The sequence below is a fragment of the Artemia franciscana genome, chromosome 17 (genome assembly GCF_032884065.1).
Source record: "Artemia franciscana chromosome 17, ASM3288406v1, whole genome shotgun sequence".
NCBI lineage: Eukaryota > Metazoa > Arthropoda > Branchiopoda > Anostraca > Artemiidae > Artemia > Artemia franciscana.
Window position 1 is genome coordinate 28,207,344 of NC_088879.1, and position 71,498 is coordinate 28,278,841.

The following is a 71,498-nucleotide window of genomic DNA, read 5'->3' on the forward strand; positions in this document are numbered from 1 at the left end:
TGGACAAATTACAGAAGCAAAAAGGATTGAGTGGTCACAAAAATATTGAGTAGTACTTCAGTTTGACTTCAAATTACCTTCAATTTTCATTTTGCTCCAGTTTGATTTGTTGTTTATTGTGAATTACTTAAATTACAAAATTCTGTATCCTTCAACTTATCATGCTTACAACAAAGAAACCATAATTGTCAACCGTATTTATACGTTCTTGTATAGTTAATATTATTTCCATATGCATTACTGGTAACTACGTATTGAAAAGTATTTTCAAAATATTCAGATCATGAAAATTTTCTGTGAGAAATTAAATAATCGAATATTTAATTTACAAATAAATTTATGGCTTATCAACTGCGAAGCTAAGAACAACGTTTCTCTGTCTGACTCTTCTAGCACCCTGAACTCGCAAAACCTGTAAAAGTTTATTAGTGTTGCTCCCACTTCACCTCGAATGTTCAAATCATCAGCATAATCAAAAGTCAGGAAAGTTTTTCCTCTCCATTTGATTCTGTGGTCTCTAATTGCCTTTCCTGTGCTCCTTCAAAATTATCCATATAAAGGGGGATAGAACACAACCCTGATTAATTCCTGATTTAATACAAAACCAGCTGCTAACCTCATTTCCTACCTTAACCGCAGCAGTGTTATCCTCGTACATATCACTAATCATTCTAATGTATTATCTGGCATACCATAGAAGAATAAGATCTTTGCTAAGGCTCTTCTATCAACAAAATCGAACGCTTGGTCATAAGCTACAAAACTGAGGTCCAAAAGTGTTTGACAACTTAGGCACTTCTTAGTTATTAACTTAAGAGTAAAAATTTGGTCGACAAATCTTCTACCTTTTCTAAGACCGCACAGCTCTTCTCTTAAAACTTTGTCTACAGCATCTCTCAGTTTAAAAAGTATCATATTACTAAGTAACTTGCTACCTACAGAAACCAGACTATTGCCTCGATAATTATGACACTCACTCTTATCCCCTTTCTTATACAATGGTTTAATTAAGGTTTTCATAAAATCGTTAGGTACTTCCCCTTTTTCAAAATCATATTCGTAATCTTCAGTAATTTATTTTCAACCTCAGAGCCACCATATTTAAGAAACTCATTTACCACACTATCGGCACTTGAAGGTTAATTATTTCTGAAACCTTTTAGTACTGTCGCTAATTCTTCCTCGCAAAAAAATCTTCCTTCACATCCAAGGTATTACAAACTTTTTCATTTTCCTCTATATCTTTTCCTGCAACTGTATCTCGGTTCATCACATTCTCAAAATGTTAAGCTCATCTGTCTTCAACTCTTTCCTTATCACTAACTGTAGCCCCGTTCCTATCGTTAACTGGGACAAGTCCGGATAGACTACTCCCTCTCAATTTTAAAAACATGCCAGTTCAATATTTTACTATTATGCCGTCTAGCTGCATCATCCAGATCCTTCGTAATTTTATCCATGGCCTCCACTTCATACTTCCTTAGTTCATATTTTAATGTTTTCTCCACTTTCTTTATATTCCTTGTGTTTCCATATTATCTATCACTCAGATAATTCTTGTACAAACCCATTCTCCTCTCTATTAAAGATAAAGCTTTTTCACTAATATTCCTAGCTGCAGTCTTGACTTTCTTCCTTAAGACACCATCAGCAACTTCACAAATTGTTTTTCGAAAATTAATCCAACCATCTTCCACATTGTCGAATTTTGAACTTTCAAGTAAGTGTAATGTTCAATTGTTCCTGGAAAGTTTTCCAAATATATATATATATATATATATATATATATATATATATATATATATATATATATATATATATATATATATATATATATATATTCATATATATGAAAAAATTTCCGATATTCATTGATTATAAAACACTGTCAAATTTATTAAACACTTCCGCTGCTTGGTGTTACAGTAAAAACAAATTTTGTGCGTGTCGTGGTACGATGTCGACGTCGGAACCGATATATGGACATTTCTGTCCATTTCAACTGCTTTTTCAGCCATTTGCTTTTTACACCTGCTTTTTCAGCCATTTCTAGCGTAAATTTGAAGTTCTAGGGGGGGGTCAGCTGCCCAATTTCCTCCGTCCGTATGCCCTATGTATGTAGATTATCTATGAACATTGATTACTTATATTCACGACAATCTGTGCGCCAAAATTCGCTTTACTTGTAATTTTTTTTTATTGAAGTTTTTAAAATTTTGTTTGAAATGGGTGCCTTTGGGTGAGAATGGAGGACTTCATCGAACGAAATAGGAATAGGTCAGAAGGAAGGTAAGAATATAAAGCAAGCAAACTCAAATTTCATGGGATGGAGCAAAGTGATGTGTCCAAGAAGTTTGGGTCGTGAAGTGAGCGTGGCTATGTTAGCCTTAGGCTAATTGGTGCAACAATGAGTTGTAATTAGTAATAAATGGATATTTGAGGCTGAATTCTTGTACTTATCATCAAGGATGAAGAGAGTGATTTATATTTATTTTCTTGCCGAACTGTTTGAATCTCCACCAGTGATTGTCTTATGTCTAAGAATTTGTTAGGGCTCTAGAAATTCTTACTAAATTACATACCTTTGGATGAATGGGAATTATGCAAATATATTCTTCTATTTTTCGACTAAAGATTAAATTTGTACGTTAAACTGAAAGCTTTTCTAAAATGGATAAGTTTTTCCTCTTAAGATAAAAGGTTTTTTTCTAGGAAGACTTCCATAGATATTCCTTGTAACTTGCCGTGTGTCAGGAAATGGTAAACGTATTTCACGAAATACTGTCTCTGAACTTAGTCTATAAGTATCTGTCTGTGGAACGACTCTACTTAGCTCTTAGTGCATACAAATTATGTACATTTTAGACATTCCGTAATCTTTCTGTTTGTGTGTAACCAGGTTCCAGGAAATAGTAAAAAAAAAAAATATCCGGAAGCACTGTCGCCTAACTTAGCCTTGAAGTGTCTGCAGAACGATTCTACTTGTTGCTTAGTATTATAAGAATGTCCACGAATTCTGTGTTGTTTTTTTTTAATTATCACAATCTTTTCTTGTACTTTCATGCATATAGTGTGTGCGTTTTTACTTTACATCCAACTAGTTCAGCTGCTAAACTGATTATTTAAACAACCAAGCCAATTGAAAAGGAAGATGCACTGATGAGTTTTATTCAGTTGTGCCAACTATCTGATGGAAAAAGTATCCTGTAGTTTTTTCGGGAGTTAGCTTATGTAAATAATATTTTCATATAAAAAGAAGAAAAAAGGTAAAGAATACGACACTAGGCTCTTAAAGTCCAAACTGGCGGTGCTGATCTCCGTCTCAAGGCCCTTCAACCAGGAAGTGCAATGGAAAATGGGGGCTAGCCATCCTGTGCTTTCGCACAACCTTCCTGTTTACCTTCCCCAGATTTCTCCAGGCTACCTATTTAGAGCTGGTTCGGCTCTGGTTGAGCTTAAATTGTCATCTCACTGACCCCTGTGCCAAATCAAATAACTGTTGACTCCAGGAATCGAACCCTCACCCTTCGGACAAAGGATTCCAAGTCCTGCGCCCCATCCACTTGGCTAATGTTTCCATATGATAACACTGATAAACCCTAATCCAAGTGTCTACTTTGACATAACAAGGGAAATTGAAATGGAAGATACATATCTGAAATTTAATTAAACTGGACATTCATCTGATGGATAATGTCCCCAGAAATTTTTTGGGCAAGCTTATGCGCTTGAATATGAATAATGTTTGATTTTTATAAAAACTGATCAACAATTGTCTAAGTGGATGATTTAACTTAGGGACGAAAATTGAAGTGAAAAGTATATCTCGAGATCTTATAAATTCTACCAATCATATGATGGAAAAATTGCTGGAATTTTTTTGGGGGTAAGTTTATGTGTGTGAATGTGGTTTGACGACTTTGACAACCCTTTTCTAAGTGTATGATTTAATGCAGAATGAAATGGAAACTATGTCTGTGAGTTTTATTAAATTGTGGCAATCATCTTATGGAAAACGATGCCTTGGAATCTTTTGGGGTAAGCTTACGTGTTTGAATGTTAATAATGTTTTGATATGACAGCTCTGACGAACCCTTATCCAAAGGACATTATTTCAGGTAAAAAGGAAAATTTAAAGGAAACATTTATTTTCAAGCTTTTTTAAACTGTTCCAATTACCTAATGAAAAAAAGATTCCCGAAAAATTTTGGGGTAAACTTGTGAGTTAGAATATGGATTTTTCCGACTGGAAAAATCGTACTTTTTCCGATGGAGCTAGTCTATTGGGTTAAATAATGTATTTATGGGACTATAGGATATTTAAGAAGGTATTACAGACACGAGAGCTGTTTATCAAATAGTTTCTTTTCAGTTTTATTGTGGGACGCATATTATGATGTAAAAACAATTATAGAAAATATTTTAACACTAAAAACCCTTTTTTTGCGCTTCATAGGACGTATCTAGGTAATTGTCATCCACCCACAAAATGAAAAATTGTCTGGGATATAAGATCTTACCTAAAAGTACATGATTTTTTTATTATATAGAAATGATATGAGGTAAGAAGCATCTAGCCTCACAATTTAAAAAATTTGGAGATGGACTTCCTTAGCAGATGTAATTGTTTTTTCCTGTACATAAATTCTGCAGCCTTTAGGTTTTTTGAAAGCTTTTAGTGTTTAAATATATGAAGCCTCAATGTAAGCATTGATGACCTTTAAAATTGTAAAAATAGCTCAAAGCATGTAGCTCAATTTAATCTCTATGTTCCGTTGTAAAGTAGTCGGTCAACAGCCCTGATATTTTATATGCTTGTAGAGACTTATGTATGCCGGAAATACTGAAATATTCACGTAGAGGAGAAGGGAGGGGTACCTAGGGCCTTTAGGTTATTTACTGGTGTTTCTTTAATGCTGTTTTATATCTATTAATCAGCTTTGGGCCTTATAAAATATTACCTAAGGACTTTCACAATTCAACAAAATTAAGATTCATTAAAAAAAACTATTAATTGAGATAAATATAATAAAAGTAAAAGCGTTATATATTTCTTCGCAATGGAAATTTAACTTTCCTAGCAGGTGTTCTTGAGTTTCTAAAAGGCCTGCTATTTTCTTCTTCTATAGCTGCTTGACTTTGAGCCATTCTTTCCCGTTTCTTCATAAGCAACAATTCCTTGATAGCGCGAAGATTTTTTGGCGTTAGCTGATGGAGACGGAGCAATGGTTTATCATCTAGAAAACAAAGTTTGCTGATAACTAGAATATTTATTTCATCTCGGCTTCAGTTTGTTCAAGCCCTCTCTCTTCAGGACTGTAATATGTTGCTTGGCGTTTCATAATAACATAGCTCTTGTCTTATTTCTATTTATCTATGCTGAAACACTCGCGTTTTACTTGGTTTAAAAATTACAAGTTATCATTTATGATATCTGTTCATCAGGGGATTGTTTGGAGGTTTATTTTTATTAGTGACTATGTAGTTTTATACATACAAAGTACTCATTCCCAAATACCATTAGACCCAATAGTTTTTAGATATATCCATGTACTAAATTAAAACTCATATTTGGGCAGATATTTGAATTCTTGGTGGATTTTGCATTTCACTCATAGAATCCACCTTGTTTTGTTTTTATTTATTTATTTTTATTTACTAGAAATTTCATTTTTACTTTAAGTCTATCATGCTTATCGCTGCAAATCGGTTGCGCAAGTCTTTACTAGTTTCGCTTAACAATATATGCAAATATTCAAACTTTTTATGGCATTTTTTCTTAAGCTCGTTAAAATTGCCTCGAAATTGGCAAACTGTAACAATTGACGTTTGGTGACTTTAGTATTCTGACCTTATTTTGCTCACAATTGCAAATTTAGATAATCGAGGTAATGTTACACGGTTGTCATCTCTTGTGATTCACAGACTAGTTTTGACGATTATGGAATAATCGATTCCTTTATGTCGATCGAACTTCCCCATCTTCAATTCTTAAAAGGGCAGTAATTTATCCGATTCTATTGAAAAGGCAAAACAAGACAGAAAATTAGCAGGTTTACCCTCTTAATAATTTTTCTTCAGTTTGATGTTTTTCGGACGTTTTGTCTAGAAACTTTTCTCTAGCTGTTTGCAGTCTTGCTATGCAGTCGACATTATATTTTTCAACGTTACATAAACTGAACTTATCACCAGGACCGTCACGTATGGGGGATGGGTGACGCCCCCCAAAGTTTTTGGTCACTCGGTAAAAAAAAAGTCGGTAACATTCTTTGTTCGGTTCAATAAAGACCACGAAAACACTGATGTGTCATCTACAGAAATTTCGAACTTGGTCGGTAAACGCAACAGTTTTATCGACTCCTGCCGAGATTTTACCGTTGGGGCCAGAATTTTCCATTTGGTTGAACAAACAGCATTACATAGTGACATTATATGTACCGGAATCTGGATCTCGGTTGGTAAATGCAGCGGTTTTACCGACTCGTGCAGTGATTTTACGTATTGCATTCTAAATGGACATTATCCTAATTTTTGACAAAATAGTCAGTAAAAATGACCAGCCAGCTGGTAAAATCTCTTGCTCCCCCTCCAAAAAAAATTGGCTAGTAACGACACTGGTTATCACTGAACATTTCTATTTCTTTACATTTCAATATGGGTAAATTTAGCAGAAGCGTCCAAGTTCATAGCTTATTTATTCCACAAACATTTGAAAAAAGAAAAATTCACCATAACAATGAGCCAGTTATGTTTACGATTTTTCTTTGTCAATAAGAAACAATATTTTATTGTTTCCAGTCAGTAGGTGTGTTGAATTTGCTAAAGTACATCAGTAAATTGTGATTTCAACAAAACCGGGATACTTGGCTGTGTTAATTCATGGATATCAATTTTTGGCCATTTTATTTTACGACGCGGTATTCAAGGTAGGGAGGGGGAAATGATCATTATTAAAACAACGTCATTTACCTAAATTGACCTAACCGGGCTCAAATCGAAGAAGCGTAAGAACTCAAAAATTACATTATTGACCAATGACCATTTTTATTTTTTATTTTTTATTGTAATAATCTTGTATTCTTGAATTTATTAAAATTCTACAAAAATGCCGATAATTTTACGAGAAAAGCTACTCACCTTTTCGCCGACAAAATAAAATGAGAATAAAGCTGACTTCTTTTGATACTAAATTAAAAAAAAAAAAACTAGTTTTTTCAACTGAAAGTAAGGAGCATTATTAAAACTTAAAATGAACAGAAATTATTAAGTATATGAAAAGGATTGCCTCCTCCCCAGCACCTCGCTCTTCACGCTTAAGTTTCTTGGTACTTTTAAAAAAAGCATCTTATTGTTCTAATTAAGCGATTTCAGGAGTGACTATTAAATAATTGGAACAATATTTAACCTTTAGCATTAAAATCGAGGTGCTGAGGATAGGACAACCCCCCCATCATATACGTAATAATTTATGTTCGTTTTAAGTTTTAATGTTGCTCCTTACTTTCAGTTGAAAAAACTTTTTTTTATTTAATTTTTGATCGTTTTTTAAATAATGCCGGGAAATCTCGCTCCACCTCTACGACCTCGCTTCCTACAAAATGATCCTGTAGACAATTCAACCCCGGGGATAATTTACCACGGGTAAATACCCTTAACATCTCCACACTTAAAATTGAGTCTGCAAGGCTAAAGTAGGACAAATAAAAAGAGTTCCGTATAGGAATTCTGGCAAATTCCCACAGTGTAAAAAATATACCCCGAAAAGTTTACCTCCCGGAAAATTCCCTCCCCATGGATAATTCTCTTCGTGGAAATTCTTCCCAGCAGAAATTTTACCCATATATACTTTCCAGTAACTAACTTTCACACTTGCGCACTTTCCACTACGGATACAATGGGTAAATTTTATAACTTAAAAGACCTTTCCCCAGGGGCTGTGGGGGTCATGTTATCTCAAAAGGCACAGCTATTGATCTATCAATTATGCTGAACAAAATGGCTATCTCCAAATTTCGATTTGACGATTTGAGGGGGAGGGGAAATGATGTGGGAGGTGGGGCTAGTTGTCGTTCAATCTTTTTGATCACTTAACAAGGGCAGTAAAACTTTAAATTTCCATACAGAAGAGCCTTTCTCGATGTTTTAAGGCCTTTGGGTCGAAGTGATCATCCCTGAAAAAAAAAACAAAAAAAAAACAACAAATAAACAAACATACGTGATCTTTCTTCTGGCAAAAAATACAAAATTCCTCATTTTCGCCGATAGAGCTGGAAACCTCTATGATAGGGTTCTCAAATACGCTGAATCTGATTGTGTGAGTTTCATTACTTAATTTAAACTAATTCATTGAAAATTAATCATTTTTATTAATTAATTCTTTAACTATCAGAGGCGTTTCCCCCTTTTTCTAAAATCAGGAACGTTTTTAAGGCTTTTAGCCTTTGACGGGTAACACTAAACTTAACAAATCATATATATTTGGAATCAATATAATAAGCTGATGCTTTTGATATATCTACTGATATCAAAATTCCGTTTTTAGAGTTTTGGTTACTATTAAGCCGTGTCGTTCCATACTTACAGTTCGTTACCACGAACTCTGATTATTCATTCAAACTTATCTTTTGTACCTTTCCGAATGTCTACTATAATCAGATCACACGATGGTGTATAATAGAGACCTTATATACCAGTTTATGGAATATTATAAATGCTTTGCATTTATAGTCTTTAGAACTTACATAAACTCTCCCTTCTAAACTTTTTAAAACGACAAAGAAATATTATTTTAATACTACTAACCGAACGTGAAAAAGCTTTAAATTTGATTTTGTTTAAATGGTTGAAATCAGTTTCAAAGCTAACTTTTTCATTTATTGTCAACTTTTTTTTAAAGGGCACATGATTCTTTTTTAAAGGGCATGAAAAATATTGTGCCGATGTTGCAAAATAAAATGGTGGACCGTGCGGGGAAAAATGGAAAGATGAATGAGAAGATTTTAAAGGATTTAGCTGAAAACTGATAAAGCTTAAATTAAACACGCTTATGAAGAGCATTTAATAAACTTATCCTGATTAAAATGAAATAAGAATTGTGTTGCTATTGTAGCTGGCTTAGAAAGGGAACGTTTTTGTAAGATTACTCTTTCTTTGTCACATCTAATTTGATTCTAATTTGTGGTGTCTAAAATTTCTCTAGGTCTTTTAACGATTTTTGTAGCTTGCCTTAAAGCACAAGTTAATCTTCATTCACTTTGTGATAGGCTTTCAATTACTTTAGGCTAACCTATCCTGAGGATATACTATTTCCTTTCAAATCAATAGTGCCTCTTTCCATTGCAAGTAAAAGAAAACATTCTTTATATCCTATCAAGAATTATCTGCTTGCAAATAGCTCCCTATCTTTTTCATGCAAGTGTCGGATTTATCGAGTAGAAACATTAAATGACAAAAAATTAGGAGGAAAATATATTGATTTGTTTGTTGAGGAAAACGGTGATTTATTGGATTAATTATCATTTCTAATGAAATCATGAGTTTAGTTTACTGGTTTAGCAGTTTTTTATATACGAAAATACTTCCATAGGCAGTTTTTGGGCCAAGGTATAAAATTATTTACGAAAATACTTACGTCTGTTTTACATTTCTGTATTTCTATATATATATATATATATATATATATATATATATATATATATATATATATATATATATATATATATATATATATATATATATATATATATATGTATATATATATATATATATATATATATATATATATATATATATATATATATATATATATATATATATATATATATATATATATATATATATCCCTAAATGTTTCTTTGACTCGTTAAAACATTGTTAAAGTATTATTCTTTTTAATTCGCATCGAAGAAAAAAAAAAAATCCTGTATACGTTCTTGGACAGGATGTACAAAATTGAAAAAAACGAGACTGAGATTGTGCCTAAAAATTTTTGAATAGTATTTTCTATTCTTAAATTTACGGCGCCAAACGCATTCGAATATCCGATTTGCCACTAGTCTTTAACATAGTTCTAGCACGAAGTAGCGTAATTCATCGTGTTTAAAAAAAAAACACGTTGTGTATATTCTTTCAACCCAAAACATAGGGCTCTAGAAATTTGAAAAATACTTAGTCTAGTTAATTTTTTCAATTTTCGTTGATCCTTACCTCTATATTTCTCGTCAACAAACTGAGCTTTCGAATTATGAATTCTGATGATTTTTGGCCTAAATTTTCTCTTTTTTGTAACTTCTTCTTCTACTTTTGGTTCTTCTTTCGGATTTTCTTCCAAATTTTCTACGATGTTTGACTTATTGAACCTGGCTATGTCTGTTCCATTAATGACATCTTTGTTTGGATCACTAGTGCTGTTTTCTGTAAAAGTGTCTACAGGATCTGCAAATTGTCCATTACTTTCACTACCATTATCTTGATTCGCTGATATTTCCACTTTATCAAAAATATTTTCAGTTGTATTCGAAACTACGGGTAAGATTTCTGTTGATTCACCTTTCGTTTTGGTCCGTATTATTTTCTCGTCTACCAGATTGACTGCTTGCGCTATCCTATCACTTCTATTATCTTGATTCACTGATATTTCTGCTTTCTCTAAAATGTGTTCACCCTTATTTAAAGCTGGTGAGAGCATTGGTGCATTCTCTCCTCCTTCCTTTGATACTTTTTGTAATTCATTTGAACTATTAGGCGTAGGATGTAATCCCGTATGTTCATCGTTACTATATAGCACACTTGCAAATGGAGTCATAGGTTCGCTAAAATTATTCATGGCCATGATATCCAAGGAAGTTGTTATTTTTGTACCATTATATTTATTAACAGTTTCCGAATCTGTATTTTCTTCTGCTGATATAACCTTCTGACTAACCAGAAGTTCTTCGTTTCCAAGCTTTAATACCGATGAGTTCAGAATATCTGAATTATCACTGGGTTCGGTATTGGTATGTTTTTTTAATGAAATGTTAGCATTATTAGGCTCCTTTTCCTTTTTGTTCTGTTTTTCATCAGCAGTATTTACATTTTCCTCTGAAAAGTAGTCTAGTTTTCTTGTCTCGCCTTCTTCAGAAGGCTTAACCATAGCGTTGTTTTTACTTTTAAATATGCTCTCTTCTATCAGCGGTTCTAAAGTAATTTTCGCTCTTGTATTGCTTGTATCGCCTAAAATAGAATTATTTTTTGTTTCTAGACTTTCAGTAGTCGGCACAACTGCAAAACTTTCATCCTGCTTTTCTTCTAGAGTTTCTTTCCCCTTAGGAGGGGTTATGTTTATGCTTTCGTTTGCTTTGTTACTGTTTGACATGTCTTCCATCTGAAAATCTTCCTTTAAAATCCTGATTTTTTCAGCGTCTTCTATTGTCTCTATTTTGACTTTAGCTTCAGGACCAACTGTTGTTTCATCTTTTCCCACGCCTGGCTTGTTGAATCTATTCAAGAGTGTTACGTGTTTCGATTTAGTTGTTGCCACAATACTTTCCGAAAAATTACTTGAGACTATTTTAAAGGTTTCATTGCTTGATGTTGAAAACGATGGTGTTTTTGTATTTTGGTGACTTGTCTGATCTGGTACAACTTTGATGTTAGCATTGTGAAGTATATCTGATGTACTTTTACGCTCCTGATCGTCAGAAGTAGAAGAAGAAGTGACCGATTTAGTCATTGCCACAATACTTCCAGACTGCTTCCTTGACAATATTTCCTGATTTACTTTACTGGAATTTGAATACGAGAATCTTTCCATATCGTGCTTGCCTATATCAATAGAGGATATTTCAAGATCTCCGAAATTATTTTCCTTTGTTTTCGGCATTTGAATAGGTTTTTCATCCGTGTTGTTTGTCTTCTCTGGCGTTTTAATATTATTTTTGGTGAGATTATTGTTTGAAAGAACATCTTGATTTAGATTATGATTGTCCACTTTATCCAAAGTAACTTTGGTTGTATTGTCTTCATTTTTGTATTTGTCAGCCATTTTAGTACCTAAGGCTATTTCTGCTCGCTCATCGACGCTCATATTAGAAGTTTGATTTGTTGTATTGTTATCCTTTGAACTATTGCCTTCTTCTTCAATTTTCTCCTTTTTTGTAACAAGTATTTGAAAAATGTTTTGTTCAGTATCCTTAGGTTTTATTTTATCTTTGTTAAATTCACTTAAATTCTTTTTACTTTCTGCATTTGATATATCTGGAGTAATGTTTCCACTTTCAACAGCATTTAAACGTCTAAAATCCTCTAAATTGTCTAAAATTTCTAATTTATGCTCCACTCCATCTGGAAGATTTGGCATAAAATTTGTAGGCTGCTTATTTGACGTGTCATCCTGACTTCCGTTGCTGGAAATTGAAATAAAGAAACTTTCAGAGTTTGGCTTGGCTGTTTCCTTTGATAGGACGTCTTCATCCTTAAAATTTTCTAGTGTATTCTGAATTTGTGTAGCTTTTTCATCCACGTTGTTCGTCACAACGGGCTTTTCGGTTTTATTTATATTGAAATTACCGTCTAAAAATTTGGGTCCGTTTAAATTTTGATTGTCTGCTTTAAAAAAAGTAGCTTGGGTTTTAATGTCTTCATTTTTGTAAATATTAACCAATTTACTACCCACCATTTCCTTTTTCTCCACGCTGCTTATATTGAGATTTTGAGTCGATTTGCTGTTTAGCTTCTGATCATTGCCTTCTTCTTGAGCGTCTTCCTCTTTTGCAACTGATGTTTCTTCACTATATTGGCCATTATCCTTAGATATGATTGCATCTTCATTTAAGTCCTTTAATCCTTTTATACTTTCTGCATTTAATATTTCTGGAGTAAAATTTCCATTTTTGTTTTTGGCAGTATTTACTCGTTTAAACGCACCGCCTGGAACTTCTAACTTAAGTTCTACTCCATCCTGATGGTTTTTCCGAATATCTTTTACTGTTTCTTGCTTATTTGATTCATTTTCTTGTCCCTTGCCACTGACTGTCACTACATCCTCCTTTTCAACAGTTTTGGTTTTTATAGAAATGTTCGTCTCTTCATTTGCTTGTATGCTTTCATTTTGAAAAACCTCAAATATTCCTTGACTAGGTGCCCTTTCGCTACTTAAATTAATATCTTCATCTGTTTCCTCTAAAGCTTTATGATTTTCTGTAACAGCTGTTTCATCTGGTCTGATTTTATCAATGTTGCTAAAATTTATCCTTCTGTTTTTATCTTCCAATATGGAGGCATCTTTTTTATTTGGGTCTGTTAACACAACTCCACTTTTTAAAGCTGTTTGTTTTTCGCCTCCTTCTAAGACTGAAAGCTTCTGATTCCACTGTAAATTCTCTTTTGTTTCAATGTTTCCGCCATTTCCAAATCCCTCCAATTTTCCGCCTTCTTTTCCTGTCAAGTTCTCAAACTCATCAGTTCCCTTGACAGTTAGGTCTTTTTGACTGTCTAAGTTGTTTTTGTTTGATGCTCCAAGAAACTCATTGTCTTTTTGAGCTTTAATATCACCATTCAGTAATATTTCAGAATGTTGGCTTGAATTTTCTGTTGAGCTTTGGTAATTTTTCGTAACTTCTTCAGCAGTTTTTGTAACGTGATTCTTTCCTAAAGAGTTATCCAAGTTAATTTTTTCCAATATAATGTTATGCTTCTCTTCTTCGTTTTCTGTGCTTTCAACATTCTCTGCAGAATTTGAAAATTCTTCTTTGACCTTTGGCACTATAATTGCTTCTTCATATTTTGAAGCTTTGTCTTCTGTGGAATTCCTATCCTGAAAATATTTTGTAGTTTCATAAAGAGGGGTTTGGGTAGGTTTTTCTTGCTCTTCGGCCTCAACGCCAATTGTTTGTAATTCTTGAAAAAGCACGTTCTGCTTCTTTTTTCCTTTTTCTACAGCACCGATATTTTCATCAGCATTTTTTAATCCCTCTTTAATTGTTGGTGCTATGCTTACTTCTTTGATTTTTGGAGTACTAGTGTTGTTTTCTTTTGAACCAATTATTGGAAAGTTTTGAAAGTTTTTCATCGTTTCATCTTCAGCTGTTTTTCCTTTTTCTTGGCTCGGTACTCCAGCTGCTTCCACGGAGTTTCCAAAATCATGTGCTTTCATTTCCAGATTGTTATCCTTTCTGTTCACGTTAGCTTGGTTAAAGCTGGTACTCTCGATTTTCAAAAAGTCTTTAGGTTTATCAAGTACTGTTGCAAAACTTTTATCGGATGTGACTTCTTTATTTATGGCAGTATTGGAGTTTTCTTGCGTCTTTTCAACTAGATTAAGTTCTTTATTATCAAAACCGTCCATTCCGTGTTCTTTACTGTTGATTTTACCTTCGAAATATCCTGTTTCTAGATCCTCAAGTGAGCTTTTGATTTTCATCCCCTCACTTGTAGTTATTTCTTCTTGTTGAGCTTTGCTAGTGTCTTCATTCTTATTTGTTCCATTATGAGATAGATTTGAGTAGATTTGGCTAAATTCTTTGTTAACTTGATTACCTAGTGCTTTGTTGTTCAGCCTTTCTTCTTTCAACCCAGTTTCCAGCCTTTCTGGATTACTTTCCTTTAGTAGTTTTGGGGTTTCGACGTAGGTTACGCTTTCATTTAGATTTACAATGTTACCAAAATGTTCAGAGAATTCATGACTTGGAGGGATTTCTTCATTAATTGGAAGGCTCTTTATGTCTGTATTTGACAACTTTTTTACTGTGTTGTCAGGAAAAGATGTTTCAGTTTTCTGATATAATGCAGGTATATCCAGTTTTACGTTTTCCATGTATTTTTGACCTGGTTCTTTCGGCTTAAAATTTTCTTTCTTTTTGTCCAATTCTGTTCTATTTTTCATCCTTTTCAGCAAGATGTCTCCTGTAAAATGATTCTTATTTATTATTTTCTCGTTTTCGAACGTCAGATTGCTAATAGATGGTGACATAGACATGTTGTTATCCTCCACTTCTATTCTGAAATCCTCCTTTCCTTCGATATCCTTTTCTTTTTCAAGTTTGTCTGCACCTTTATTAAAACTTGATTCCATAGCATTTGGTTCCATTTGAATACTTATTGGGCCTTTTAAAGAATCATTGATTTGATTATTTTTCGCGTCCTTCGTAAAAGAATCCGTTACTTTCTTTTGTGATTCGGAATCAGGGACTTTCTCTGTGTAGTTTTCTAGTTTATTGAAGGTCATCTCAGGGGTGAAATTTCCATTTTCAGGGACAAATTTTGCTGATACATTGGGGAGTGACGGCATTAACAAATCTTCATTAAGGAGTGGCTCTCTGAGACTAGAGGAAAACTTTGCAGGGGATATTGATGAAATAGATCCGAGATTAGATTGCTTCGTAAGATTTTTTCGTACTTCAGAAGCCTTGGTACTTAAACTTTCTAGCCTAGTGGAAAGGTTAATGTCTGTAACATCTTTGTCGGAATCAGTATTGTTTGGGTGTTTACTGACGGGCTTGATATTTCCTTCTGATGAAGTTTCAGAAGCTGCTGGCAGTTCTGACTGCTCTGGTGCTTCACCAGGGAGAGGCAGTGAAAAGTCTCTGATACTCGTTAAAAGTGGGCCATCCAAATCCTCGTTTAAAAGTACAGCTTCTTGAAGCGTATTTATTAAGATTTGATTTTTGTTAGTCAAACTATGATTCTGTGATGAAGCAGAGTTATTCAGGCTTGCATTGTCAAAGGAAATTATTGTTTCAAGAGTTTCCTTTTCCGCTTTTTTATTCGTGGAATTGGATGAGACACTTTTTACAGATTCCTCTATCTGATTATTTTTTGAAAGAGTATCAACAAAAGTTTTGTCACTGAGGTTCATAGTATGACTTTTCACACTAACTAATTTCTTTTCATCAGTGTTTAGACTGGTAGCCAAGCTTTCTACAGCAGTTTCAAACTTCAGGGGATGAGATAAATCCAGTAACTGCCCTGACGGTTTATTTAAAATTGCTTCCTTATGTTTACCTTCTTGTTCATGTGAATGGAGTACCGTTTCGTTGCAACTATAATCTCTCTCTTTTTTCAATGGGCACGGAATATATAGGGGCTTGATGACATTGTTCGTCTTGTTCCCTTCTTGTTTATTCAGAGTTTCAGAAACATTCTTCTGAATATCTTCTGTGTTTTTTTCCAATTTTGGAATAACTTCTATAACATCTCTTTCAGCTGTTTCTTCTTTTTCACTAACGTGACTCAAAATATCAACAGCTGCATTATTCTTCATTTCCTGATTTCTTCCTTGCAGGTCCTCGGCTGATGGAATTCCTCCAAGTCGAATTAGGTCTTCATTTTCTATGGCACTATTTTCCAAATTAGCTGCTAAATCCGAGCTCTCCAAATTATCTAGTGTACTCAATTTTGAGCTATCATCGCCTCTATTTCTGTGCCTGCCCAGGATATGCCCTTCGATTTGAATGTCACTTTGTTGAGTAATGTCAAGCTCATGATCTAAATGGCTTTTTTGGCTAACATTTTTTATATCTTTCTCGAAATCAAACTTCTTATTTTCATTTGTTAAAGATAGTGTCACGGCCACTCCCGCCTTATCGTCTTTGGTGTTTTCCTGTCCTATCAATTGCACTTTCTCTAAAAGTTGTTTTCTCCCGTTCAAAACTCCTTTGACTGATTGACCCAGGAATCCATCAATAGAGTCTAATGGCTGGAAACCTTCTGATACTGAACCATTGACAGGAGTTCTATTACCTAAAAAACGATACATGTTAGACTATACAAGGATGTAACACTTAAGTACAAAAGCTAATTATCAAAAACGAAAAAAGAAAAAACGATCTGATAACAGAAAAGGTAGGCTATAGTTGTTCGATTTGTGAGCTATTCAGCATTAGGTTTGTTGTATATTACTATTTTATATTTGAACTGGAAGCACGCTTAAGATAAGCATAAGAAAATACGCACATCGTGGGAAAAAAATCAGAAATACTTGGTTCAGGTACCAGTTGTAAAAAGTCACAGAATTGTTTCAGACCTGCTGGCTAGTGACTGGCTGGGAGTTCTGGACAATTACCAATTATACAAGCAGATTTCCAGTGATTGTTCGTTACTGGGAGATTTATTTATCTTGAAGTTTTCTTTGTACAAGATGGAGGTACATTTCCTTGGGAGTGGAGATGACTCTTTCTCCTCAATACCATTGCTCAGTCACCCATCACTCGCTCTAAGTTATCATTTTACTTTATTCTAACGTTTCAAGATGACTTTTTAACACCAGGATTAGTACAATAGAAAGTTAGAATCTTTGAACAACAATGCTTTGGAAGTGAAAGGGTTCATTTAGCTGTATTTGCTTGAACATTAAACGCTTTATTTCAAATGTTTTCAAGGGAAATCAGTAAATAACTTAAATCCAAATATATATATTTTTTAAATAGTATTACTTTTGGTAAAAATATAACAGTTCAAAATAGGGATAAAACATTTTAATCGACAGTAAACAGATATAAATTTTTCTTAACTGGATTATTTCGAACATATGTACAGTGTTCATCATCAGCAGTAAAACTGTTTTACTTCTGATTCGAAAAGCAGTAAAACTCTCTTTAACTGGTTCGAAATGTCCAGTTAAAATCTTTTTTTATATCTGTTCACTGTCGATTAAAAGGTTTCATCCCTATTTTGTACTGTTATACTTTCGTCATGGAAAGACAGTGTGGTCTTCTAAGTTATCTAAGTATTACTTTTGACAAAAAAAAAATTGTATTTTCATGTACAAGCTTGATGAATGACTTCATAATCGTAGATCGTAATCATATATGACGTAATAAATAAATGCAATATTTATGCATGTTTATCTTTCGACAAGATAATATAAGAAATACATAATGGGTCGACATAGTTAATCGTAAAATCTAGTGTGTTACGGATTCATATCCTTTTGTGTTAAAACAAGAGCTAAGAGCTCATATGGCACTTGTGACGAGGTCGGAAGAGCCAAGAGCTCATATGTTATGAGCTCTAGCAAAATTCTAAGAATCAATAGATTGCTTTAAAAGGAAAATCAGAGGCTTGATGCCGGTCGGGATTTAAAACAAGAGCTCTGAGTCACGAGGTCCTTCTAAATATCAAAATTCATTAACCTCCGATCACCCACTCGTAAGTTAAAAATACCTCAATTTTCTAATTTTTCCTCTCCCTTCAGCCCCCCCCCCCAGATGATCGAATCGGGAAAACGACTTTATCAAGTCAATTTGTGCAGTTCCCTGACACGCCTACCGAGTTTTATCGTCCTAGCACGCCCAGAAGCACCAAACTTGCCAAAGCACTGAACCCCACCACCTAACTCCACTAAAGAGAGTGGATCCAGTCCAGTTACGTCAATCACGTATCTACAACATTTATGAGCGTTTTCCAAGATTTTCGGTTTCCCCCCTCCAACTCCCCCCAATGTCAAAAGATCTAGTCGGGATTTGAAATAAGAGCTCTGAGACACGAGTTCCTTCTAAATATCAAATTTTAATAAGATCCGGTCACCCATTCTTAAGTTAAAAAAACCTCAATTTTTCTGATTTTTCCAAATTAACAACCCCCAGCTCCCTCAAAGAGAACGAATCCGTACCAATTATGTCAATCTCGTATCTATAACTTGTGGTTATTCTTCCCATCAAGTTTCATCCCGATCTCTCCACTCTAAGGGTTTTTCAAGATTTCCGATTTCCAAGATTTCCATTTCCCCTCTCCAGCCCTCTATGTCCCCGGATCCGATTCGAATTGAAAAAGGAGAATCTGAGACATAAGATTCTTCTATATATCAAGTTTCATTAAGATCCGAACACCTATTCGTAAGATACCTTGAATTTCACGTTTTCCAAGAATTCTGACTCCCCCCTCCAACTCCCTTCAATGTCACCAGATCTGGTCGAGATTTAAAATAAGAGTTCTAAAGCTAAAGATCCTTTTAGAAATCAAATTTCATTAAGATCTGATCACCCGTTCGTAAGTTACAAATACCTCATTTTTTCTATTTTTTCCGAATTACTCCCCCCTAACTCCACCAAAGAGAGCGGATCCGGTCCGGTTATGGCAGTCATCTATTTTGGACTTGTGCTTATTCTTCCCACCAAGTTTCATCCTGATCTCTCCGCTTTAAGCGTTTACCAAGATTTCCGGTTCCCCTCCTAATGACACTGCTTCCGGTCGGGATTTAAAGTAGGAGATCTAAGTTTCGAGGTCCTTCTAAATATGAAATTCCATTAAGATACGATCACTCTTTCGTAAGTCAAAAATACCTCATTTTTTCTAATTTTTAGAATTAACCCTCCCCCCAACTCCCCCGAAGAGAGCAGATCCGTCCCGGTTATGTCAATCCCGTATCTAGGACTTGTGCTTATTTTTCCCACCAAGTTTCATCCCAATCCCTCCATTCTAAGCGTTTTCCAAGATTTTAGGTTCCGCCCCCAACTTCTCCTTCACCGGATCCCGTCGGGATTTAACAGAAGAGCTCTGAGACCCGATATCCTTCTAATCATTAAATTTCATTAAGATCCGATCATTCCTTCGTAAGTTAAAAATACCGCATTTTTTTTTTAAATTTCAGAATTAATCCTCCTCCCCCGACTCGCCCAACGAGAGCAGATCCGTTCCAGTTATTTCAATCACGTATTGGTGGTATTTTTACCACCAAGTTTCATCTCGATCCCTCCACTCAAGTGTTTTCCAAAAATTTAGGTCCCCCCTCCCAACTCCCCCCAATGTCATCGGATCCAGTCAGGATTTAAAATAAGAGCTATGAAACACGATATCCTTCGTCATATCACGATATCGCTAACCCCCCCTCCGCCCCAACTCCCCCAAAGAGAGAGGATCGGTTCCGGTTATGTCAATCACGTACCTAGGACTTGTGCTTACTTTTCCCACCAAGTTTCATCCCGATCCCTCAACTCTAAGCGTTTTCCGAGATTTTGAGTTCCCCCCTCAATTCCCCCCATGTCATCGGATCCAGTTGGGATTTAAAATAAGAGACGTGAAAAATACATAAAACAGACAGAAACTAAAAAAGTGAAACAAAAATAAAGGGAAAAGAAGAAGAGAAACTAGGAAACAGAAAACAGAAAATAATTTAAGTTCCAAATAAAGCAAACAAGGCCAAAATATACTCTATGTATATCATTAATGTTTCATTGTCATAAAGTATATCATTATATGACTTTAATTTTCTACTAGTTTAGGTTTCAACTTTGCTTTTCACTCTTTTTTTGAATTTTTTTTTATTTTTTTTTTAATTACTTATGACAGAAACTACTGGATATTTGTATTCTCTTTTGTCAATGGGACGAATATACAGAGAAGAAAGAAAATCTATAGTTTATAATCAACGTGCTTATTCAGAAGGTCACGGATATTATTCTGCTAGCCAGGAAAAGTAGGCAGAAAATCACTTAATACCTTTCCCGAAAGCAGTGTTCAATCTTGCGGCTTAACTCTTAGTTTCATACGACTTAATCATGGTGTTTGTCTCAATGGCTTAGTCTTGGTTACGATTGTTATTTATCGAGGAATAACTGACTTTAAGAAATCGGGTATACCAAGTCATACCTACCACATGGAATGGTAGCACACCACGCGTGGTACGAAGCATGTCATACTTGAGGGGAAGGAGATGGGTCTATGGAAGTTTGCCATGCACTACAAAGCCAGTGGTGCTCCGCGATGTGCGCCAGATGCTGGAGAGTGGCCAGTCCCTCGCCTTTTATAAGAGGTGCTTACAAAATTTAATATTTCCTAGAGAAATTCTTTGAGGAGAAATAAATGAAGGTAATGAACACAGATTTAATAAGTAGCAAGGAAAAGGATTTATGATGAAAGAGAATTAAGGACGGTTTTAGCATCTAGGCTCATTTTTATTTGATTATCTTGAAAGATTGTGGGAGTACTAATGGATATAGTGCCCCAATACTGAAGGCATTGAAGACCTAGGTGGTAGCTTTGTAGACTGTTCTACGAGCCTCTGTATGTACCGTTGTATATAAAGAGCGCTTTGCAATTCTAGAGGATATTGATTTATCTGAAAATAGGGCCCAAAAAGGCGCCAAAAACTCAGACACATTTTTACGGTAGTTCCATCTTATACAGTAGGTCATATACAATAGTTTGCTTTGAAAATCCCCCCTCCCCCTAAAAGGACCTTTTCAAGACAAGCTGACATTGTGGATCCACCATTTTTTATTGTTTTGACGAAAGTACTATCTGGAGTTTTCATTTTACCAGGATCGAAATGGACTATAATTTTTCTCTTTCGATACACACTTAGTGTTTCCCAAGGGGGGGGGGTAAATAGTTATAAAATTAAAGAAAAATCATCTGTCAGAAATGGAAACTTAGTGGGTTTGCCATAAATACGACGTCATCAGTATAATATTTAAGGTTAAAAGTTAGGAGATATTTTTGAGATATAGGATAAATGGTTGTACACGCACTTAACTCCACTGTCTAAAGTCAAAACATATGTTATGTTCTATTCCCGTTCACACGTGGTCCATGGATATAGGAAAAATTAATTTTATTACTTATGCTTGGTCTTTGTTCAAATGTCCTGACTGCATCACAGCTTTTGCACCCAGATACAAAATTATCCATCATTGAAAGATACAAATTTTGACTTGCCCGGGGTGCAGAAATTTTAGAAGTGCAAATTTAAAATAAATAATCTATCGATTGTAATCATTTTGATTTTTTTGAACCTTTATTTTTATTAACATATAGTAGTATGCGCAGTTGGCAAAATTGTGTTAATAAACGAAAATTTTGCTAAAATTTTGCCTGAAAATTTTTGGGAGACATAGGGTAAAGGGTGCCGGCAAAAATATACAGGGGGGTCAAACGCCAAAATATCAGTGGTAGTTGGGCTGCAGGGAGCATATTTCAGGAATTTTTTCGGTAGGAAAAAGTTTATTTTTAAATACTTTTAGGAAAAAACTCTCAAATAAAAAGAGCAATTCAATTGCATGTAAAATGAAACAAAAGACATTAAATCTTAAACGACAAGAATTTCTGGTAAAGGGATAGATTTATTTCATCAATGATTTATTTAATTATATTGCATTTAATCTTGAAAGAAAATCAGACTCAAACCGAAATTACAGAAAGATTCATTACTTTGGTAGATTATAACAGATGTAGCCTTGTCTTGATGCAATTTTCTACGCCTTAGAGTAGTTTACTGAAGGAGTAGAGATACTCAAAATTCATCCTGCCTGCATAGATACCACCTTTTGATTTTATAATGGCCAAGTAAATGTACCTCTTTCAAAACAGGACAATTACCCCCTCGAACTTAAATCTCTTTTATATTCAGACATTAAAGAAGTAGATTAGCGAAAGAAAAACAGAATTTAAACTTACTACCCAGCTGTCAAATTGACCCTCTTTGTTTTTATTGTCCTATTCAATTAAATAAATTGAACACGTTCAAACAAATTTCGTCATAGGAGAAGCTTATCGAATAGTTTGTGATAAAAAAAATCTGGAAGTAAAAAGTGACTTGGAACAATATTCACCAAAACTAAAAATGGAATTCTAATGAAAATTGCTACACCGGCAGTACTAGCTTTTAATGCTGATTCTTAATATATAAATTCTTTCAGTTTATTGCTATCCACTCAAAACGAAAAATCTGAGAAAATTTGCCTGATTTTTGAAAAAAAGGGAAAACCCCCCAAAAAAGCAAGCGATCTAATTGAAAATCCCTTTATTAGATATATCAAATCAGTAAACCCTATCATAGAGGTTTCAAGTTCCAATTTTCAAAGTGTGGAATTTTGATTCTTTTTTTTTCAGAAGAAACATAATTGATGCACGTTTATTTGTTTTGTTTTTTCCCCTGGGGGGATTGTATCAAACCGAAGGTCCAAGGCAATTTTGAGATAACGATTTCCTTAAGAATGGTCAAAAGGTCCAATAAATGTGCCCTGGGGTTGAGACGATCCTCGAGGCCCCTGGGACAAGGGCCATAAAATCTACAAATCGCCCATTTTCTAAACATAGATTTTATAATGGAAAGGGGAGTGGAATGTTTGATCCTGGGCATCTGATTATCTTGAAACTTTCGGGAGTTAATCTCTGAGTCGAAAAGATTCAAATTTTTGTTTTGGATAGGGGAGGGGTTAGGGAATCGTAAATGGGTAGAAACGATTTTGTTCCTGATTAGTTGTATTGGGAGCTAGCTCTTATCGATTATTTGCTTTAGGAAATCTCCCAAACTTTCCCAATAGTATACTATGAAAACCAAAAGCTTAACCGAGTAAACTAAACGACAGTGTGCTCCTGAATCTTCAAATAATGTATAATATTGATATTAAACTTTCTGGGAGTATTGGAAAGAAGGTGTTGAGTGGAATTTGAATTTATTTTGGGGGGAGGGGGCAGAGGTAAAACAAGAGGCCTTGCATGTTACGTGCATCCAGTTAATCTAAATACCATATCTGCCATATCTTGGAACGGCTCGGGGAACGGATTTGAAATTTCAGGTACTCTTGAGCAAAGTGAGGGAGGAGAGTGGAGCAAGGGCATTCAAGCTTAGTATTGGGAGGAGGGAGAAGGAGATAAACATTTTCTGTCTTTAATTCAGGGGATAATAACCTTGTGTGCTATAAGCTTGTGTGAAACTTATGTTTTATGCATGATTAAATAGCGAGATGAATTAGAAATACAGTATGTGTTGTCTGGTTGTCAAAATTGTGTGTCTGTAACATCTCAGGAACAGCCTAAGGTATAAACTTGAAACTTTTAGGAAGTGTTGAGGAGAGGGGTAGTAAACTAAATCAAAAGACAGAGCATTAACTCAAATAACTCAAACGAATTTTCCCCCAGCAGAAATTTATTTTCTTCAAAAATCTTGGTAAAACCAAGGTAAACCTGCTGAATTCAAGCATCCACAGGGGCCAATCAGTTTTTTTTCGTACCGGTATATCTTTTGCTTTCATGGTGCTATATGGCTCTTTTTTCAGTTTTCACCCTCATTTTCACTTGATTTGGAAAACTAGCTCCAACTTTGCCTCCCTCCCATAGGTGCACGTAGCTTCTTCTATAGGGGGGGGGGGGGGCAACCGATTGTGTGATAATGGGTGGGGGGGGGCTGAAGTTATATTGACAGTTCAAAAAACCTTAGACAGCAAGTCCTATCATACCTTATGAAACCTTTATTAATAATTAATCTCCAACAATCATAAGTCATCAATAAGCTTCAGCATTAATGTTCTTGGATTAGAAATAAATCTTTCCAAGACATTATGGATAATTGCTTCTTGTTTGAATTTTATTTTGTCATTCCAGCTGTTTATTTCCAGCTTTTTAGCCATCTACCTTTTTTCAACTACTTTTTCAACCATCTGCTTTTTCAGCCATATCTAGTGTAAATTTGAAGTTATAGGAGGAGCTGTTCCCCCCTCCGTACGCCCATGCCCCTTCCTGAGGGCTTTGAGGGAATTAAGCCATTGGGGGGCTAAGGGGCCTGGAAATGAGTCGAAATTTCTTTTTGTTCTTAATTAGTAGTATTTCGAGTGAGCTCTGACGAACTGTTCTGTCCTGGATTCAACATACGTACCTGAATAAATCAAAAGATCCTACGTGTACCTCATTTTCAATATATTTACAAAATCTTGAGAGTAGCTGAAGGGAAGTTGAAACTTTGAGGGAGTATTGTAGGGTACGAGGGTCAAATGGGTTTACAATTTTGATTTGGGGAGGGGGGCAAAGGTAAATCAAAAGACATGCTATATGTATTCAGATCGTCAAAATAGCGTGTCTTTGGTCCAATCCATACGAACACAACTCTTTTACAATATAAGCTGCTATGAGACTTATAATTTGAGCTTGGATTTTGGATACAGGATACAGCACATTGAGCTTGGGTACAGGATAGATCAAAGACACTGCATGCTGCCAGTTCGTCAAAATCGTGTATATGCAATATCTTGGAATAAGGAGCATGAAGCTGAAACTTTTAGGGAATGTTTAGTGGAAGGGGGAAATTAACGCTGAACTACGATCCGAGGGAAGTGTAGAGCTAAATTAAAAGACACCATTAGCATCTAGGTTACCAAAATACGGTATCTACACTATTCTGGGAACGGAAGATATTTACCTGAACGAATATCAGATGCCAACTTCTCAAAGGATAAGGATCGTTGTATTAAGGAATAATCGTCAATAACGTTTACAATGACAGGTCTAGGAAACCATGGCCTTGCAAGTTTAGGATGTCCAAACGTAGTCTCTGTGGCAGTTGTCTCCAGAACTGGTCCAGCTCGTTGACCTCTAAGAGAACCTGACAAAACAAAGAAATTATGAAGTGTCATGAAATTTACTAAAAATGAAAATTTAACACTTATGAAGATTGCTGAGGAATCGTTCAAAGTAAACAGAAATCTATTGAAAATGACAGCTAATGAGGCTTCAATTGCTGTACATTCAGTTTTCAGGTGCTTTGGCTATTAGTTGGTGATGTCACTACTACTACTAACAACACGCTCCAGCACGAAGGCCCCTCTGAGGCCAACACAGATACACACTCCACCTCCATCCCAATCCATTCAAAGCCTCCATTTTTATACCCTCCCAAACAGTTCTATTTTTCAATAAAAACTTCCTTTTGGCCTCCTTCTACCCCATCGGGGGACGAATTGCTTTTCGTTCGGCCCTAGATGGCTGGCCAAAAAGGACAATCTTTGGCAATCGGATATCCTTCATTCCCAGAACGTGTCATACCTATCTCAGCTATCTCAACTATAGTCCTAGAAATTATGAATAGAACCACATTTTTCGTACAACTTATTGCCCGCAATATTGTTAATTAGGCGGGGATACCCTCTGAAATCACCGGTGATATCTCTTTGATATCTTGTCGGCGAAAACTCTTTGAAATTTCCTTAGAGTTGCCTTGATACATGCCCTTCAACAACAGTGAACATGTAGGGAGGGAGGGAAGTTTTGTTTTTGCAAGAAACGGGATTATTTTTGGATCATTACAGTATTATATATGGTAAGAAGCCCCATTTGTCGCCTTCCTCGAAGAATTTAGTTGCCTCTGTTTTACACATATCTGTCAAATACTGACCATCTCCCAGGTTTTTCTTGATCCTAGCCCATCCCTTAATAAGCTCTTACAAGAAGTAACTTCACTTACATCTAATCTTATTTTGAGATCCAGGATGAATTTGTGACTTGCTTGTCTTTTAATATACTTTTCCCTCTTGATATCTGCTAAAAAAAAAAAACACGAATGTCATGCAAAGTTCGCCATTCCTATGAATTCAGGTTATTGAAATTTCTATAGCCGTTCCATGAAATGTATTGATATCTAGATAAGTTTGTTAGTTGAAATGAACAAGGATTGGGTCTCGATAGCAGTTAAAAGAGCTCAAACAAAAGAATTTATTGGTACTACTTTTATTTTATTAGTGTGTCTGCTTTATATGTTGTCAACCACAGTAGTCTTACCTAAAGGGTTTGGGTTGAATAGGGGCTAAGTTAAACAGGGGTTGAGCTGTGTGGATTTGAAATGAAGGGGCTTAAGTTGAATGGGGGATTATTTCCATTGGAACTGAGTTTGATGGGGGTTGAGCTGTATTGAGGTTGAGTTCAATGCGGTTTGAGTTAAACAGTGTTTGAGAGAGTGAGGGTTGTATTTAACAAGGGTTTGAGCTAAATGGATTTAGTTGAGCGGGGCTGAGTTAAACGGGGACTTAGTTGCAAACACAACCAAAGTAATTATTACAGAGTTACCTAAGTGAAATAATTATATTTATTGCAAAAAAATACGAATGAAAAAAAATTATACAGTTGTAATTACCGCCAGGACTTTCGATACTGAGCAACCTTTTTCTTCAAAACGCAAAGATTAGAGTGAAATGTCAAATTAAGATATGAATACATTGCTAAAAATGCATTGAATTTTTGAATTAAAATAAACTAAAAAGGTTTGTTTCCAGGTATAATCATGCCAAATTTGTTGCAGCTGTAAGTATTGTTACTAACAAAAATCGGTTGCAGACGGCGAGTTTTTAAAGAAACATACTTTTTGGAACATACTATGTTCCAAGCAAAAAAAACATTAATTGAGAATGTCAAAGAAATTCCATTGTCAGCTAGAACAATTCAGCATCGCGCTAGAAATATTGAAAAAAATATTGATGAAAAGAAAAAAAAATGATTTAGCCCAATTAGGCAAATTTGGTATTCCCCGAAGTTTTGCCCACGTCGTGACATTCGCAAAAATCAGGACATCCTAAGAAAACGTTCAAGGGAGATTCTCTAGATTGGAATCAAGGGAGAAAATATTCCGGGAATTTTTCACGGTTCATGCGGTTCAAGCTGTGGTAAGCTATTAGCATCACTAACCGAAATTGACTATGTCTCAATGATTACCGGCGAAGATGGATATAATTACTTCGCTAAAACTATTGCCAGGAGCTTAATATGCATTATACGGATAAAAAAGCAAACACACACAATGAGTCAAATAACATTGAAAACACTAATTGTTTTATTTAAAGGCTTATGTCCGTTAGAAATCAAGAGCGTTGTCAAATGTTTAATTTGCTGAATTTTCAATCCACAAACAATTAATTTTCAATCAATAAAGAAACAAATTGTATATGCTTCAAATTGACTTCCTTAAAAAGGTCTTGAAAATTATCTAATTTTAATAGTTCAACTAAATTTTGTAACTAAAAATCAAAACTAGGACAACCAGTTGTAATTTTGTTTTTCACGATCAGTCGTTTTGAATAGATACCTCTCCACGCAGATATTCCTGGAAGGAATAGGGCCCGTGACTGGTCTCCTTATCTGAAAATTTTGACAAGCTTTCCCATAGTTTTCTTAGAATTTTCATATAAGTTATACGTTCTTTATTTCTAATTAAGCCTCCCAAAAATATTGCCCCCGTCTGATATAAGTATTCCTGTACATTACTGTTTTCTCGCTTTTAGTGTTTCGTCTTTATCGGACATGACTTTATTGTCTTTCCCAGTTGGTGTCTATTCCATGCACGCTAATGTCCATGTTGTGCATTACTCGATCCTGAAGAAAAAAAAACGGAATTCTGAAAAAGCATAAGTAATTCCTTTCATCGATTCGAAGCTTTTCCTGTCGAATATTTTTTTTTTCTGGCTTGAAAGTAAATATTATTTGGTAAATTTTCCGATTAACGGGATATTGAGATAGCTAAGAAATATACATCTCTTTAGAATCAGAATTTTATACCGAATCTAAACTTAACATTATTTTCCGTTGGAGTTGAACTTTATCCACTCTGCCTAATGTTCTAGCATATGGCTTGAATTGTATACATAAAATGAATTTCCTGTTATTTTGGCAAACCGTTAAATCAATCTGAAGAAAAGAGAGAATTACAGAAAATTCATTGTATATATATACAATTCAAGGTATATATTTGCGCATCAAGGGGGTAAGGATAAAGTCTATTTCCGACGCAAATTCATACTATATTCGGATTTACCACACGTTTCTGGTTATAAAGTTATATGTATTTCTTAGCTATCTCAATATTCCTTTAAAGGGACTGATTATTTTCCTCAAATATCCTCCACTGTAGAATGGCCTGGTCCCCCAACTTTTTCCAGAAAGCATATCCTATTTATATTTTGACTAAGGGTGTCTGGAGTCAGGGCAAATCGAGGAGGGCCACTCTCAAGTATTTTTCGGGGACCGTCATTCCGTTTTTTTCCTTTTTTTACTCTTTTTTTAACTAAAGTTGTCAAGTCGGTAAATTATTGGCATCCTTTTCACATTGCCCCCCCCCCTAAGATCTTGCTCTAGACCCACCTATGTCTGGAGACACACCCTCTTCAAACTATTTAGCCAAAAGAAAGCTTAGTATTTATAATAGTTTGTTAGGAGCACCAAAGGGTGGCCCATATTTTAAAATCATATACCACCAAGGGGTGCATGTCACACTCGGTGGAAGTGTGACATGCATGGTGCAAATTTTTGCGTGCACAGTAGCAATAGGCTTGGTGTGGCTGAATTTTACCATGTTTGGGGTAGCAAGTATCGCTCTTAAGATGTAAACCAGGTAGTGGACAGTGAGTGACCCCCAAATTAAGAAAATACACTGACATGCCTTATCATAATCTTGAGCCACGTAGATCTTTGCATAATTCTGTACACCCAAATATGAACCTGTTTCCGCTACACCTTATCTTCAGAAACATGTAACTTTTCCGAAGCGTGATAAAAGTCACATATTTTAATATTTAACAAATTTGAATCTAATCAAAAACTAGCATAATAAGAAAGAAGTGTTTTGACAGATGGTGTCAAAATTAATACTGCTGTAAAACTTCCTCTTCTTTCAAAGAAATAGATGTTGTTCTCCGACTTTTTAGGGGGGTGGCCCAATAAATGAGCCACTCCCTAGGCTAATTTACTTCATATGAGCTATCCAACAACTATAATCAGCCGATATACGGAATTTTCTATCGGTGGTAAGGAGAGGGCTCGAAGAAACCGAAAAAGCGAGTTCGAACCTAAAGGCTTAGTGTAATCATATACTGGACACTCTGTCTAATTACTCCATATCCTTTTGCCAGAGTTAAATTGAACTATAAATTTTCTTCCAATTTTTTCGTTCCATTTAAGCTATTATTTCATCTTAAGGATCTTACCAGGCACATCCTTAGGAATTTATTCCACGTTGTTCTTTACAGTTTTTTTCTATTAATCTAGGCAATACCCCCCAAAAATGTGACACCCCCATCTGTTTCACGCAATCTGAAAGGACTTTTAGTCAAATCAAACCAGCTGACTTATGGTTATACCGGGAATAGACTCCTTCAAGTGGTGCTTGACCTTAAAACTAACCTTAACGATTAAAATGTGTTATGTAACAAGTTTTGCTCGCAGCCCATTAAATTTTGCTCATTTTGAAGCTTGACCTAACTGAACAAAAACGTAAACAAGATGAATCGATTTAAGGAATTTAAAAAAAAGGTAGTAATAGCTGGTAAAAGGTAAATAATCAAGAGAAGCAGAGAGTTGAGACTTACCCAGGTATCATCATCAATGATATCATACCCAACCTCTGATTCTGGAGTAGAATCATTATCTGATATTATTACCTGTTCAGAATCAGTGTTCACTTTTAGCTCTGACCCTTCGCCCTTTTCACCAGATTGGGCACTTCTCTTTTCAAGTCACCAACTTAATAACCATCTTTAAAGTAAATGAGTCAGTCTTCACAAACCGTCTTTATATCTTCATATAATTTCTACTATATCTTTTTTAATAATTTACCCCCACACACCATTAGGAATTCGATTCCACGGTGGCCTGTACACATGATATAATTCATCTTATGCCATCACATCACAGGATTGCCACCGGAAGAGGAAAAAACATTTTAGTGATTTTTTTGGTTGATCTAGTGATTTTCTTTAACAGTCTACTGATTTATGTGCTGATTTAGTGATATTTTTTTTTTGTTCAGACAATATAAAAAATCACTAAAAATATTGATAATTCACTAGGGGTGACAACCCTGCATCAGCTTAGTGCATTCTATAGTGCACATTCTATATCAAATAGTTCGTGGTAACGAACAGTAGGTAAGGAGCGACCCGGCTCAATAGTAACCAAAACTGTAAAAAACGGAATTTTGATACCAATAGATATATCAAAATAATTTAATTTCTATGCTGATTTTAAATATATAAGTTTTATTAAGTTTAGTTATACCCATCAAAGGTTACGAGCCTGAGAAAATCTGCCTTATTTTTGAAAACAAAAGAGGAAAGACCCCCTAAAATTCATATAACACCATCAGATTCAGCGGATCAAACAACACTACTGTAGATATTTCAAGCTCCTATCTGCAATAATGCGGAATGTTGTACTTTTTGCCAGAAGAGAAATCACGGATGTGGGTTTTTTTTAGGGGTGAAGGTATTGACCCAGTGGCCCTAGAACATTGGGATGGAGCTCATTCTAACACAAATGAAAAGTTCTAGTGCCCTTTTTGATTGACCAAAAAGTGGAGGGTAACTAGATGCCCTCCCACGCCACTTTTGTCCCAACATCGTCCGATCAAAATTCTGAGATTGCTATTTTGTTCAGCATATTTGAAAGACCTGTTAACTATGTCTTCGGAGATAACATGACCCCCCACAGACCCTGGAGAAAGGTCTAAGTTTTTGCCCATTGTTTACAAATAGTATTTGTATAGTATTAGTATTTTAGGAAGTATGTGCACATTTTGGGGGTTGGGAAAGGAGAGGACAAATTTTTACTGGGGACTTTGAACGAGGAAAATTTTCCAGGGGTTGAACTTTTCGGGGGAAATTGTATACTGGAGGAATTTTCCAGAATCCCTGAACGAAATTTCTTTATATTTCTTGCTCTCTCTTTATTGACTAAATTTTACAAGTGGAGGTTTTAAGGGTAATTATCCGGGGTAAATTTTCACCAAGGTTGAATTGTCCAGGTGATAGTTTCATGGGGAGGGGGATTTTTCCGTGGAGATCGAGCCAGATTTCCTGGCATTGTTTAAAAACGATCAGAAATTAAAGAAAAAAACACTTTTTTCAACTGAAAGTAAGGAGCAATATTAAAACTTAAAACGAACAGAAATTATTACGTATACGAGGGGGTTGCCCCCTCCTCAACACCTCACTCTTTCCTCTAAATTTCAAATTTTGTCGCAATTCTTTGAAAACGGCTCCTGAAACACATAGGTCGTTTAATTACAACAATAAGTGACTTTTTTTTTAAATACCGAAAAACTTTAGCATGAAGAGTGAGGTGTTGAGAAGGGTGCAACTCCCTCGTATACGTAATAATTTCTGTTCGCTTTTGAGTTTTAATATTACTCCTTACTTTCAGTTGAATTTTTTTTTTATTTAATGATAATTGCACCGGTAGCTGGAACCTAGTAAAGAGCAAACAGATCATAGTAACCAGAAGTTTAAAAATGTGTTCAGTGAAAAAAAATTGCCATCTGTCACTGATTCAGGAATGGTATTAAATAAAAAATTGTTTTTTTTTAACTTAAAGCAAGGAGCGACATTAAAACTTAAAACGAACAGAAATTACTCCGTGTATGAAAGGGGCTGTTCCCTTCTCAACGGCCCGCTCTTTATGCTAAAGTTTGATTCTTTCTCTCAATTTTACTTTATTAAACAGTAAAAAACTTTAGCGTAGAGAGCAGGGCGTTGAGAAGGGAACATCCCCTTTCATTAACGGAGTAATTTCTGTTCGTTTTAAGTTTTAGTGTCGCTCCCTATTTTCAGTTAAAAAAAAACTTTTTTTTAATTTAATTTTTGAACGTTTTTGAATTAATGCATGTTTGATTTTGGCTCTCCGCACGTAAATTATTAAAATGAAATTTGCATATTAATTCTTTTTTTTCGCTAAATGGCTTTCTCTTAGTTTTGATCAGACGATTTTGAGAAATAAAGGGTGGGGAAGGAGGCCTAGTTGCCCTCCAACTTTTCGGTTACTTAAAAAGGCAACTAGAACTGTTAATTTTTAAAGAAAATTTTTATTAGTAAAAAATATACGTAACTTAAGGATTAACTTATATATTTTTTTCAACAAACAAACTTATTTTTTATTTACTCAATAAACTTATATTAAGATTTTTATTGTGTTTTTATTATGTTTGTAATTATGTATATTATGTTTTTTTATTATATTTTTATTATATTTTTTATTATACATTTTTTAATATTTTTATGATGTATATGAGGGGGTTTGTCCCCTCATTAATGTCTCGCTCTTTACACTAAAGCTTAAGTTTTGTCCCAATTCTTTAAGAATGACCCTGAATCAGAAAGACCGTAGAATAAATAGTTGAAATGACTAAAAATACTTTAGCATAAAGAGCGAGGTTATTAGGAGGAGAAGAACCCATCATATGCGTAATAATCTCTGTTCGTTTTAAGTTTTAATGCTACTCATTACTTTCAATTGAAAAAACTTTTTCATGTTTATTTTTTCATTGTTTTTTTTTTATAATAATGGTAGAGAATCCTGCGCCCTCTTCATTGAATTTCTCTTTCCCAAGACATATTCCTCCAAGAAAAGATCCTCCCACATAGCCAACCTCCCCTCACCCCCCCACTAAACTAAAAAAAATCCCCCTGAAAACGTCTGTACACTTCCCAATAACCATTACTGTATGTAAACACTGGTCAAAGTTTGTAACTTGCTGATCCTCCCCCGGGGATTGTGGGGGAGTAAGTCATCCCCAAAGACATAGTTATAACGATTTTCGACTATGATGAACGAAATGGCCATCTCAAAATTTTGATCCGTTAACTTCGGGAAAAAATGAGCGTGGGAGGGGGCCTAGGTGCCCTCCAATTTTTTTTGTCACTAAAAAGGGCACTAGAACTTTTCATTTCCGTTAGAATGAGTCTTCTTGCGACATTCTAGGACCGCTTGGTCGATAAGATGACCACTGGGGAAAAAAACAAAACAAAAAACAAATAAACACGCACCCGTGATCGGTCTTCTGGCCAAAAAAAAATACGAGGTTCCACATTTTTGTAGATAGGAGCTTGCGACTTTTGCAATAGAGTTCTCTGATACGCCGAATTCGATGGTGTGATTTTTGTTAAGAGTCTATGACTTTTAGGGGGTGTTTCCCCATGTTATCCAGAATGAGGCAAATTTTCTCCTTCTGTCTCCTCTGTCTTTTCTCCTTCTGTCTCTCTTTTTTTTTTTTTTTTTTTTTTTTTTTTTGTGTTTGTGCTGTTGCATTGGTGATTTCTCTTTTCATGATATTTAAAATCAGAATGAAAATTCGATTCTTTAGATGTATCTTTTAGTATCAAAATTCCGTTTTTTAAAGTTTTGTTTACTATTGAGCTGGGTCGGTCCTTACTACAGTTCGTTACTATGAACTGTTTGATGATCTAGGCATAAAGCAAGTAGTTCGAGAAGCAATTGAAATCAGACTTAAGATTAATTTTTAAAAGTAAGTAAAGAGTGAATTTGAAACTTAAAACGAACAGAAATTATTTCTTTGCAGTCTGTCTAACATATATCAATAAAACTAGTAAAAAAAAACTAATTATATTTCCCTATGTTTGTAGGGCTATAGGAAATTAGCGCTCTACTGAAGACACAAAATACAGGAGTTTTGGTACAGTTTAAGTAAACCGATTAAGGACAATTTTTACAGTACAAAAATAAAGCATTTTAGGATTGTTGCTTAATATTTCTTTTGTTTAATTTGGTAACACTTCTGCGCAATGATTCAGTCCAATGAATGGCTCTCGTTTTGGTTCTGAAAAGGACATGCTATGATTAGTTTGTAGACAAGTTCAAAGTTAAACCATCTTGATAGTATTAGGATTTATGGACCAGCTTTAAAATTTTTTAAAGCTTGAACTTTTAAATTTTTTAAAATTAATGGCTCTCGTTTTGGTTCTGAAAAGGACATGCTGTGATTAGTTTGTAGACAAGTTCAAAGTTAAACCATCTTGATAGTATTAGGACTATGGACCAGCTTTAAAATTTTTATCATAACTTGAAATTCTTTGTTGTAGAGGGAAATTACCGAATTTCCAGAGTTCATGTTATGGCTTATTTGGTCTTCATTTTGAGTAATATTAAAGCGTATTTCTTACAATTCAAGATTGTTTATTGCTCGCCAGTAGTTTTACAGCTGGAGAAACCAATATGTTACTTGGTAAACCAATCCAATATTTCTATATGCTGTTCAGTGACTTGCAGTTATCAAAAAATATTTTTATGCCTATGCTTTAAAGGTAATTTTAATTGTATACTGAGAGTTACTTATATCGGAGCTGGTGTAAGACTATGAAAAGCTTTATAGATTAGTTTGTTGTTGTCAGGCTACGTACTAATTTTATTAATAAATTAACTAATAAATCACAGGCTACGCACTAATTTTTTAACTAATAAATCAACATTCATTTTTTTTTTATGCTTGGTTTCTGTCTTTTCAGTCAAGCGCTATTTTTCTATAGCCCTACAAATATAGAGAAATATAATTAGCTGTTTTTTTTTGTACTAGTTTTATTGATATATGTTGGATAGACGGTGAAGCAATAATTTTTGTTCGTTTTAAGTTTCAACTTCGCTCTTTACTTCCATTAAAAAAGCTTTATTTTTTAAATTAATTAATATATAGGGAACTAGACATGGTTACCTCTTAGTTTTGTTGGAGCCGAAGCTGCATATCCAATCAGAATAAGCCAATAAATAAATATTATCTTTCTCTTATTCAAAACCATTTTTGACTGATATTTATCATTTCTCATTCTGCTCTGTTTAAAATAACCCTGCATAAACTCTAAAACGCCTTGAGGTTTTTGGTTTGGGGAAACCAACAAGACATCTACTTCATGTATCACCCTTAGTCCCTAGAGAATAACCCACAAGACACATACCCTTTATAAATTTGCCTGTAAAGAAGCAACACTTTCACTGCCAGTCAGAGAAGACAAGGGCATGTCTAGGTATCGCTCACCTTGTCTGGTAACAAAGTTATTGGTCCTTTTACAGCAAAAGGAAGCAAAATCTAAAGAAGAAATCTGCTTCCCTTGGGAGGCTGAAGCTACCCCAAGAAAATTATGAAGCTCAGGAAGCCTTTGTCGGCAGGTTTCTGACTTTGACTAATTTATTTCCCTGTTGAAAAGATTTTGACTTGGTCCTGGTTCTTCTATCGAAAAGAGGGGAAGAATTTTGGAAATAGCAAGACCGTTTACAGGGAGGGAGAGGGGTGGATATCAGATTTGAGCCGTCCCCCAAAAAAAGATTAAATTGTTCGACTCGTCAAAACGCAAAAAAATTAAACCACCTCCAAAAAATACCCCACTCCAAACGAAGATTCTGGACATGATTTTGGGAAGTAATAATATTAAACATTAATTTAAAGTCTTAAATAAACCATGCTATGTGTCTTTATAACAGCAAAACTGTTATTTATATGCTATGCAGCAAGTGAGCCAATATCACTCAGGTGGAGGAGAAAAGGAGGAGCAATCCCTGTCAGTCAATTATAAATTAAAAAGGCTTTACCGGGATTTACCTTGTACAGCTGTGGCAACAATGGGTGGGGGGCTGATGGACCTATGTCTCCCGGATCCTTCCTAGATTTTGAATAATTCTTCTTAGTGTAACACCATTGAGAAGCGCCAATTTTTGGCATTTTATTTTAAAAAAACATCTAACTTGCCCATATATTAAGAAATACAGCCCCCCCCCCAAAAAAAAAAAAATCACGCATCGATGCCAATGTTCTAAAGAGAGGAGTTTGTTTTTAGGGATTTGAAAATTTAATTTCTCAATTGCAGTAATTTCCCGTTTCATAATCTGATTCATTTGCTTATTAATGCCCCCACATTTGATTCAAGCGGTTATTAAGTTATTCTAAACGCAAGAAAATAAAAGTCTGCAGCATTCAGTTTATTAAATAGATTACAAAATTTAAATTGGCAAGAATTCAATACAACGCAAATAAGAAAACTGTGCTATATTTTTTTGGTATATATAAAGCTTTAACTTGCATCTAAAAAATAAAAAAGCAGGAAATAATAAAATTATATATACACATAATATAACCAGTAGAGAATAGAAAAAATTAAAAAAGAGAGAGGAAATATTTTCCTTGATAATTCATCAATCCGTCTTGAAGATGTCTTGTGCTTGTGAACCTTCATCTGCAGAGAAGTAGTTGGAATCTAAAAGAAGTGGAACATAATCATAGATAATATTAAACTTATTGGTTTATATAAAGAAAATTAGTAGCGTTGGAACACTAGAACATCACAAGCATCCTTAAATTTGGGCAAAAAGAAAAGAATGACAATGTTTTCCCTATTCACCACAATTTGCCAGAAGACTTTCCCGTTTAGTTTCGTTTTCTAAACAGTCTTAAACATCGGTCTCAAAAGACAGTCTCAAAAGATTGAAGAAATATTAAGCTTCATGCAAGGGCATATCGACGATTTTTTTCAGGGGGGTTAGAAGAAAAGTTAAAAAACACAACAAAAATTTGTTTATATGCATTTTTATTACTTTTTACGAGTTGGACAAAAATTTTGGGCATGGGGTGGGGGGGGGGGGTTCAAACCCAGTAGTCTCCCCCCTAGATAAAAATTTTGATGTCATATATGGTAATTTCTATTTTGTATCCAAATGTTATTTTTTAGCAATCTTTTCATGACGAGGCTTGCTTTGCCGTCAATTGGGGTAAACTACTTAACTATGTTCAGCTAGTTCTTTCAGTTGGTACCAATTTTACCCCTGTAAAACAGCAGAAACCATCTTTTGAAGGATTATAATCGTGGTGTGGGCTGTCTCCATTGGGAGGCTGATCCACGTTCCAACTGGTGTTAACAAGGCATTAGTTGATAAATATTCCTTCCTACAAGCATCCCTCTGAAACTGATCAATGTGAACATGACGAGATGAATTAGTCATGTCATCTGAGCTTTCGTCCTGATCATTTTTAATATCTCAAGCATTTTATTAATAGGTATTGTACCTTTTTGTACAGATAATATAAAGTCAAATTAAAAAATTTCTTTGAGAATTATTGCATAGATAAAGCTTCTTTCTTTTCGATTAACTATATATCATTTTCTTTCTATTTTAATTATTTACCCCACGGTGGAATTTTTATTTCTTCTCAATGTATGGTTCTCTTTTAATTACTTACAATCTGATTATTTTCACTTCGACTCATGTCTTTCTTGCCACTCTTTATATTTATCTTTTAAGCTCTTGAAGTGACTGAGGGTGTGGGGGTCACAAACCATAAGCAAATAAAATGATCAAAGTCACTCATGCAGCCTTAAGTTAAAAGAGCATTGCCAACCATCCCAGGATTAAGTTACTCTAACCCCATCGAGATTTCTAACCCCATCAGTCTTGAGCTTTAAGGAGACTTTGCTGTGTTCAACTTTTATTGGGAACTTTGGGAGCATAATAAACAAAGAGTTCCAAATAGGGACAAGTCCTTTTATTAGACTGTGAAACAAAAATATAAACAAAGGCTCTAAATATTTATATGACACAGGCGGTCGTCACCATCAGTGAAGTTACTAACGTATCAAAATTAGAACAAACTATATTTATACTAAAACAAAATAATCACTTCAGGGTCAAAGCAATTTACCGGTGCATTGACTTAAAAACTTCCCTAACTGTTCATGAAATTTGTAATGCAGCGTTGAATAAAGGTGATATAATTTTCTTCTAAGTTGCAGGTCACAACAAGTTACCGTAACTTGATGAGGTTACTTGATGATGTCGATGATGATGACCAACTATGTCGTTTAAATATCTAGAGCCTTTGTTTATATTTTTGTTTCTCTGTCTAATAAAAGGACCTGTCCCTATTTGGAACTCTTATATATTTCGTAATGGAAAAACCAGTGTGGTCATGGAAGAAAAAAAAATACCAACTTTGGGAGCAAGAAAAATCCTGGAGAAGAAGCAGGAAAAAAAAGCACGGCGAGAATTCAATGACAATTGCATCAAAATATTTGCTTCCCATATACAAGGATAAATATATTTTATTTTAAGGTGAGTGTTCGTCATCAGAAGAACACGCTAAAATGGTCACAATAATGTGGCCTTAATAGTTTGATAACCGAAGAGGGTCAATGCCCCTGCCCATACCTATCCATTCTATAGATAGATAGCGCATGCTTCAATTTTCTCTTTCGTGTTTTTTCGAGAAAACAGAAATACAACTGAGTTTAGATTTCCTTTCTACACTTTTGTCACATGAACTACATAAAAAGATCCCAAAAAATACTATGTAGGTTGCTGGTTTAAAAAGAAAAATGGCGAGCAAACCAAATTTTAAAACCCTAGAAAAAAAACAGAATTGAACAAATTTTTGGAATTTTAACAGTACCAGGTAGGGTATCTGATTTTTTTTCTAAGCTTTTCTCTTAGATAGAAAAAGGTAAAATTTATCTCCAATCACTTTTACTTTTTATAAGGATTGCCCACACTCCTCCAGAAAGGCCACATCAGGATCACAATCTTGAAAAACATTAATGAGGTGTTGCGCCCATAAATATCATATACCGAAAACAGTAAAAACCTTCATGACTTTTGACAATATTATTGATTTTTCTTTAAGTAACATTGAAGTTAAATTTATTAACTTGAAAACATTTTCCAAGAAAACAAGAAAACGAAAAAACACAACAACAAAAACGTTAGGCTAGTTCAATGGCACCCAAGGATTTACTCACGAATAAATTATTATCGGCTAAAAACCACTTACCACAAACCACTCACAATTAGGTTTTAGTAACATTGAGATTCAACCAGCACTAATTTCGGCCAATCAGAATTTTTCATCCAATTTCTAGGCCAATCAGAAAACTTCATTAAAAATTTAATTGGATCTAAGTGGCGCAGGCTAAACATTGGTATTAGTAAAATCTTATTGTCAATTTACCTGTAATAGTACAGGAAAATGAGCTCCAAAAAGAGGTCGACCCGAAACAAATTGCAACAGAAATGATTTTTACACCATCTTGTAGAGAAAAAAAACCGAACAACATATCCATTTTCGCATATTCTGAGTCGACGCAAAATAACCGTTTTTTGGCTTTTAATGCTATTTTTTTCCGTTATTCGAATAAAAATCGCAAGTTTCGTGAACATCGGTTTTTCTTGAACTGAAGTATGATTCTAACCCAAAATAACATGGTGAGACCGAAAACGAAGTCGGATTTAGCGTAAGAAGCACCATAAAAGAGTAACTGTATTTTTCGACTTTTTTCGCCTACAAATTACAATTTTCGTTGTAGCCCGATTTTCTTGAATGAAAGTGTGGTTCTGACGTAGAATCACGAGCTGAGACCGAAAATAGAATCAAATAGGTTGTTCACTGAGCCAGAAAAAAAAATCGTAATCATTAATGAATGATCTACATTTTTTTAGAAAATAATTAGGGAAAGTGAATTACAAACCGAACTGGTTTTCAGTGATCAGTATCGTAAATCACACTTAAAACACTCTTCGTATACTATTTAGTGTCAACCCATAGTGTCTAATCTTCACAGTCTATTAAATAGAATCAATCTTATAAAAAATACAAAATAGAGAATCAGATTCCGACTAGTTTCACAACTTCTTCATTTGGAATAGATTAACGACTAGGGTTCTAGGTTCTCTTCATCATTGTTGCTGTCGATTTTTGGGGAGTTGGAACACATTGTTCCCTTGCAGGTTCTGCTTGCTGAAGTACAAACTAAGCCGTTTTTAAAGCAGCTACACCTCGCTGAACTACACTGTACACGACAGGAGCACTTCACAATCTTTAGGAGCATACGCGGGGCTGGTGGGAGGTCACTTGTTAATGGGTACAAGAAGTCATCTTTATTCTTCCATCCCCATTCCTCGGCTTTCAGTTCCGGATCAGGCTCCCCGGTCCATACCTGAACTTGATAAAAAAAACTCTATAGCTATGAAACTTGGCTGCATCAGAAGTTGTCGGCAGATGTTCTGGGTGAACAAAAGAGTTTGCCGTTGTCACTCTCTTTTCAGAAACTTCTCTGCGGAGTTTGTTCAAGTTCCCTCCTTTCGACGAACCGTATATGATTAGCAGGGCGTCTTCACCAGCGGTCTTGATTTCTTCCTTCGAAGCGGACTTCTGCATGAAAACTGCAGCTGATTTTCGGAAATCATTGTCTTCTATCAGCCTCTTCAGTGCAAGACATTTTCCCACACCGTGGATTCGCGAAGTAGAGTCACAGCCTAACAGGGCGTGAGCAAAAAGGATCAGATGACAAGTATCTTGTCCCAGCTCCTCTTTCAGGGTGTGTATGTCCCATACTCGGGGAGCTTTATTCGACTTTGGCTCAGGTGCGAAGAATAGTTTCTTGCTTGACAAATCACAGCGGTAGCATAAGAGAACCAATAGATCGGTATCGTCCCCAATTACGGCAGTGTCGTGATACCATGAAGAGGCAACAGCAGCTTCCACAATCGGGACATCTGCGTCACCTGATGCCTGGGAGACAGAGACACCCTTTGCACGGAGATGACCAGCCAAAGCGCAGATAAACCTGGCTTTGTTTTTCTTGCAAGATAAGAAATCTTCTTTCTTCACCTTGAGTTGCATATCTGCTGCGAAGAAGATCTCACGGCCAACTGTACGACTCCTCTGCGAGTGAGCCATATCTTTTATGGAAGCCCCACCATCGTAGCCGTCGAAAACGATAGTGGCAGAAGGGTACTTTCCTGTCACGTAAGTTGCATAATGGTCTAGAATCTCCAGGTATCTTTCATTTTTTGTCCATGGTATCCTGTGCAGCAGAGCTCCTCCGTCTAGGATATATCGAGTGCCTTCAGGGAGGGGAAATGACTGCTTCTCAAGGTTGCACGCCTGGGCTATGGCCTTCGCAAGTTCTGGTTTGTTCGCAGTCCGGAGCATGCAGGAGCTGTCAAAAAGTGACGCTGGGTAGGAACACAGTTCGTGTTGAAAGTAATCAGTTTCCGTAAGATTGATCCTTTTCGCGATCATGATAAACCTCTGAAAAAGAAGAGTCGGGTCTAGTCGTTTGCAGTCTCCGCTTGGACTTTGCTTAGTCGTCATCTGGATTGCCTGTTGTTTTCGTCGAAATACAAAGTCAGAGACCAGCTGTCCAGACATGGCGTCAATGACTTTTAGGCCAACATCTTTGGCAGAATCAACGTTGGCAGACGGATAGGCAGTTAGACCATTTGCTATGCTTCTTAACTTAACAACTCCCTCAAATGGTGAACCCCTTTCCAGAAACTCGATAATCGTCTGCGTATCTTTGCAGTCTCTCAGTTGCATCGGCTCTGACATCTCCTTGTGCTGATCGCTTGTAACGTACAGAATTTATGAGATACGTTCCATCAGAAGGTTTACTGTAGAGCAGACTGGTCGCGACAAAACCCATAAGGGCCTCTGAGCCTCTGTCATGCCGCTGCTGTTGGTAAGGCCACCAGAGGTTTTAAGAGAGCGCATAAGCTCCTGTTCAATGACAAGATCTGTGGAGAGTCCAGCCCAGAATCTATCAGAACGTCTTACTACATGCATGCCACTCTGGAAAGGCTGGTAGACCGTCAAGGTCTACCAGCCTTCTCGTATAGGTTTCTCGTAGAGGTTTCTGAGTTCCACAATTTCTTCGGATTGTAGTCTCGGCTCATCAAAACTAGCTTGGCTGTCGGCAAAAACCTCAGAAAGCAGAATGGCGTGTAGCGCAGCGTCAATAAGTAAATGTCCACGTACTGCTCTAGCGATCGCTTTTCCGCTGTGAAGGTGGGGAACAGTATTGGGCGCATACACGTGTTCAAGAACCTCTCTGAGTCCTGACCCATCCATGATGTAACCCACTGCTCCAAGAAAACTCATCATGGTATGGAATCCGCCAAGTTTCAGGACGACTTTTGAAAGTGCACTTCCTGGTGAAGCCGCTTCGACAATTTTCATGGCTTTCCACAAGGTGTATTTCAGGGGACGATTGTCTTCTCAATAGATGTCGCTGTAAAACAAAAAAAAACAAATAACTTAAACTGACCTGAAACATCCAAGAATTTGACGCAAAGCAGTAAAGTACAATAATTTGTCCTTTAAACTTTTAAGGTATTCAGTTCCGAACCACCATTATAAAAACCGACTTCTTACCTGCGCTAATCATTCATCAGAACACTAGCAGATTTACCGGAAAGTATTACTCGACTGTTAGATGGCGGAATTTCGAATAAAATTTTTTCTCGGGGTAGATGACGAATTTAAATAAAGGTTATGACTGTCACTGACCGGAACTAGTTTTCTACTCGACTTTCTGGCAATACTTGATGTCTTCGTCTAATTGATTTCTCAGTCAAATCTTGGGAATAAACTTTGAAAATTTTAAAACACTAAGTGATGAATGTGACGATTTTCATTTTTATTGCATTACGTAGCCTTCGAAGTGTCTTATACTAGTGCCTAGTTCAGGTATTTTTACGAAAAACCGATCATTTGTTGAATAACAAGTGCCGATTGATTGTCTTTACAAAAGTTACCGCAACGCATATTGATGATAGTGAAACTTTTTTGTTTTGCACCAGACACCCGATTTTACTTCATTTTCTGTCTCAGCTTGTCATTCTGGATCAGAATCATACTTCATTTCAAGAAAAACGGTCGGATACTAAAATTATATTTTTTTATCGGAAAACGTAAAAAAATCGCATTAAAAGCCAAAACACGGTTATTTTGCGTCGACTCAGAATAAGCGAAAATGGATATGTTGTTCAGTTTTTTTTTTCTCTACAAGATGGTGTAAGAATCATTTCTGTTGCAATTTGTTTCGGGTCAAACCTCCATTTGCCTGTACTATAAGTGATTATGTCATTTTAGCTCATCATATATGCAGGAGCAGTTTTACTAAATTTAGCGTACTAAATATTAATTACCTCAGCTGATGTCACAAGAACATATTTTGCCGTCTCGAGAGTTTCCATGCTAATAGGAAGCATTTCAAGTTTTTACAAGAGCAAAATAATATAAAAATATTCTGTCAATGATTGATCTGTATTATGCTTGAACAAACTTAGTTGTCATGTGAATTTTTGCTGCTTAACTTTAGGATATCTTGAATTTTTTCAACTCGGTGTGCTTACTCAGAGATTTCGTGGTAACGATTACTAAGGAGTGACGCGACTCAATAGCAGCGGAATCCTTAAAAAACAGAATTCTTATATAAATTTTCTATGATTTTCTTATCATATTCTATGCTTTTGGTGATGATATGACCCTCCATAGTCTTTGGGGAAAGGGCTGTAAGCGTTATTGGACGTATTGACATCGAACGTATCAGTTTCGGGCATATCGGTAAACACCCTTCAAACGTTGAGACTTTCTTTTTCAACTGGAACTAAAAAGTATATTTAAAAATGGAAATGTACCTAACTGATTCCGTATATAAGGGGGATACCCCCCTTCCGAAAAGAATTAAATAAAAATATCACGGCAGTGCTCCTTCCATATTAAATGCATCCATATTTTTCAGCGAACGCTAAGCATCTTCTTATTTACAAAAACGATAGCAACCTTACATTGCGCTATTGTTTTGTTTTCCTCATGATTGCTTTAAAAATTGCTTTGAAAAATCATTGCTCACTATCTAAAACAAGAGAAATGGCAATAGCAATTATTTGAAGGAAAAGCATTTTTAAGTTCTTTCATTGGCAAGCAAGATCCTAAACTTGACATTGTTACTCCGATTGACAATAACAGGAGCGACTGTGTAAGTAGGGATATCTGCGAGCCAATTATTGTCGCTGAAGATGTAACCATGATGGTCATTCCACTGACTGTCCAAACAGACCTGTTTACGGTAGTCCACTACAACGTAGATTGTCTCAGATCTAAGTTTGTCCTCATATCCAGTTCCTATATTTAGAGAACTCGGTAAAACCAATTATTATGTGCATCACTAAGACCAATCTCAACCATGAAAAAGGGACTAGTGAGGTCGCCATTCAAAGATACACGCTCCTCAGGCGATATCGTGAACGTAGTGAAGGCGATATATACGGAGGAGGAGGTGTTGCTGTTTATCTACAAAGCCATTTACCATATTCACACCTAAATGTACTAGATTAAAAAGGCGATTAAACAGGCTGTGGATTAGGGTCACCCTCCCAAGTAAGTTCATGGTTTTTGGTACCGTGTATAACCATCCAACCTGGAAGATTACCAGCTACCTTGAAGCATCCCTCGAATGCATTCAGGGGAAGTAAGCAAAGTCTTAATTATTCTCCATGGAGACGGCAACGTTCATCATAGCACGTGGCTTTGCAGCAAAAATACTGATAAGGAGGGCTTGGATTTATATTAAAAATCTTTCTCTGACGGGCTGAAACAACTTGTCAATTTTCGACACGTATTACGGCCAAAACGGATCATTTTGTCTTGACATCTTCCTTATAGATCACCTTGACTGCTTTAAGGTATGCGCTCATATTTTCAAAAGTGACCACATTGCAGTCAGTGCACGCGGAAACTTTTGTATTTCACCTCCAATGAAGCATGAGCGAACGATATGGCAAAACAATAAAAGTCATTGGTACGGTCCGAGGTGATAAGGACAAACCTTGGCTCAACGCCCATTGTAAGAGGTCTATCTGAGAAAAGCAAGCGGCCCACAGGTGATGGCTACTTTCAAAGAGCGAACAGAAAAAATCAAATTCATCAACACGCCCAAAGATGCAGTCAATATGATTCGGTAGTCCCGGTTTTGGTATAAAAATAAATTCGCCACCAAGCTTCAACATAATTTGGCAAAGAGTTGGAGAAGAATCGTCAAGGAGGCTTTACGGTCGTCCAAAGGGACTTCAATTCCTTCTATATAAGTTAACGAGACTGTGGTGCAAGATCCAGAGACAAAGGTTGAAACTCTTGCTAAGGCTTTTGCCGAGTTCTCGAGTCTGGACAACTACAATAGGGAAGGGCTAAATTTCTCCTTCCGAACCAGTACTGTCCCGCATCGTCTGAATTTTTCTGCTCCTAATAACTTTCGAATTTTGTGGCATCTTGGTGTGACCAAAGCCACAGGTCCTGAAAACATACAAAATGTTGTCCTCAAATCCTACAGTGCCAAACTAGCTTGACCTTCGTCATAGATTTTCTGGATATGCTTTCACTCCAAAACCTTCCCGCAATCATGGAAATACACCCATGTTATACCTACCCTAAGGCCAGATTGCGATCCAACGAGCGTAGGCTCCTATAGGCCTATTAGCCTCCGCTCCTGTGCTGCTAATTTCTATGAGAGCGTCTCTAATATAACGCTTCAACAGTTCCCGGAATCAAACGACCTTCTAGGCAATCGCTAATATGAATTCTGCCGGAAACACTCAACATTAGACTGCTCAGTGGCCCGACATCAGGAGTGGATCAGACTTCTGGCAATGGGGTACAGCATTATTTCATTGGACATGCCAAAAGTCTCGACAGACCATGGCCCCGTGGTCTGCTAAAGAAAGTCAATGTGTCCGGTGCTCGAGGAAAAAAAAAGTAACTTAGAGCTTTCTTTCCAATCATGCACCGTGGGTTGTTCTACGGGTATTTTTCCTCCGAATATTCAGTGAAAGCACGGGTTCCCTGGGGCAGTGTCTTGGGACATACGCTTCTCTTCATCTACATAAACGACATGGGAGACAACCTTGCAAGCCCTTAGCAGCACTTTGCCGTCAATACCACGACAAACTAAGCCGTCCCAAAATACGTAGACCCAACAAAAGCCTCCCTTTCCCTACAAATTGATCTTTTAAAATTGAAATCTGGTCTGATGCAAGGATTATCAATTGCAATACATTGAAAACAAAGGAGCTTCTTATAACCCGATCAAAGGTGCCACGTGAACATCCCAATGAAATGTGGCACGTACAGTTTCCTTTTTCAAAAATGAAAATATAAAGAGAGTCGACAAGCTTCTGGGGATTCATTTCCTCCACTGATTTCTCTTAGAATAACCACATAGAAGAACTTCCTGCGCAAGAAAGCAGGGAGTTACTCTTCGTTGTAAAAACCTTGTTTTGCTCAAATGAGGTTAGAAATAGATGTTCCTACAATAGAAAATGATAAAGTCATTTTGATGATTGAGTAAACACTAGAGGAGAATATATTGAAGATTTAAGACGATACAGAAGGCGAGCATCATTTAAGCTGTTATTCTTCGTGGGGTAAGCTCTGTAAGCCTGTTACTTCTTATAGCAAGTTTTGTACAAATTTTATTTTCTTCATCACGTTTTTATTTGGTAAAGGCGGGTGTAGTTAGAATTGCGAACATATATCACGTGCTGCAGAAGAAATAATTAAGCATGAAGACCGTGGCTAGGCAAGATTGAAATCAGTTGATGTTGAAAATGAAGTGAAAGCTAAAATAATATTCGGAAAACTGACAGTGAATTCAACAAGAATACTTCTAGCGAGGAGTTAGTAGTTGAGCCAAGAAGGTGAAGAAGTGTTGTCTCGTAAGAAACTTTATAGTACTCTAGATTTTAGCAGACTTTTCTGTAGGAAAAGAAACAGAAATACAACAATGATTCCAATATGGTTTAATGCTGCACGCCACTTCTTTCCGTATGGCTGCCTTAACGAAGCAATTGCAATAGCATTATCATTTAAATAAGTCGGTAAATATGACAAGCCAGTCTTGAAAATCCATTGTCCCTGACCCAAAACAATTTGGCTAGTGCCAATTCTACGGGAAGCATTTACTCGTAGGCTACTTCTTAATCCCAGCCTGTTATCTCGGTGCGCTTCCAACATAGGACAAACCTTCTACAGTTGTCATTCATTTCATATTTTCAAATAGTTTTTTTTTTAATCTTCATTTTACCCTGCTATGATAACCAACCTCAAAAAACACGAAAAAAGAATGAAAATAAACTAAAATATAAAAATAAATGCTATTGGACACTCTACACAATACATTTTGCCAAAATTTTGCAATATAGGAAGAATATTCCCGAATTCCTTTTTTTTTCATTATTTTTAATTTTCATACTTTCTTTTTGGCTACTAAATTTTGTGTTCCATGCGTTTATTGTATGCTCAGTTCACAACAGATTAAATAAAATAAAAACAGTTTTTTTTTCAACTGAAAGTAAGGAGTAACATCAAAACTTAAATGAGAAGAAATTATTACGTATGTGAGATGGGTTGCTCCCTCCTCAATACCTTGTTCTTTACGATAAGGTTTTTAAGTACTTTTACAAAAATTTCTTTTTGTCCTAATTAACCGACACTTGTTTTTCGGAGGTTGTTCCTGAAGAATTAGGACAAAAAGTCAAACTTTCCTGCAAAGAGCGAGGAGTCGAGGAGGGGGTACCTCCTCATATATATACTAATTTCTGTTCGTCATAAGTTTTAAAGTTGCTCCTTACTTTCAGCTGGAGCTTTTTTTATTTATTTAAATTCTGATCGTTTTTTAAACAATACTGGGAAATTCACCCCCCCCCCCGTCCACAGAGGGGTCCTCTAGAAAATTCAATCCCAGCGAAAATTTGTCCTAGTCAATTATGATTGACATCTCCACATGTTAAATTGAGTCGAAATAGAGACAGTAAGGCCAATAAAAATAATTTTTTGTTGGATTTTAATGGGAAAATCTTATAACTTAAAGACCTTTTCCCATGGGCTTAGTTATTGGAACTTTCAACTATGTTGAACTAAATGGCTATTTCAAAATTTTGATCGAGCTACTTTGACAAAAAAGGGCTTGGGAGGGGGGCTTGCCGCACTCCAATGTTTTTGGTCACTTAAGAAGGGCACTAGGGCTGTTAATTTCCTTTCGAATGAGCTTTATCTCGATATTCTAGGACCCCTGGTTTATACGATCACCCTTTGGGGCAAAACAAACAAACAAATAAACACGCATCCGTGCTCTTTCTTTTGGGAAAAAATGCAAAATTCCACATTTTTCAAGATGGGAGCTGAAAACCTATACAACAGGGTTCTCTGATATGTTGAATCTGATGGTGTGATATTCATTAGGATGCATTGACTTTTAGGAGTGTTTCCTCTTTTTTTCGAAAATCAGGCGAATTTTCTCAGGCTCGTAGCCTTTGATGGGTAAAAATAAACTTGATGAATATTATATAGTTTGAATCAACATAGTAACCGATTCTTTTGATATATCTATTAATTATATCAAAATTCCGTTCTTTAGTGTTTCGGTTACTATTTAGCCGTGCCGCTCTTTACTTACAGTTTGTCACCGTGAACTGTTTGAAAATCTTATTCAAGATTCTTGTGCGCCCCAAAGGAATGCAGCAAACTAATTTCTTTGCTAATTACAGCTAATATGTATGAATTGTTCTTTAGTTCTGCTCTGGATAGATAGATTCATTCGAACAAAAACAAACTTACAACAAATAAACATAAAATTTTAATAATCAGAGAAACAATCAAAATCAAATTGAACAAAACTAAACAGGATTAGATTTTACACGGTAAATGGGTCGATTGAAATGTATATGACGCAAAATCAATGAAAGAAGATATGCCTTAGTAGGTAATTAAATAAAAAAAAACAAGTGTTTTTAAATTAAAGTAAGGAGCAATATTAAAACTTAAAACGAATGGAAATTACTCCATATAGGAAAGGGGCTTTTCCTCCTCAACGCCTGGCTCTTCACGCTAAAGTTTGACTCTTTCTCCTAACTCTATTTTTAAAACAGTAAGAAACGTTAGCGTAAAGAGCTGGGCGTTGAGGAGGAAAAGCCCTTTTCCTATACGGAGTAATTTCTGTTCGTTTTAAGTTTTAATGTTGCTCCTTACTTTCATTTAAAAACACTTGTTTTTATATTTAATTTCTGGACGTTTTTGAATTAATGCATGTTTTGATCTTGGATCTCCGCACATAAATAATTAAAACGAAATTTGCATATTAATTAATTGCAATTAATCGGAAGATTTTAAGAAAAAAGAAGCGAGGGAGGAGGCCTAGTTGCCCTCTAAGTTCTTGATTACTTAAAAAGCAACTAGAACTTTTAATTTTTTACAAACGTTTTAATTGGTAAAAAATATACGTAACTTACGAATTAACTTGCGTAACGAACTTCTATATTCGTATGTTTTTATTGCGCATATGAGGGGGTTCAACCCTCGTCGATACATCGCTCTTTACAATAAAGCTTAGATTTTGTCCCAATTCCTTAAGAATGACGTCTGAATCACAAAGGCCGTAGAATAAATAGTTGAAATTACTAAAAAATACTTCAGCGTAAAGAGTGAGGTATAACGAGGAGGTAAACCCCTCATATGCGTAATAATTTTGTTCGTTTTGTTTTAATGCTGCTCCTTACTTTCAGTAGAAAAAACTTTTCATATTTATTTTTTCATTGTTTTTTCAAATGCTAGAAAATCCTGCGCCCCCTTCATTGAAATTCTCTTCCCCCATGAGAAGTTTCTTCATGGAAATATTCTCCCACGTAACCCCCCCCCCCTCAACTCTCCCCACTAAACCAAAAAAATCCCCTGGAAACGTCTGTACACCTCCCAGTAACCATTACTATATGTAAACACAGGTCAAAGTTTGTAACTTGCAGCCCCTCCCACGGGAACTGCGGGGGAGTAAATCATCCCCAAATACATAGTTAATAGGTTTTTTGGCTATGGTGAATAAAATGGCTATCTCAGAATTTTGATCCGGTGACTTTGGGGAAAAATGAGCGTGGGAGGGGGCCTAAGTGAACTCCAATTCTTTGGTCACTTAAAAAGGGCACTAGAACTTTTAATTTCCGTTAAAATGAGCCCTCTAGCAACATTCTAGGACCACTCAGTCGATACGATCACCCCAGGGAAAAAACAAAAAACAAAAAAAAAAACAACAAATAAAGACGCATCCGTGATCTGTCTTCTGGCAAAAAATGCGAAATTCCACATTTTTTAGATATCAGCTTGAAACTTCTACAATAAGTTTCTCTGATACGCTGAATCTGATTGTGTGGTTTTCGTTAACATTGCATGACTTTTAGGGGGTGTTTCCCCCCTATTTTCTAAAATGAGGCAAATTTTCTCAGGCTCGTAACTTTTGATGGGTATAACTGATCTTGATGTAACTTATATTTAAAATCAGCATTAAAATGCGATTCTTTTGATGTAACTATTCACATCAAAATTCCATTTTTTTAGAGTTGCGGTTACTATTGAGCCGGGTCGCTCCTTACTAGGTAAAACTAGGTAAAAACAAAAATTAATTAATTTCAACAGTAATATCACCTAAGCCAGTCGATACAAGTTACTAGCTGGTCGGTAAAATTCTTTGCCCCTTCCCCCGAAGCATTTCGGCTAGTGACGCCTCTGGCTCTCGTAGAGATGCAGCCTAGGATTCAGAGGATAAAACATGTTCGTGACAAGGCCTAACGATTCGTAAGCATTTTCATCAATATTGTTTTTGTGTAATAGCCCGCATTGTTGTCGCACCTGATTCAAAATTATCTTGCCATTGGCTTATGCTCTCTCAACACAGGTAGATACACGAAAGATGGGAGTTTAGAATAGATAGACTACTTCATGAAGACAATTTTAACACGGATCTTATAACTGAATTTCAAATACTTTCCTTGTCCATCTGAATCATGCCCCCCCTCCTGAAAATTAGTCATTACTTAAGTATCTGATACGGTCAAGGAGTATAGATACAATCTATCCATTTTTTTTTGTGTTGCAAAATGTGAAAGCTGAACCCTTTTGCACCCATCAGAGATCCAATAGAAGAGTAACACTGTAAAAATTGGACAGAATCAAGCAAAGTAGCTTAGCATGAATCATTAGTATGTGACTTAATTAATTAACATACTGACAAACCCTCAACTGCAGATGTGAAAGAAAGCAAAACCCTTTTGAATGAAGTGCCCCCATGGGGAAGGAAAAGAAGGCTTCAGCGCATCTAAAAGACTAAACTGATATACAAATCACAAAATTTCGTTATATTCCGACAGAATAGACATTTTAATTATAAAAAAAACAAACACCTTTTTATTTACCTTCCCTCGCCCCTTTAACTTTCATTGAAGATTTGCCCAGCCCGTTCCGAAAATACTTCTGCACACGCTCCTGTTCTGAGTTCAATATTCGAAGTTCAAATGATCTTCAAAAACTGTTTTGAAAGCAAAAATACTGATAAAGAGGGGTTGGGCTTATATTATAAATCTTTCTGGGTATTATAAAACTTGTCTGGGCTCAATATGGGTAGTTAACGGGCAGCTATAAAGTGCAGGTTTATTTGGTCGTCAAGGGATTTATCGAAGAGTCTGACAAATCATCCGACCCAAAGACGAACGTCTAAAAGGTCAAACCGATGAATTGAAAATGATTATACATAGTAGACATTGGAGTCTACCAACTAAGCTAACAATTGCGAACTGTGTAGAATCTAAAGTTTGAATTAAATAAACAAAAATCGCAAGATTTGGGAATGAACGCGGAACAAACATTAGAAACAGACATCATGAATCCCCATAAAGACCGTTTCGGTACTTGTCGGTTATTGGAAACAGATTCAAGAATTACGCTTAGGTTACAGCTCCATGGCTACTAAAACAAATGACGGATGACACAATGCATTGGACTTAGACAGAATGCATTGGACTTTTGGGCTACATATTGGCACATTAGGAGGAGGAGTTTGGGTTATGTTAGGTTAGGTTGGACTGGGTCAGGTTGATTAGGTGGGGTTAGGTTGAGTTAGGTTAGGCTAGATTAGGTTAGGTTTCCATGATTTTGTTTCTAAAGTATTATTTTATCACCAAGTTTGATTACATTTTATTAGGATTAACCTAACTTCACTTCTTGGGCGTGTTTCCAATAACCGAGAGCTACCACAGTTTCTACCAAAAATTTTTCCTTTGGTGAAGATTTTCGTAATGCCCTAAAAGTTTAGGACTGAGTCTGCTCCCCATCCCTTCTTAAGGACATCCCTAAATAATCCTTATCATCAAGTTCAAGTCCTGTCAGCTGTAATATATAATGCATACCTCATCTTTTGTTGAACCTCCGTTGATTAGTTCTGTCGAGGAAAGAACATTTTTATGACATCTATAGAGGCAGTTGACATAAGTAAATTCAAGCAAAGCAGTGAAAACGAAAGCTGGAAAAAATTGTTTCTAAATTTGAGTATGTTTACACTAAAAAGACAAGATAGAAAATAAGAAAGACAAAAACTACAAACTTTCTATTATTTTAATATCTTGGATATCAGTGGCTTAATTTCGTCAAAACTCTGGAGGGGGAGAGGAGAAGTTGGAGCCACTTGTCCCAAATCAAGTGAAAACTAAAAAATGAACCATGAAGTACAATAAAGGCAAAGATAAACTAAAGATAACTGATCCGTTTTTGTGGATGATTGAATTGTGCAAGCTTATTTTAGTTTTGACAATATTTCTGAAGAAACTAAATTTCAGCTGGGGGACTAACTGAAGTCTGGAGGGACAAACTAAAACATGGGAGGGTACTTTTCCCCCTGCCCCGTAGCAGATTACACCACAGCTTGGGTTTGATCTAAAAAATAGCTGTAGTGCCTTCCTAATAAAAGCTTCATGACGGGATTTTTATTTAAAACTAGCTGTTGGGGTGGCGCTTTGTGCCACCCCAACACATAGTTGATGGGGCGCTTCGCGCCCCCCAAGCCCCCCGGGCGCGTAAGTCGTTACGCGCCATATTAGTTACGCGCCATTGTAGTTGTGTCCCTGTGTCCCACCTGTGAATATATATATATATATATATATATATATATATATATATATATATATATATATATATATATATATATATACATATATATATATATATATATATATATATATATATATATATATATATATACATATATATATATATATATATATATATATATATATATATATATATATATATATATATATATATATATATATATATATATATATATATATATATATATGTATATATATATATATATATGTATATATATATATATATATATATATATATATATATATTTTTTTTTAACTACGTAAAACATGCGAATATACAACATTCTTCGCTGTCCCATTGTCTGTGCATATAAATAGATTGTCAGGTTTACTGACTCTTGAACATGCAACATATAATTGTCCATGGGAAAAACAGTCCGTATTCAGATCTATACCTCATTATTCTAATGATGTGTCCCTGTGTCCCGGTCGTCATTTATATTCCCTGTGTCCCGGTCGTCATTTGTGTCCCGGTATCCCAGTTTGTAATTTCTCTTTGAGTGTCCCGGTCGTCATTTATATTCTCTGTGTCCCGGTGTCCCGGTCTGTAATTTCTATTCGAACAATCCCTGTGTCCCGGTCGTTATTTATATATCCCGCTTGTGCCCCCGGCGTCCCCGTTGTAGTTGTGTCCCTATGTCCCGGTCGTCATTTATATTCCCTGTGTCCCGGTCGTGATTTGTGTCCGGGTGTCCCAGTCTGTAATTTCTCTTTGAGGTTCCCGGTCGTCATTTATATTCCCTGTGTCCCGGTCGTCATTTGTGTCCCGGTATGTAATTTCATCAGTTGACAAACATGACGTCAGTCGACAAACAACTTCATGACGCATACAGCTCAATCCTTATAATGACTTCAGTCGACAAACATGACGTCAGTCGACACAAAAACATGACGTCACTCGACACACACACACACAACTTATTTTTATATATATAGAAAATATTTCCATTCCTTGGGAACACTCAAATTACGTGACCATTTAAAGTAATAGCTGTAAAAATGTTGACTTGGCATTAATTAGAATGATCAAAATTCAAATGAGGGAGATGAATACATAAGGGAATGCGTTTTGAAAACTGGTTCCAAATACGTAAAAATGTAAAGTTTAAAAACGAACAGCAATCAAACATAGGGGTTTAAAGCACCCCATCTAAATATTGGCGACCTAAAACTTTCCTTTTCGTAAATTCCACCAAAACGAATAGAGAATACTGCTTATAACTCAACCTCTTACAAAAATTGAAATATTTACCCTAAAAATGCATTTTTCTATATTGACAAGAGGCAGATAAATCAAATCACAACTACTGGCTATAAAAAGAAGAAATCTAGATCCTTTGTTTTCTAAAATTAGCATGAAAGACTTCTTAGGGCTCATGACATTTATATTACTGAAACCCGCTTAATTTCCTTGCCTCGAAATCACACCTTGGAAAAAGTTGAACATGAACTGAAAGGATGTCGTAGCCATTTTGAGCATTGAAATAAAATTTAGATCCATATTGGATACATATTTTTATTTACATTTGTTATTGACAAAATATTTGGAATAAATGTTTAGACATTTTTCTAAATTATGTCAAACAAAAAAAGTATTTTAATTTATCTAAAATGCCTCTGGTTCTAGCTTTTTCTTATTTTAAGTCTCTTCCATTTTTATCTAGGAAGGTTTTTGAAAGATGCTCTCAAGTCTCACGTCGAATAAAAGTGGTTAATGTGAAAGAACTAACAGCTCTTATTGTTCTAATCTATTCTTTGATAGAGACCATTGTGGCTGGACTCCAGCGATTATTTACCAGTATTCTTTCATTTGACTTAGCAGATGAAAGTTTCAAGGAATTTCCTGTTGCTACAAAAACTCACTTATTGTGTAAAATGAGATTGGCTGATTTCTTTTCTCCTGCTTCCCCACGAGAAAAGAAGTAATGTAACGGATATTGTTCTCGTGTTGACTAGAAAAAGCGGCCGCTGCTGGGTTTGTTTTTACTCTAATAGACATGAAAAGAAAACACTATATAATTTACTTATCATGAGCTGGTATAATCTGATTGCCTATTATACTAATTATAAACTAGTTATTTTCTGAATGAAAGTGATTAGCAAAATCAACACGTTCCTTTTTGTATAAATTTCCTGAAAAGACAACTTTTATTATTTACCATTATTTGATATTTTTCATTTCACTGAAGGTTTATGCGGAACGCATTCAAGATAAATTACTAATTCTTTAAAGCTCGGAGGACAAGTAGACGATTGTCACCTCATTTGCAGATTACACACACTGCACCAGTTGTTTCTACCAGTAATGGCAGTTTATATTAATTTTATTTATTTTTTTTTAAATTCCAATTGAGACTACTTAAACCTCACCTATAAATTTACCCACTGTGAAAATTGATCGAAAAAACCCAAAGTTAAAAACCTAAATAGACCTTTCACCCACCTCGTGCCCTGGGAACTTTTCAATTGCTGCTTACTTTTTTTATCCTCTGAATGTTTTTGTTTCTCAACCTGTATGTCTATGATCCTATAAACAAAGCGTCGCAATCGGTCTGAAATTTTTTGTAAAATATGGCTAATAAATTTCAATAGAATTAACAGTTCACTTAAAAGTCTGTTTTGTTTCCTCTCAAGCGTCGTTCCTCAAACTAGAGCGGTGTGATTCGGTAGACAAAGAGTAGTATTCGAGCATATGAGTACTATTAATTAGTAATCAATAAGTTCTGATAGAAGCAGTAATTCATTTCGATGTCTTTTTATTTTTTCACAGGGTTGCACATTGTCAGACAATTCCATAAAAATTATAACAGATTTTCTATTGAGACAACAGGTCATTTATCTTTATAAATGAATAATATAAATAATAAAATCTGATTATAAAAAGATAATGAAATGTTGATAATAAAAAAATATTTTTATGATTATAAAAATAATAAAATAATAATAATAAAATCTAAAATAATAAAATAATAATAAATATAAATACAAATAATAATAGCGCCTATTATCTTTCCCCCCTGAAGCGTCGTTTCTCAGAATAAAGGTACAAAATTCCATACACAACGGTCATTAAAAACAAAACAAAAACAACATAACAAAAAAATGTGAGTGAAAAAAAAACAAAAAAACAACAAGTTTTGTGTAGAAAAGAACATGTTATTTATAATTTGCTGTTCCCTCTTTAACCTTGTTTCTCAAAATAGAGGGCTACGATCTCGTAGACTAGGGGTTAAATCTTGGAGGGAAAAATTCAAACTTTATGGAGAAAAGAAAATGTTGTTTCCTATTGACGAATTGTAATAAATTTAAATAAGAGCTCATCTAGGTGCTCACAATTTTTTTCTCTGTTGGGTTGTTTCTCAACCAGGAGCGTTGCGATTCCATGGATAAGGTGATGCAATCGCTGAAAAAAAAAAAAAATAAATAATAATAATCGATGTTTTGATAATCTATAATTAATTGATTTCAGTCAAATATAAACATGAATTCAAAAATAAATATTAAATAAATGAATAAGCATGAATAAACCAATAGCTAATAAGATAATAATACCCTATCCATGGAATAAATAATTATTTTTAGTTATTTTTGTTATATGGCTTCTGTAAGGTAGCAGAGTTTATGTTCGACATTTTTCTTGGAAAGTGGAGTTTTGAGAAACAAAACGATTAAGAAACGATGGTTTGAAAACGAGATATATAATTCCCATTCGTAATACCGTCATATATCCTCTTATAAGTTTTGACTTGTGCTTAATTTATAAGGCAACTCAATAATTCAAGAAGTGAGAAAATAAAAGCATCTAACCAGTACAAGCTCCCATCCAAACATCGATTGCTTTCACATAGCTCACTTCAGGTAGTCCTACCTGAACACCTGAAAATATAACTGTTATTAATAATATTATCAGATGAACAACGGATAATTTGCTGAAATTTAGACCTGGCAATACTCCAATACTGTTAGTGCTTGGGCACGTCAAGAAGTTAATTTTTATTTATTTAAACATAATTACATAAACAGTAAATCTTATTTTGTTTACCCCCAAAAAGGTTCTATGCCCTGTAACGTAGGGTTTGTAAAAATAACAGTGACTCAAAAATTATTCGAAAGAGGAATATTTTAAAACTTTACCTTATCTAAACTTATAAAACTATTAAAATTATACTAAAATTATTAAAACTTATCTACCTCCAATAAAAGCTCTATGCCCTGTACAATAAGGGATTACAAAATAATAATGACTCAAAAGTTACTCAAAAATGAAATGAAAAAATAATAATTCCTAAGAAAACACAATTATTTATCACACAATGAAGAAGTAGGCTTTGAAAAATAATAAATTATGAAATTCAGAATTAAACAATTGAAATAAAAAAATAAGTAATTTCACATCATAAAAATCTTGAGTCTCAGGAGAGAAAAAGGCCCAAAGCCACTCTGATCCTTACGTACATGCTTGGTGCTACAGTATAGGAAATATTCTTGAAAATATTTTTTCCATTCCATTTTTTTGTCTATGTTCTCATCTTGATTATTTAATTATTCTTATTTTTTTTTTGTTCTTATTTTATCTTCTCGTGTCGTAAACTGTTCTATTGTGCTTACTAACTTCGTATATTACAACTAGCATAACTTTAGTTTTTTTTAGTTTATTTGTCTTATTCTTTTTATTACTTTTCAGTTTCTTCACTTTGTATATACAGATACCTTTGCATCTTACCCCCTCCCTTACACAAAAAATGAGGTTTCTGTGTAATTGCCTAATCTAGGAAATCCACTTCTTGGAAATTCCTTAAAGGGGAGTGCACATGGTAGAAACTTTATGCACTGCAGGATTTTATGCTAGCAAACTTTTCTCACGTATGGCATTTATGCGTATTTTCAATCTGTAACACGAATCTTTGCTCTGAACTAGAATCAGTACTATGATTCCCCAATGCTCTAAAGGCCCAATTCTGAATAAATTTAAGGAAAGTAGCCTTAGAAAAAAAAATGGGTCCTGTCTGTTTTAGAACTCATCTAAATCCACTTTCCAGTACCTATCGCCTCCTGGGACGTTTTGAAAAGTGGCTACAAGAGAGTTGAGAAAATTTCCTGAAACAGCCAGATAAAACAGTTTGTGGTAACGAACTGTAAGCACACGGAGTGCACACGGCAGAAACTTTATGCACTGCAGGATTTTATGCTAGCAAACTTTTCTCACGTATGGCATTTATGCGTATTTTCAATCTGTAACACGAATCTTTGCTCTGAACTAGAATCAGTACTATGATTCCCCAATGCTCTAAAGGCCCAATTCTGAATAAATTTAAGGAAAGTAGCCTTAGAAAAAAAAATGGGTCCTGTCTCGTTTAGAACTCATCTAAATCCACTTTCCAGTACCTATCGCCTCCTGGGACGTTTTGAAAAGTGGCTACAAGAGAGTTGAGAAAATTTCCTGAAACAGCCAGATAAAACAGTTTGTGGTAACGAATTGTAAGCAAGGAGCGAACTCCATCTTGGACATGAACTCCATCTTGGCCTTCCCCCCGACTCACTTCGTGTCGCGTAAGAAAAAAGGCGGGTTTTGGCAGCACATCAATCGAATATTCTAAGTAAAAACGCGTTTTCAGCACCCGTGTGTTGCTTGGAAATGTACTGTAACCGAATGTGGAACTCAGCCACACTGAAATCTAAGATTAATTATAACATTGAAGATCACAATCAACGAGTTTAACTGATTAAACTGAAAGTGGAAAATTCAACCAGACTACAGGCTGGCCTTCCTCAGCGAGAAACTTTCTTATTTAATTAAACAATACGTCGGTGAAAGTAATCTTCATTAACATGGTGAGGGTTGTAACAAAAATCTCGGTTTTCCTTCAGCAGAAATCTTTCAGATCAAATATATTTACAAAAAGGAAAAACATAACAAGAGAAAAAAAATATTACAACACTCAAGGTAACAAGGGGAACCGCCGAGGTTTCATCTTTGCAAAATCCTCAACAAGCTGGTCGTAGTCCAATTTTTTACTAAAATCCTTCTCTGCTCTGCAAACATCAAAAGGAGGTGACTGAGACGATCGTCTCTTATTGTAGACTGCAGGTAGTTTTTCACTATTTCCAGGCTAGAAAACAAACACTTATTGCTCGCTGTTGTCACAGGAAGTGTGGCAGCCATACAAAGTACTTTATTTACTTCTTAGTATGCCACTGGTAATGCCTGAAGATGGTCGACAATGTCTAGGAAGTTTTCCCGCTTTTTCTCCTCAACGAGCAAGAAACGCTTGGCAATACCAGTTTGAGATTCGAGAAGAATGTTGTCCATATCCAGCTTGTCGTAAAGAGCAGAGAAATGCTTGAGCAGCTCTGTGTCCATAAACTTGGTCGAGCTTGGATCCGAGGCTTTGAGTGTGCTCAGCACTGGCAAGTTATCTGTGAACCTTCTGTCAAACTCGGCTAGTAGACGGTCAAAAGTCTTGGAGTACTCTCGCTTCATTTCATTCACCAAAGTAGTAGTCCAATTTCCAGATTGGACGAAGTTCTTTCCTAGCATTGAAGTTGTCACAGATAAAAACTAAACCTAGCTAAAAAGTTAATAGGCTTAATGATGTAAAGTCTTCTACTTCTCTCTATACTCTTGTCTTTAGAGTCTTATGGTAGCATTGGCCTACAATCTGGGGTTCAACCAGTAGAGGATGTCAAGCATCTCTAACTTTTATAAGGTTTATGTGTTGAGCAAAAAAATGTTTATTTACACATATGATACAGTAAATGTACATTAGACGAGGACAAAAACAGAATAAGAACTGACTCGAGTAATCTAAAATGGTGGCTTATATTCACTAAAACAAGGAAATAAACATCAAAACATTTGATAGGAACTGATCTATTTTAATCTGTCAACTTAGAGGAATTACTGCAAATATTCAGAATTTATTATATTAATATAATCATCTAGGAAATGGGCATTTGACAGAACTTGAGAATTTTATTATGTACTAGCTGTTGGGGTGGCGCTTTGCGCCACCCCAACACCTAGTTATTGGGGGCGCTTCGCGCCCCCAAGTCCCCCCGTGCGCGTAAGTCGTTACGCGCCATATTAGTTACGCGCCATTGTAGTTGTGTCCTTGTGTCCCACCTGTGAATATATATATATATATATATATATATATATATATATATATATATATATATATATATATATATATATATATATATATATATACTAGCTGTTGGGGTGGCGCTTCGCGCCACCCCAACACCTAGTTGGTGGGGGCGCTTCGCGCCCCCCCAAGCCCCCCCGCGCGCGTAAGTCGTTACGCGCCATTGTAGTTGTGTCCCTATGTCCCACCTGTGAATATAGATAGATATATATATATATATGGTTTTAACTACGTAAAACTTGCGAATATACAACATTCTTTGCTGTCCCATTGTCTTTGCATATAAATAGATTGTCAGGTTTACCGACTCTTGAACATGCAACATATAATGGTCCATGGGAAAACAATCTGTATTCAGATCTATACCTCATGATTCTAATGATTGCCCTTGAGCTTTGTTGATGGTGATTGCTAATCGACCATTCCCTGTCCCGGTGTCCCGGTCGTCATTTACATCCCCCTGTTTCCTCCGGTGTCCCCGTTGTAGTTGTGTCCCTGTGTCCCGGTCGTCATTTATATTCCCTGTGTCCCGGTCGTCATTTGTATCCCGGTGTCCCGGTCTGTATATACATTCGTTTTTTAGTTTTGTTTTTCTCCTTTATTTTTTTCCTTTTTTTTTTCTTTTTTAGCTTATTTAGATTTTTAGATTTTTTAGTTTTTTTATTAGTTTTTAGTTTTTTTTTCTTTTTAGTTTTTTTGTCCCGGTCGTCATTTATATCCCCCTGTTTCCCCCGGTGTCCCCGTTGTAGTTGTGTCCCTGTGTCCCGGTCGTCATTTATATTCCCTCTGTCCCGGTCGTCATTTGTATCCCGGTGTACCGGTCTGTATATACATTCGTTTTTTAGTTTTGTTTTTCTCCTTTATTTTTTTCCTTTTTTTTTCTTTTTTAGTTTATTTAGATTTTTAGATTTTTTAGTTTTTTTATTAGTTTTTAGTTTTTTTTTCTTTTTAGTTTTTTTGTAGTTTTTACCTTCTTTTTAGTTTTGTTAATTTTTTTTTTTACTTATGTCCTGGTCGTCATTTATACTCCCTATGTCCCGGTGCTTTGTTGATTGCTAATCGAACATTCCTTTTGTCCTGGTCGCTTTCTCTTTGAGTGTCGTCATTTATTTTTTTCTTTTTTAGTTCTTTTAGTTTTTACCTTTTTTAGTTTTTTTTAGTTTTTTAGATGAAAATTTTTTTTAGTTTTTTCCTTTTTTTCTTTTTAGTTTTTTATTGGTTTTTACCTTTATGTTAGCTTATTTTTCAGTTTTTTCCTTTTTTTATTAGTTTTTAGTTTTTTTGTAGTTTTTGCCTTTTTTTAGTTTTTTCAGTTTTTTTTTAGTTTTTTATTGGTTTTTACCTTTATTTTAGCTTATTTTTCAGTTTTTTCCTTTTTTTTATTTTTTTTTAGTTTTTAGTTTTTTACCTTTTTTTAGTTTTTTTAGTTTTTTTAGTTTTTTAGCTTTTTTATTTTTTTTATTAGTTTTTAGTTTTTTTTGTAGTTTTTGCCTTTTTTTTAGTTTTTTTAGTTTTTTAGCTTTTTTATTAGTTTTTAGTTTTTTTTGTAGTTTTTGCCTTTTTTTAGTTTGACAACTTATTTTTATATATATAGATAGTTTTTTTTTTTTACTTATGTCCTGGTCGTCATTTATACTCCCTGTGTCCCGGTGCTTTGTTGATTGCTAATCGAACATTCCTTTTGTCCTGGTCGCTTTCTCTTTGAGTGTCGTCATTTATTAGTTTTTTCCTTTTTTTCTTTTTAGTTTTTTATTGGTTTTTACCTTTATTTTAGCTTATTTTTCAGTTTTTTCCTTTTTTTTAGTTTTTTTTTATTTTTTATTTTTTTTAGTTTTTTACCTTTTTTTAGTTTTTTTAGTTTTTTTAGTTTTTTAGCTTTTTTACTTTTTTTATTAGTTTTTAGTTTTTTTTTGTAGTTTTTGCCTTTTTTTAGTTTTTTCAGTTTTTTTTTTAGTTTTTTATTGGTTTTTACCTTTATAGTTTTTTTTAGTTTTTTAGCTTTTTTATTTTTTTTATTAGTTTTTAGTTTTTTTTGTAGTTTTTGCCTTTTTTTAGTTTTTTCAGTTTTGACGTCACCTGATCCAGTTTTTTCAGGTGACGTCACCTGACACATCCATCCATCCATCCACAGACAGACAACTTATTTTTATATAGATAGATATACTAGCTGTTGGGCGCCATATTAGTTACGCGCCATTGTAGTTGTGTCCCTGTGTCCCACTTGTGAATATAGATAGATTTATATATGTGTTTCAAACTACGTAAAAATTGCGAATATACAACATTCTTGGCTTTCCCATTGTCTGTCCATATACAAAGCCGTATGTACTAATAATGACGTCATATGCAAACGCTCTTTTTACATACAAACAAACATGCATACACACAACTCGTTTTTATATAGATAGATAGATAGATAGATACAATACAAATTAACTACGTAAAACTTGTGAATATACAACAGTCTTCGCTGTCCCATTGTCTGTGCGTATAAATAGATTGTCAGGTGTACCGACCCTCAAAGATGCAACATACAATTGTACATTGGTAAAGCAATCTGTATTAAGATCTATACCGCATTTTTCTAGTGATTGCCCTTGAGCTTTGTTGATGGTGGTTGCAAATGCTAATCGAATTGGGAATTGCAATCTTTTAAATTGAAAAAGCAGATCCGTTGGAATCATGGGAATGCGAGGAATAAGAACAGCCTCACCCTCATAAGGCCCTGTCAAGATTGTGGCCTGTATTAGGTTTTCCATTGTTTTTTTTACGGCAAGTCGCGTGCCATTGCAAAGCTTTGGTGAGTTGATATTTCTTAAAAGTATTATTGGTACGCCTATTTTTAGTTGTAGCACGTGTGGTGGAAACCCTGAAGGATCTATGGAATTTAAAAATTCAGATGGATAATTAACCGCTTCATTTGGTTCCAAAATACAAATTAACTGCGTAAAACTTGCGAATATACAATATTCTTCGCTGTCCAATTGTCGCTGCACATAAATAGATTGTCAGGTTTACCGACCCTCGAACATGCAACGTACAATTGTCCATGGGAAAAACAATCAGTATTAAGATCCATACCACATTTTTCTAATGATTGACCTTGAGCTTTGTTAATGGTGATTGCAAATGCTAATCGAATTGGGAATTGCAATCTTTTAAATTGAAAAGGCAGATCCGTTGGAATCATGGGAATGCGAGGAATAAGAACAGCCTCACCCTCAAAAGGCCCTGTCAAGATTGTGGCCTCTATTAGGTTTTCCATTGTTTTTTTTACGGCAAGTCGAGTGCCATTGCAAAGTTTTGGTGGGTTTATATTTCTTAAAAATATTATTGGTACGCCTATTTTTAGTTGTAGCACGTGTGGTGGAAACCCTGAAAGATCTATGGAATTTAAAAATTCAGATGGATAATTAACCGCTTCATTTGGTTCCAAAACTGTGTCGACTGACTTGTAAAGGACTGCCTGGTCTCGAATCTTGGTCAAAACAATATTGTTGATTTCGTGGACGTCTATATTTTTGGGTGCGAGAATCGCTCTTTCACTTAGCCATTTATTATTTTTATAATTTTTTAGAATATTCGGAAATACTTTTTCAATCAATTCATTTTTGGACGTCACTAAATTACAGAAATCAGCAGGTAGTTGTATACGTCCTGAAATTGAGTCTACTGGGAGCTTTCCGTTTCCCATTGCCAGCAATTGATCTGAAAATGTTTGACCAGAGTCATCGTTTTGCAATCGTACACGCATATTTGTAGTTAATTTTAATGTTTTTACGTGTGCCCATAAATTAGAATTTTTCAGGCAAGCATTCATTTCGTCTGCAGGAGTTGATCTAGGTATTATAGGTAATGTTTGCCTGAAATCTCCCGCAAGCAATATTAATGTGCTGCCAAAGGGTTTCGACTTCCCTCGCAAATCTTTCAAGCATTGATCCAGAGCCTCGAGCGATTTTTTGTGTGCCATTGTGCACTCATCCCAAATAATAAGTTTGCATTGCTGCAATACTTTACCCATCCCAGATGATTTGGAAATATTGCACGTGTGAGTTTCTGTAGAATGCAAGTTCAGAGGCAATTTCAAAGCGGAATGAGCAGTTCTTCCACCAGGCAGCAATGTTGCGGCTATTCCGGACGACGCAATTGCCAACGCTATATCATTTTTTGATCGAATTGATGCCAGAATCAGTTTTATCACAAACGTTTTACCATTACCTCCTGGCGCATCCAAAAAGAAAATTTCTCCAACGTTGTTATCGACACAATGCATTATCGTATCATAAATGTCTTTTTGTTCCGACGTTAACTTGGAAATGTTATTTTGTACATACGACAATAGATCACTCGTACTGTAACTTTGTTCACGATCCAATTCTACACATGTCGAAACAGCAGCGATACGGTTAGGTGAAGGCATTCCCAAATCCTGAAGAGGTTTGTTTGCCAAACGTACGCACAAATCTTCTATAGCAACTAAAGTGTAGTTATAAATTTCTGATGTAAAATCAAAAGTCATATCTGACGTCTCTAACTGTTTTCGATGGAGTATATCTTCGGACATTTTTGACTTATATTTTTCCCATAACTCTGTAGGAGCTGATGGAGAGCAAGTTGTTAAAATGATGCCAAACAATGCATGAATTTGACTTGGGGTTGACGTTTCGCACGCGTCATTGATGCAGTTATCCCAGTGTTGGTCATTCTCCAATAAATTCAGAGGTTGGCATGCACTACGGTAAGTGTCATGTATAGTACCATTTACAGTCCTCAAATACTCAAAGGATGTCGGACCGGGTACATTCACCAAAAGCAGGCGTAGAAAGAAGCATTCATGTTGATTGGGGTGAACGGTGTAGAGTCTTCCTATCGTGGTATCTTTGAAGATGGTAGGTTGGCCGTCGACTGACTTACCCTGTTTTCGACGTTCAAATACTTTATTTTTAGTATTCCACGTGTAATACGAAGGCACTTCAGTATACAGCAGTTTTTTGCAAAAGAATCATTTTTGCAAAGCGAAAAAAAAGCTGTTAATGTTGTATCCGGTGGATTCAGGACTCTTTGTTGCACGTTGGTTTCCGTGAAATAAACACGTTGACCATTCTGTAAATGTACCGCTAAGTGAACAACAGCTGAACTACGTTCATGTATCGGAAATGAAAGAATTCGCCAAACAGCTTCATTACTGCTTATGCATCTTCCAGCCTGATATTGTACGATTTCGTCGAAATCTTTGATTTCGGGCTGCAAGCCAAAAACTGCCATGTCACTGCCTTTGTTGACGTATTTACATATGTATTTGATTGCCTTTACGGAGTTACAGTATTCAACGTTTATGTGTGCATTAAATGTTTTTGATAATAATGGGGAATATGGAACAACCCACTGGTTATCTACTTCGATGGTGGTACCGTTACGCTTCTTTATTATTGCTGTTTTACCGCCATCTTCAGTAGATCTTCTTCTATATTGTGGGTAACCATCATTGCCAGTAATTGTGTTTGATACTAAAAGTCGAGGATATTGCTTTGTGCACCTTACTTTGGCCATGCATGGTGAATTTTCGTTCAGTGCACCGCAAGGTCCATGTATCATATTTTTTACAATAATATCATGTAACCCCTTATCGAAATTTTTGTCAGGTATTTCAGCGGAAATCACATCATCAATTTCGTTCGAAGTAATTTTTTTATGTAGCCAGATTAGTATATGTGCGTGTGGCAAACCTCGTTTTTGCCATTCCACTGAGTACATCCAGCATCGCACTGACCCAAACACTTCAAGTTTTACAATGTAGTTTATCAGTGATTTCAACTTTTGCCGGAAGACACGGGCCGTAATGTCATGCCTATGAACCGCCGATTGTCCTTGAAGTAAAAGCTGCAGTATCTCGTCCCAAGATTGATTACATGTAAATGTAATAAATAAATCTGGACGACCATAGAGACGAACATACGCAATAGCATCTTGAGCATATTCATGCATATGACAGGGACTGCCAGCATATGACGAAGGTAAAATTGTTAATCTTCCAACGTTTGTGGTATTACCGTCATTTATAACTGCATCTCGCAAATGAATGTATTGTTCAGAGCGGAGCTTGGTCTGATTCAGGCGGATATATAGCAAACGTTCTGATTCAATTTTAGCATACATATCAACGACGAATTGGTGAAACAATTCACGGCATTTTAAAATATAATTTTCTTCATCCTGCCGAATCATTAGTCTATAGGAATAATAATGCATTGCACTGCATTTCTTATTCATTTCTTTGTTAGTGGCTGGATTCATCAATTTAATATTAAAGTGATAGCCGTCGGCTCCATCCCAAAAAATGATAGGATATTGTAGGGCATCGTAGCATCGATGAGTTTCAGCAATTCTTAACAACTGAGCGTTTCGCTTATGAAGAATAATATCTCGAGGTAAAAACTGATCACCGACCATAACGATTGCCACTTCGTCGATAGTCGGAGCATTGTATCTACGCACATGTTGGCCAGGAGGCGTTTTGTCAGCGGAAATAACAATTTTATGAGTATCAGAAGGCATCAAATCGATGGCTGTTTTGAACAGACGCACTAAATTATTATTTTCGTGGAAAAGATGTTGCAATTGGGAAACGATTGTCCTTTCAACGTTGGGAGAAATTTCGCAACGTGCATTCAATTCAGAATTTCTATCACTGATGAAGAACAATTGTAAAAATTTATGATTCTCGCCTGAGAATGGTAGAAGGGACCCTGCTCTATGATAAATTTGCCCTTTTACTTTGAAAGTAGACATAAATTGATCTGGATTTTCGATTTGGGCTCCAAACGACGTCATTTGGAAACATGAGTTGTATTTTCTGATTTTTGACAAAAAACGCTTAGATTCTGACGTAGTTCCAGTAAGGAAAGTCTTCAATGGCTCTGGTGGTGCAGCCAATAGAGGAAGTTTAACTTTTCCTGAGGCGCAACACATTCCCATTGTTTCACCATTGAATTTCAAGGCCTTGCAATAGGGACAAATTTTAGACATTGTCCCGATTTGAACACATCTACTCAAGCTATAATCATCGACTGGGTTGTATCTGAATGCCAGGCGATAACTTTCAGGTTGCTCGGATTCCTCGGCACGCTTTCTTTTCTTACTTTCTCTATCAACAGCAAGCCTGATTTCTTGCTGTTCTTGTGATTCCTCGGCACGCTTTCTTTTCTTACTTTCTCTATCAGCAGCAAGCCTGATTTCTTGCTGTTCTTGTAATTCCTCGGCACGCCTTCTTTTTTCACTTTTTCTTTTAGCAGCAAGTCTGCTTCCGCGTTGCTCTGGTAGTTCCTCGGCACGCTTTCTGTTCTTTCTTTCTCTATCAGCCTCAAGCCTGTTTCCTTGCTGTTCTTTTGATTCCTCGGCACGCTTTCTGTTCTTTCTTTCTCTATCAGCCTCAAGCCTGTTTCCTTGCTGTTCTTTTGATTCCTCGGCACGCCTTCTTTTTTCACTTTCTCTTTTAGCAGCACGTCTGCTTTCGCGTTGCTCTGGTAGTTCCTCGGCACGCTTTCTTTTCTGACTTTCTCTATCAGCAGCAAGTTTTTTGGCATAGACTCTTTGAGCATCTTCATCGGCTTTTGCCATGGTAAGTTCATCTGTCATTGTAAACTTAAACATTAATAGATTTCTGCGTGAACATATGTCTTAAATATCTTGAATGACGTCACCGTCAAAGCAAAAATGACGACAACTAATTTCATGACGTCAGTCAACACAGAAACATGACGTCACCTGATCCACAGACAGACACACAGACAGACAACTTATTTATATATATATATATATATATATATATATATATATATATATATATACTAGCTGTTGGGGTGGCGCTTCGCGCCACCCCAACACCTAGTTGGTGGGGGCGCTTCGCGCCCCCCCCAAGCCCCCCCGCGCGCGTAAGTCGTTACGCGCCATAATAGTTACGAGCCATTGTAGTTGTGTCCCTATGTCCCACCTGTGAATATAGATATATATATATATATATACTAGCTGTTGGGGTGGCGCTTCGCGCCACCCCAACACCTAGTTGGTGGGGGCGCTTCACGCCCCCCCCAAGCCCCCCCGCGCGCGTAAGTCGTTACGCGCCATAATAGTTACGCGCCATTGTAGTTGTGTCCCTATGTCCCACCTGTGAATATAGATATATATATATATATATGGTTTTAACTACGTAAAACTTGCGAATATACAACATTCTTTGCTGTCCCATTGTCTTTGCATATAAATAGATTGTCAGGTTATCCCCCTGTTTCCCCCGGTGTCCCCGTTGTAGTTGTGTCCCTGTGTCCCGGTCGTCATTTATATTCCCTGTGTCCCGGGTCCCGGTCATCATTTGTATCCCGGTGTCCCGGTCTGTATATACATTCGTTTTTTAGTTTTGTTTTTCTCCTTTATTTTTTTCCTTTTTTTTTCTTTTTTAGCTTATTTAGATTTTTAGATTTTTTAGTTTTTTTTATTAGTTTTTAGTTTTTATTTCTTTTTAGTTTTTTTGTCCCGGTCGTCATTTATATCCCCCTGTTTCCCCGGTGTCCCCGTTGTAGTTGTGTCCCTGTGTCCCGGTCGTTATTTATTTTTTAGTTTTTTACCTTTTTTTAGTTTTTTTAGTTTTTTAGCTTTTTTATTTTTTTTATTAGTTTTTAGTTTTTTTGTAGTTTTTGCCTTTTTTTTAGTTTTTTAGCTTTTTTATTAGTTTTTAGTTTTTTTGTAGTTTTTGCCTTTTTTTAGTTTTTTTAGTTTTTTAGCTTTTTTATTTTTTTTATTAGTTTTTAGTTTTTTTTGTAGTTTTTGCCTTTTTTTAGTTTTTTCAGTTTTGACGTCACCTGATCCAGTTTTTTCAGGTGACGTCACCTGATCCACGATCCACAGATCCACAAACAACTTATTTTTATATATATAGATAGTTTTTTTTTTTTTACTTATGTCCTGGTCGTCATTTATACTCCCTGTGTCCCGGTGCTTTGTTGATTGCTAATCGAACATTCCTTTTGTCCTGGTCGCTTTCTCTTTGAGTGTCGTCATTTATTAGTTTTTTCCTTTTTTTTTTTAGTTTTTTATTGGTTTTTACCTTTATTTTAGCTTATTTTTCAGTTTTTTCCTTTTTTTTAGTTTTTTTTTATTTTTTATTTTTTTTAGTTTTTATATATATAGATAGTTTTTTTTTTTTTTACTTATGTCCTGGTCGTCATTTATACTCCCTGTGTCCCGGTGCTTTGTTGATTGCTAATCGAACATTCCTTTTGTCCTGGTCGCTTTCTCTTTGAGTGTCGTCATTTATTAGTTTTTTCCTTTTTTCTTTTTAGTTTTTTATTGGTTTTTACCTTTATTTTAGCTTATTTTTCAGTTTTTTCCTTTTTTTTAGTTTTTTTTATTTTTTATTTTTTTTAGTTTTTTACCTTTTTTTAGTTTTTTTAGTTTTTTTAGTTTTTTAGCTTTTTTACTTTTTTTATTAGTTTTTAGTTTTTTTTTTGTAGTTTTTGCCTTTTTTTAGTTTTTTCAGTTTTTTTTTTAGTTTTTTATTGGTTTTTACCTTTATAGTTTTTTTAGTTTTTTAGCTTTTTTATTTTTTTTATTAGTTTTTAGTTTTTTTTGTAGTTTTTGCCTTTTTTTAGTTTTTTTCAGTTTTGACGTCACCTAATCCAGTTTTTTCAGGTGACGTCACCTGACACATCCATCCATCCATCCACAGACAGACAACTTATTTTTATATATATAGATATATATATATATATATATATATATATATATATATATATATATATATATATATATATATATATATATATATATCTATATATATAAAAATAAGTTGTCTGTGGATGGATGGATCGATGGATGTGTGGATGGATGTGTCAGGTGACGTCACCTGAAAAAACTGGATTAGGTGACGTCAAAACTGAAAAAACTAAAAAAAGGCAAAAACTACAAAAAAAACTAAAAACTAATAAAAAAATAAAAAAGCTAAAAAACTAAAAAAACTATAAAGGTAAAAACCAATAAAAAACTAAAAAAAAAACTGAAAAAACTAAAAAAAGGCAAAAACTACAAAAAAAAACTAAAAACTAATAAAAAAAGTAAAAAAGCTAAAAAACTAAAAAAACTAAAAAAACTAAAAAAAGGTAAAAAACTAAAAAAAAATAAAAAATAAAAAAAAACTAAAAAAAAGGAAAAAACTGAAAAATAAGCTAAAATAAAGGTAAAAACCAATAAAAAACTAAAAAAAAAAAGGAAAAAACTAATAAATGACGACACTCAAAGAGAAAGCGACCAGGACAAAAAACTAAAAAAAAAGGCAAAAACTACAAAAAAACTAAAAACTAATAAAAAAAATAAAAAAGCTAAAAAACTAAAAAAACTAAAAAAAGGTAAAAAACTAAAAAAACTAAAAACTAAAAAAAAACTAAAAAAGGTAAAAACTAAAAGAACTAAAAAAGAAAAAAATAAATGACGACACTCAAAGAGAAAGCGACCAGGACAAAAGGAATGTTCGATTAGCAATCAACAAAGCACCGGGACACAGGGAGTATAAATGACGACCAGGACACAAGTAAAAAAAAAAATTAACAAAACTAAAAAGAAGGTAAAAACTACAAAAAAACTAAAAAGAAAAAAAAACTAAAAACTAATAAAAAAACTAAAAAATCTAAAAATCTAAATAAACTAAAAAAGAAAAAAAAAGGAAAAAAATAAAGGAGAAAAATAAAACTAAAAAACGAATGTATATACAGACCGGTACACCGGGATACAAATGACGACCGGGACACAGGGAATATAAATAACGACCGGGACACAGGGACACAACTACAACGGGGACACCGGGGGAAACAGGGGGATATAAATGACGACCGGGACAAAAAAACTAAAAAGAAATAAAAACTAAAAACTAATAAAAAAAACTAAAAAATCTAAAAATCTAAATAAGCTAAAAAAGAAAAAAAAAGGAAAAAAATAAAGGAGAAAAACAAAACTAAAAAACGAATGTATATACAGACCGGGACACCGGGATACAAATGATGACCAGGACCCGGGACACAGGGAATATAAATGACGACCGGGACACAGGGA

The 71,498-nt window shown here is 35.2% G+C and overlaps 1 protein-coding gene and 1 long non-coding RNA gene across 2 annotated transcripts; both read right to left on the bottom strand.

Moving 5' to 3' along the window:
• Positions 1–4,999: 4,999 nt before the first annotated feature.
• Positions 5,000–35,269, bottom strand: LOC136038106 (uncharacterized). The gene is made up of 4 exons (XM_065721121.1): positions 35,168–35,269; positions 25,112–25,294; positions 10,207–16,719; positions 5,000–5,237 (listed from the first exon to the last, which is right to left on the bottom strand). The coding sequence occupies exons 1-4, from the start codon at positions 35,250–35,252 to the stop codon at positions 5,044–5,046; spliced, it is 6,975 nt and encodes a 2,324-aa protein (XP_065577193.1). The 5' UTR covers positions 35,253–35,269; the 3' UTR covers positions 5,000–5,043.
• A 1,151-nt stretch (positions 35,270–36,420) lies between these two features.
• LOC136037621 (uncharacterized) lies at positions 36,421–57,144 on the bottom strand. Its single transcript, XR_010619989.1, has 3 exons — positions 57,061–57,144; positions 52,498–52,610; positions 36,421–36,701 (listed from the first exon to the last, which is right to left on the bottom strand). It is a non-coding gene; the product is annotated as an uncharacterized LOC136037621 (long non-coding RNA).
• Positions 57,145–71,498: the final 14,354 nt, after the last annotated feature.

Bases quoted from the DNA above. Each gene is read 5' to 3' on its own strand.
- LOC136038106 (XM_065721121.1), bottom strand. From the start codon at position 35,252: ATGGTTTTGAATAAGAGAAAGATAATATTTATTTATTGGCTTATTCTG. The intron at 25,295-35,167 runs GTAACCATGTCT...TTGTTTTGTCAG, and splicing joins GGCTCCAACAAAACTAAGAG to GTTCTCTTAGAGGTCAACGA. The intron at 5,238-10,206 runs GTAAGGATCAAC...TTTGTTTTCTAG, and splicing joins TGTTGACGAGAAATATAGAG to ATGATAAACCATTGCTCCGT.